The sequence below is a fragment of the Oxyura jamaicensis genome, chromosome 4 (assembly GCF_011077185.1).
Source record: "Oxyura jamaicensis isolate SHBP4307 breed ruddy duck chromosome 4, BPBGC_Ojam_1.0, whole genome shotgun sequence".
Lineage (NCBI taxonomy): Eukaryota > Metazoa > Chordata > Aves > Anseriformes > Anatidae > Oxyura > Oxyura jamaicensis.
Window position 1 is genome coordinate 60,652,227 of NC_048896.1, and position 72,089 is coordinate 60,724,315.

At 38.7% G+C, this 72,089-nt stretch overlaps 2 protein-coding genes and 3 long non-coding RNA genes across 5 annotated transcripts; 2 read left to right on the top strand and 3 right to left on the bottom strand.

Annotated features, from left to right (window-relative positions):
* Nucleotides 1-13,586: 13,586 nt before the first annotated feature.
* LOC118165689 lies at nucleotides 13,587-17,187 on the bottom strand. Its single transcript, XR_004750178.1, has 3 exons — nucleotides 17,070-17,187; nucleotides 16,559-16,691; nucleotides 13,587-13,729 (listed from the first exon to the last, which is right to left on the bottom strand). It is a non-coding gene; the product is annotated as an uncharacterized LOC118165689 (long non-coding RNA).
* A 5,925-nt stretch (nucleotides 17,188-23,112) lies between these two features.
* On the top strand, nucleotides 23,113-35,146 carry PGRMC2 (progesterone receptor membrane component 2). The gene is made up of 3 exons (XM_035323873.1): nucleotides 23,113-23,479; nucleotides 32,434-32,589; nucleotides 33,317-35,146. Exons 1-3 carry the CDS (start codon nucleotides 23,137-23,139, stop codon nucleotides 33,412-33,414), a joined length of 597 nt encoding a protein of 198 aa, XP_035179764.1. The 5' UTR covers nucleotides 23,113-23,136; the 3' UTR covers nucleotides 33,415-35,146.
* A 4,542-nt stretch (nucleotides 35,147-39,688) lies between these two features.
* LARP1B (La ribonucleoprotein 1B) lies at nucleotides 39,689-57,562 on the bottom strand. Its single transcript, XM_035323872.1, has 14 exons — nucleotides 57,424-57,562; nucleotides 56,413-56,667; nucleotides 53,518-53,662; nucleotides 51,308-51,482; nucleotides 50,355-50,527; nucleotides 49,587-49,958; nucleotides 47,765-47,888; nucleotides 46,984-47,189; nucleotides 46,499-46,605; nucleotides 45,794-45,954; nucleotides 45,216-45,360; nucleotides 42,855-42,964; nucleotides 42,493-42,620; nucleotides 39,689-41,675 (listed from the first exon to the last, which is right to left on the bottom strand). The coding sequence occupies exons 3-14, from the start codon at nucleotides 53,605-53,607 to the stop codon at nucleotides 41,439-41,441; spliced, it is 2,028 nt and encodes a 675-aa protein (XP_035179763.1). The 5' UTR covers nucleotides 53,608-53,662; nucleotides 56,413-56,667; nucleotides 57,424-57,562; the 3' UTR covers nucleotides 39,689-41,438.
* Nucleotides 41,671-45,783, top strand: LOC118165673. The gene is made up of 3 exons (XR_004750171.1): nucleotides 41,671-42,217; nucleotides 43,628-43,629; nucleotides 45,773-45,783. It is a non-coding gene; the product is annotated as an uncharacterized LOC118165673 (long non-coding RNA).
* A 4,723-nt stretch (nucleotides 57,563-62,285) lies between the features above and the next one.
* On the bottom strand, nucleotides 62,286-64,355 carry LOC118165674. The gene is made up of 3 exons (XR_004750172.1): nucleotides 63,502-64,355; nucleotides 62,936-62,941; nucleotides 62,286-62,888 (listed from the first exon to the last, which is right to left on the bottom strand). It is a non-coding gene; the product is annotated as an uncharacterized LOC118165674 (long non-coding RNA).
* Between the last annotated feature and the right edge of the window lie 7,734 nt (nucleotides 64,356-72,089).

Here is a 72,089-nt window from a genome sequence, read left to right on the forward strand (position 1 = left end):
CACCAGAGAACATAAAGGCAGAAGTTGTACCACAGAATGGAATAGTTAATATATTGTTATTTTGACATGTGCAAAGCGCCTACCATGATAGTATCTTAGACATGCTTCTGAAACTTTCTAGGCTAAAATTTATTTTTGTACATTGCAAAATAAGGTGCTTGAAATTTAAGAAAAGCTAGATTTAGCTTGGTGTTATAAATGTCATTCTCCCTCTTTGCCGTTCCAACCCATGCACTAACTGAAACAGGGCACCCCTAGGCAAATAATAGGCTATCATGTAATTGTACACTGTATCATAATGTATTCACTCTAGAAGGCAAAATTAAAGATACATTTACTTTCATGGGAAGAAAAAAGCAAGTAATGATGGTGAAGATTTTAGAAAAGCCTGCATTTGTCAAGAACAGAGAATTAAAAGGCTTTTAGCGCATGTACTTTTTTTAACTGGTAAAAGTATCGCATTGAAATTCTCCACAGTTACAACTCTGGCCCTGCTGGTAATAATGGAAATGATGTTTAGAAGTAGGGTTTGAGGCACTGAGGCTCAAATTGCTGTCATCACTGAGGGGAAATGCTACATCTAATTGTAGCCTCTCAAACAATCAGCTAGCCTGATTTAGCTTGATGACCCATCAAGATTTAAATACTGAACTTAAGTAGGATTTTCTGGAAATAGTCTGTACATAAATTCTTAATGTGACTTCTGGAACACACACTGTTCAAATGCTGTCTTCTTTATGGTAATATTTTAAAATTAATTTTTGTAGTATTTTATGCCATTTAACAAATTTAATGATCAGAAGATGTAATTTCCTCCAAATTTGCTTTAGAAGAAACACCAGCATGCTGAGATCTAAGAGGACAATTCTCAAAAGAGCTTGGATTCACAATGATCTCAGTTTTCTCAGCAGGTTTCTGTTTCTCATTCTAGAAGGTAATTAATTTGAATACTAATAAAATATCATTAACTTTTATATTCTTCCTGTTGTTGCAGTAAGAAATTGTTTCTTAGTATTATACGAAGGATGTTTTACAGATACAGACCTATATATCACAAAGCCTGGGGGTATTCCCATTGTACATTTTGGTTTATGCTTATTTCCAACAATTATTTTAACCACATTACTCAATAAATGTAATTCAAAGGAATTGGAAATTTACTTTCTAAAATATGCAATTCCCATATGTAGCCACTGGATGGACTTAAGGAGCCAGTGAATATTTTTTGGTTGTAGACGAGATGCACAATTAGGTGAGCAACAGGGAAGAACAGTGCCTTCTGGGCAGCTGCAGAAATATTCTATAGAAAAGACCTGAGCCCAAAAAGCAAGGTATTTATAAAGAAGGAATTTTAGCCTCTCCTCTACAATTGATACTTATTTTTCAACACAATTAGTTTAAGAAAAAACAGGCTGTGGAAATGAAACAGAGTGTTAAGAAAATTGGTTTGTAGGAGAACATGTAGGTCAGTTCCAAACATGATTACTTGGTATTAAAGTTCTAGGGTAAATACACAAAAAAAATTTATTGAAAATAAACTTTTCTGAAATACCTCAGTTTGGAAGCTGAAGCAGATCAGAATTAATTGAAGTTCTATTCAATTTTTTAGAAATATGCTACTTTAAAATGCTCATATTCTTTAAGAATGAATTTGGAAGCTATTTGCTCTAGCTATCTTCCCTGTTTCTGGAAAAGGAATCATGAAAATTTGAATCACTATGCACTAATGTCTACATAGTAAGTATAAAACAAGCCCTGCATTAAGGAAGCGTATGATCATCCATCAACATAAAAAAATGTATTCCTTTTTTTACTATAGCTGGCTGTCACAACTACTTCAGAGTATTTCAAATGCATTATATTTAATTATATTACAATCTATTCAATGCACTTTTTTAGACCAGTTGCCATTTCAGTGTATACAGTGGCACTAACATATACGCAGTTCCATACTCTGTTCTGCTGCTGTGTAACTAAGAGAAGTAGGAGCTATCATCTGTGGCAGGAAACTCACTAAATCCACCTGACTCCTGGAACTTCAGGTAGATAGAGTTGTTGTGGAGTAACAAAGTTAAGCTGGGGAATGAAAGTATAATGAAAGAAGAGCTGTTGCATGCATCTCCCTGTACCTGCTGTGCTAAGTTGGGGGGCAGTGATAATGACTAATATGGCCCGTTCCTGTAGGTATAACCAGTTACAGGATCTAAATGTGGGTTACATGGTTTTATCACTCTATTGCACAACCATCACCCTATTCTGTCCCAAATTACTTAGAATAGCACCTACCCTAACTATAGTTGAAATTACTCTGCATGCCTGAATTTTTTTTTGTCTTTATATTCTGAAGGTCATATGCAGACTCGGTAGCGAGCGGATGTTGTGTAACTATTTAATTGTGTAGGATAGGCATTACACCTCTTAAAATTATAATAATCATTGTGCCCATCTCTGAACACTAGTTGGAAATGCATGTAATGTTTCTCTGGGATGCCAGGGCTCCAGAATGCCGTATGTTGTCCTGATCTCAGACGGGGGAATACCATCTGGTATAAAAGCCTCGCAGTTGGCACTGGAGACTGCAGGCTCCCCTCTCTCCCTCACTACCTCCCTGACAACTACAAGAGATCTCACAGGAATGAAGTCAGGCTGCAAGAATATTGAATGACTGAGTCAGAGACTAGGAATGGGACTGGCAACTGTAGAACTGTCTGATACGTATCATCCCCTAAAAGCAAAATTGTGACAAATCAGATTCTCTTTTACCTCTCACTATGTAATGGGATCTCCTCCCTGATCTCTCTGCTACATACAGCGTCATGTCACAGGTGTGTGCTACCTGCTATAAACCTCCTGGGAAACTCCATACCTCAGCCAAGAATACTTACCCCTGCAAAGCCCCTGAGCATGACTTGCTATTCTTGGCTTGTTCTGACCTCCTTTAATTTTTTGACCTTGTTCTGGAACTAGGTGTTGGTCTGCTTTTAATCATACCAGAGCAACCAAACAGCAATCTTCTCATACCAGTGCTGATTTAGGAAGCCTCTGCAAAGCTGTTGCATTGGGAATCTTCAACTATACAGAGATTACATCACAAATTTCCTTCCAGGCACCATAAGCTGCCAGCTCCAAGCTGGGACAGTAAACTGGGTGGGGCAACATCCTTGTATTATAGAGGGCAATGTAGACAGAGCCTATGGAATTACTCGTACCACTAATCTAACCACCTACATAAGCAAATCAAGTGAATCATCTACCTTACTGGTCTACCAAGTCTCAGACACACATACGATACTGCAAATACAATGGGAGATTGGCTCACATGAATTAGATTTTTAAAGTGCTTCTAAATTACATGTTACAATTCAAGCTGCTTAAAAACACATGCTCGGTTTGGGAGTGGTCTTCCTTCAGACAGAATATCTAGTTAATTTACTATTCTAGATGAACCACTGAATAAGAAACTATTTATTCTCATGAGTAGCATATTAAAGTTCTCAAACCAATGAATTGCAAAATAATCTCATTATTCTAACACTACGTCAGACTTTTTAATCCACTCTAGTTAGGAAATATGAAATAAATAGCTATACCTATAATGTTGTTTTTAATGAAAAATCTGTCAGGCAATTAGTTGCTAGATCTACAAATGACAAAGCTGATTCAGAACTCTTAATCTTTTCAACTCCCAGATCATTCAGTAAATTGCTTTATTTGCATTGGATGCACTGCTCAAATCATTCAAATTAGTAACCAATCTGTTCTTGTTACTGTACACCTGAAAGTGTAATAGCAAATCTGTCTTATAACAGCCAAATGACAAATATCAGAAAAAAATGTTGCCAAGACTGCCTGGTTTGTCTGTGTTGAGGCCTGTGGATTCCCACCTGTTCTGTGCAAGGCCACCGCGTATACTGTGTCACAGTACAGGCTAAGCACAGCTTGGAACACTCCAAGTGTGGGTGACATATGACATTCACTATGAATAACCCTCACTTAATTAACATCATGTACTTTCTTTGACACATAAAAATTTTAGCAGCAGATTTTTATCATTCGGAAAACTGGCTTTGACTTGATTTGGGGCATTTGTGTGTGCCATTCTGAAGAAGTAACAAGATTACAGTACTCACATTGCTCAACCCCGACATTTGAAATGTCTAAACCTCATGCCAAATTATTTTCTGCTTATCCAGAGTACTTGCATATACACATGCCGATAGGTATGCCTTATCTCCTGACATTTCAGTCTTGATTTCAGATTAACTTTTTAAAGGCATAAAGACTATCAGTACATGTTTTCATGTGCTCTGTAACCTCTTTCTACTCAATTTGGGGTTTAATTTCTGATACCACACACATATCCTTTGCTCTCTAAAAGCAAATATCCATGCAAGGTTGAAGGAAGAAGGAATTTGAAAGTAAAAATAATAATTTGCAATTCCAAAACAACAGTTGAAAAAATTGATCAACCTAACCTGGAAAAGACCTGCTTTTATTTATGTATAATCAAATTCCAAAGCCAGAATTTGGTAATAACAGGATTCTCTCCCCATTAACATATGTGTATGCAGAGCTGACCAATTAAGTTCACAGCCAAGCTCAATGAAGCAAGTCCTGATCCAGAGGGAACCCTACCACTATTTTGCTTGCCTTCAGTGCTCTTATACTCCTTATACTATGTCACAGCTCTCTGTGCCTGACTTTGATCCTCACTGCTTTATAATGAGGTATGTCTTTTTGTAAGTTGGTTCTTTAACACATGAAAATGAGATGTGAGATGTGAAAACATGTTACACAGCATAGTTTTCGCTCGAAATGTGAGTCTCTCACTGCTTGCTGATGTGCAGATTGAATGCCACAAATCCACCCTCACTAGATATCCAACCAAATCCAAGTGAGGGAACAGATTCCTTCAAAATGAGTGGGGGGAACAATGCAGGGTGTTAATTTCATGTACCATTATGCACTGCTATGTACTGATACTCATCTTAATTTCACGTACCACTATGCATTTTTCTTATCCATGATTCAGAGCCTCCAGATGACCTCGGAGCTAATAGTGAATTATTCTGAAAATCAAGGGAAGAGTCTCTGTATATCTATGCTTGAGTCATTTGTGCAAAGAGCTTACTCATGAACAAAGATCAATGGAAATGGATGCTACAGTTATATAGAGGTGTACATTCACATGAGTGTCAATGGAAAAGGAATATAGCAGTCCAGCATAAATTGCAAAACTCACAATACATATAGAACAGAGAAGCATATTGTGACCTTTTCTGTAATGTGCTGTTCTTGCATTAAGAAGTTCAGGGATTTCTAAATATAGCAGTATTGTGTAGTAATATTAGATAAACTGGAGTGGCAATGTCATTTTAGCTAAAAATAGAAAAATGCTTCTCCCTAGAATACCTGAAGATTATAACTGTGATTTCACAAACAGCCTAAGCCAACTTAAGTTTGCACAGTCATGGAAAGCAGCTGTCCTGTCCTCTCCTCCATGTCCAGCTGCAAGTTTCTGCTCTTTCCTTGGCAGGACTTTATGCCATTAAACAACACCATGCCATCATCATACCATGCTCAGTTGCCTTAACAAAGCTACCCTCCGTTTGAGCAGCTCAGAGAACACAACAGCAAACTCAGTGATGAGTGGTACAGAGGCCTTAGGTAGTATTAAGGTTAGATATTAATGAGGTGTGAGTACTCTGGAATCCAGAGATCTGTTTTCATGCTTAAGCACCTGATAGGGTGGATGCCTGCATGCCTCACATTAAATCCAAAGCAACTAGGGAACTGAGTGGGAAGCCGCCAAAAGACACTGTCTTAGCAAGTACTTCCCTAGAGTGGAAATACCAGTGCATGGTTGCAGGTGTTCTGTTCTGTCTACATGGGTGTCACCACACAGAACTTCCAGAAGAGAGTCATGAAACACCATTTTTCTCCATTAATGTGATCCACGAGGGGAGAACACTATGGTGATAACATTCCCATTCACCAAATGGTACTAGCCCTTGGTCAGAGGTGGGAAACCTATGCTCATTTCTTCTTTGGCCAAATGCAGTTAAATACAAATCTCTCTGAGATGTACTCTGGTCATCAGGCTAACATTTTGTTGTTGGATGAAGGCTGGAGTAAAGGAAACTGTCAGGCATTTGTGCAACTTGAATTTGTGCATTTTAAAGAGAGAAGGAAATGTTAGGTATGTTGGGCAAGATAGAAAACATGACAGTAATCCTTTATCGTAAAAAGAAACAAAGAACACATCTAAATGACAAGATGACAAATTGTGTGTATGGGAAATACAGCTCTGCATCAGACTGTAGGGGAAAAAAAGATTTATCTTTCTTACATGTGAAATGCTAAATATTGTCAATTAAAAACAAAACAAAACAAAACAAAAGCCCAAACCACAGATCTGTCTTACAAAACTTTCCAACTGTTCTTTTTTCATGCATTCAGATGGAAGCATGAAAAAGCATTTGTCACAATTTAATTTACTTTTTCAAGCCTGCAATTCCTACTGTAAGGTAGTACCCATACAGAAGCCACTGCTTCCATCTATGCAAGGTTACGCAAATAATGATGAGCAATGACAGGTATTTCTAAAATGTAGCTTATACAGCTGTAATTTCACTGTCTCAGCCAGAATGCCTCCAGGTCAGGTAGTGGAGATGCATGCCACAGCACCATCTGTCAGACTTTTTGAAAAAGTACAGACATTTCACCATTCCTATTTTTGGATTCTTCTTTCCCAGACTGAAGAAATGAGTGATGAGACTATGGAGCAATTTTCTATATCATGCACAGAACTTTGATCCTCAGCCTTCAAACAAGTTAAAGCAATCTGAAGACTATTACAGATTGGACTGTCCTGCTAGACCAGTATGACTGCTGCTCTTCACCTAAGAATCTTTTCATGAGCTACCAGTCAGGTCACCCAAACTCATTTCAAAGAGGAAGAGAATCAGCTACCATGTCCTCACATTTCCATGGGAGCTCTTACATCAGCACTAAGCATCTCACTTACATGAATTCCCAAGTGCAAATCAATAGAAAGGATGCAGAAGAAAAGAGGAAGTGCTAGCCACAATCTCTGCCAATGACCTGATTTGTATTGAAAAGGTAATCATAAGCTGCCTGTTCTACTTAAAAACTGCATTCAGTAACAAAGCTTTTCCTTTTGTCATGGAGAATGAAGATCAGTTGCAGTATGTTATTTCCAATTCACAACATAGGGTAAGAAAGTATTCAAACAAGGAGACTAGGCTATATCAGCTGCTCTTAGAAGCAGTCCATAAAAAAGGAAATGCAGCTGTCATAATGAAGTAACACCTGTATTTTTGGCTGTAAAATGTCTGGCATTCAATCAGATTTGAACTTTGCAGTGTTTGCACACGTCAGTTCACAGTTCTCTGTTCTCCGGACAGACCAAGACACCATTGCCCATTCCCCTTTGCAGTTAGAAAAGGAATTGGCTTTCCTTCTAAAACAAAGCAAAACAAAACAAAACACAGCTTTCCTACTTAACATCTTGGAAAAATAAACATTAATTAGCAGCCTGAGACTCTACGCTTGGTCACTGATTATGGTACCAAATCTGATGCAGTTTTGTTGTATTTAATGAGATCATTTGTATATTTCAGAGTACTTTCAGCATTATCTTAAATTTAGGCTTACAGACAATACATTAGGAGGAGAAAGAAAGAGAACAGCATAAAAATTAACAGCTATGGTGAAAGTACAACGCAGGAGACCAGAAGTTGTCTGCCATATGTGAGAAACATTTTAGGCATCCAAGTCCAAGCAGGACACAGAGACTGCTGAGGGTGGCTGTGTGGATGGCTGGTGGCTGGCTGGGAAGTGTATAGCATCCTCAGAACAGCTGAGGGGGTATTAGTGACACTGCAGCAGCTTAGAACTGGGAAGTGTTTTCTAAAATAATCTGTTTTAGTTAGGCAGGAAGTAAAGGAAGCTATTTTATTCTGAACATGCTGCTCTTACCAAGACCTCATTCTGGTTGTTCTCTTCTAACTGTGATATACTTCAGAATAGAGAAAGAAATAGATATAATCAGCCATACATGGGACTCCTGCAGTTAAGAAATCTGCTATTTCCTACAGCACAGCTAGGGGCACAGAGAATTTAGCTGAGATGTGAGATTTTATGATTGTATTAGCAAATATCTAAGTGCCACCAAAGACACACTACATAAAGGGATTGGAATGGAACCACTCACAAATGATTGTAGGAGCAGCAGAAGGGAGGAGCACAGGTACAGATTATGATAAACACAGTAATACTGACACATGGAGAACTGCAGTCTTGTCAGACCAGCAGATAATTATTCTCCCTCCCCATCTCATTTTCTACAGAGGGAGAAAAAGAACTTACATTACTGATGATGATAAGTCTCCAGCTGGGCTTCTTTAAATTACAAATGTCTCTGATAGCAGAAACAGAACTCTTGATTTTTCATAGGCATGAATTATTTTTAAAATGTGCTTGCAGTGAACAACCATCTTCTAAAAAGTATAAAAAGGCTTTTATGAAATGAAAAGCAGAGTATGGTAGCCCCCATAGCAGAAGTATTTAATTTAAAAACTCTGGTTGTACTTTGTTTTCCAGGTTCAATTATCAATAACTTCTAGGATCCTACTTGAAGTAACAGAACTTTTTTTATAAATGCTAGATCAGTTTTTCTTATTTAATAATTATTTTCCTTAAGAGTTTTTTTTTTCTTTTCTTTTTGTGTGTGCAGCCTTTAATTAGTTTGTTCAGACATAAGCGGTATTAGCTAGACTCTGTCACAATTACCCACATTTGGTAGCTAATTACTCCTTCAATAGTCTTAAGGCTACCAGCAATTTTAGTACAATTGGCAGCCTGGGGCCCCTAGGAGCTGTTCCAGCAACCAAGAATAGCTCGAACAGAGAGGCCGGCCAGCCGTGACCCTTTCTCCTCAGCCACAACCTAACATATCTACTATGCCAAAGGCAAGAGCAACACAGAAATACTCCCGAGTGAATAAATGTGCTCTCTTTATGGCCTTTTAAAACTAATGGAGTAGCATAAAGAGACTACAGGGAAATGCAAAATAGGACCTTTTAAATGCTACAGCATTGGCAGGACTACTAATGATTCTTCAGTTTTGCAATGTTCCATTAAAATGACAGTACAAAACACTTACATGGGATCAAATTCTGACACTATACTTTTATTCTAGTGTAATTTTGTTTGCTGATGCCTCAATTTACACCGCTCCAATATGGGTGTCCAGTGGCCAATGCTGTGACTTGATTTACTAACATTTCATGTGTATTTTACACAGGTACAAGTAACTTCACAAGGGGCACAGCAGTGAACAATCAAGATCTGTGACTTCAGTAAAATGATTCTGGCTGTATACTTATGAGACATCAGCAGCAGAATAAAATTAACATAAAAATTAAAATGACAATTTCAGCTTCAAATACACTGTTCATTCAGATTCTATTCCACAATTCCAATAAGCAGAATTGGATTTGCACAGAACAGGGAATTCCTTTTTTAAAATTTCTGAAGGTCATGAGGGATCCCTTTTTAAGTGTTTTGGAAGCTACATCCTTGCTGAAATTAGGTAGCCCACTACCTCTGCTTTTGCTAATCCCTTAAATTTAGACTGGTGTTCCCACAATAAATAAATAAATAGCACAACCATTTGATCTGGTTTAAGAAAAGAGGTGCAGCACTTGATCTAAGTCTGGGGTTAGAGCAGAACTGGCCCTATCCATTGGCTGCCCACTGTCAGTCTGAATTAGGCACCTGGTAAAACTTCAGTTAGTAGGCATGCACTGTGTGGAGTTGGCAACTCTGTTCTAATTTAATCTTTTGCTTATCAGTGGTGATGAGCAAAGTGATATGAATATACCTACAGATCTGTCAGCATTGCTGAGGCTGAGTACAAGACAGTCACCAGACTCTGAGCAACAGCAATCACTTGGCTCAGCTGTCAGCAGCACCACCACCGAAGCCATACATGAAGATACATTGCCTTTGGCAGCAATATTGACTTGAGATACTTCCAGCAACTTTTCCCTCCTTCCTGCCTGTCTTGTTCCCATGACAACTGTATGATTTTTATCAACACAACTGTTTGTAAGGCCACACTGTGAATCAGGCCTAGGACACTAAACAGGTATTAAAGAAAAGTTCTAAAATAAAATTGTTGGGCAGTTGAAACTGAATTAGTTACCTGATTCAGTTCACAAACATCTGCGTAAACAGCTGTGTTGGCACAGCTGAAAGGGTGTCAGGAACAAGCAGCTGGCAGTTGAGGTGGGTCCTGGGAACGCCTTAAAACAGGCTGCTGCTGGGAGAAGTGCGCATGGAACAATACCTTTACTGTATCTGCCTTGGCACAGCGTACTCACGTGTGTTCCAGAGCCATGGCCCACGGCTCCATGTACTGCAAGTAGCTGAGGCACCAGCAATCCTTCCCCAGTCTTTGTGAAGGAATTTGCCTGCCCTTCTGGGCGCAGAGCAGGAACTGGAGTAATAGCTGAGTGTTCTTAGCACCTGACTGCAAATCCCCAGCTTAAGGGAAAACTAAAACTTAGCAAATTTGGGTTCCACTGACATATACATGCAAACCTCAATCTTTCTGACTACCAGCAGCAGAAGAGACTCCCCATCTCAATTCTTCAGTGGCAGCTATGCTAAGACCATGTCCAAAGCACTGCACAAAATTCACCCAGGTTGTTAAGAGCTACAACACTTCCTGAAATAACTCTGGTGTTCTGACTTGTTATTTCCTGCCATTTGTGCTCCCCTAACCTCAGAGTCCAAGACTGGAAGAAGAGACAAAATTACTTCCTACAGTGGTTATGCTCATAGATCAGATACTAGGATAGACATACTGCAAAAAAAAAGTCATAACAAGGCAGCCTAATACTAGAGCAAGTTGACCAAGGGCCTTCTGATGCTCCATCCTTGGAAGTATTCAGAACTTGGCAGGACAAGGCCATGACCAACTTGATCTCAACTTACCCTGCTCTGAACTGAGGTTGGACCTGAGGTGACCTCCAGGAACCCTTCAAACTAAATTATTTTAATTCTGTGGCCAAGGAGCACCATGTGCATGACTCTAACAAGGTTCTGAGGGCAAAATGTGGTTTAAACAGAGTAAAGGTAATGCTCAGGATTAATCCCAAACAGCAGTCAGAGCAAACCATTAGCCTATTTTTTTATTACTTACCCATTTCCCAGACTATCATTTCATAAAGTCACCAAAAACCTCCCTTTTTGTTATACATAACCAGCTATAAGTTTGCCATCTAAGCATTAGATAATACAGATGGTTCTGAGGTGTTCAGTGCTTAGAAGCAAAACCTGAAAGGTGAAGAGTTACTGTTAAATTTTCAGGTTTTATAGTAACAAAGAAGAAAGTACTGATTTGGGGGTTTGAGTCTCTTTTCAGACTGTGGAGATCCTACGTCTTTTCCCACCTCTTGTTTCATATGCTTAGAAAGTGTAGCTCAGATACTGCTGGTGGTTGAGGCAGGACAGTAATGGGGGCTTGTTTTCCACACTGGAACTGTTCTCACTCTTTTTTTTAATATTGTTTGTAACAGTACATAGCCAATGTTATAGGGCTAAAGCCTTGGGATATGGATAAGGTCTTGATTTATGTTTCCAACATAATAGTAATAAAATTACATATTTACAAAAGCATTATTATATTAATTTTCTGGAAGGCTGTAGAGACCTGTTCAAGAAATTAGAAGGTGCCTTTTCCTTGCCATATTAGAACCTTTCCAAGCATTTTTTTGTTTTTGTTTTGGGGGCATTTTTTTCCTTATCTATGGGCAAATCCTAAATTAGGTGTGCCATTTATCATTGCTTTGCAATGAGATTTAAGTACACTGGGAGTTAACAGCATAACAATCATAATAATTACATATAATTATAAATCATGTTGTATAAAACATTTCTGTGCATTTTGCCTTACTGGTACAATATAACTTATTTTGAAAGAGATTTATATCTTTATACATTACTGTATAATGAATTATTTTGTTTGTGATCAAGATGCTCTTACTCAGACACATTTTGATGATAGGGCATGCTCTCTGGAGGCTGGTATGATAGGCATGGGAGCACAGAGAAACAGTGATTAGGTCACTGGAGTGGCACTATGTTAAGGGCAATGGTTCTTAACAGACTCTTCTATGGTGCAGCTTACAGCCAGAACACATCACTGACAGAAGACTGGCTGGCAGTAGGGACACTGGGAGGAAGGAAGGAAGGAAGGAGGAAGAAGGAAAAATACAAGACTTTGTCCAGGTCTGAGGGATCAGGTTTCTGTGTACCAAAGATCTCTTGGAGACATGATTATACAGGCATTTCTCAGTAACACCATGCTTACTATCCTCTTCCACATTGTCTGCTGCCCAAAATGGAAGAGAAGATTGTCTGTGTCTATTTAAAATATCCAATTTGGTTCGAATTCTGCTGAAAACCCAACAAATTAACAAGCCCTATATTCAAGGAGATCAGACGCTCCTTGTAGCATCTGGACTGAGCATACTCAGTATTTTTCAGTAGTTTCTTTGCTTTAGGATTTGTGGTTTCTCCTAAATCTTTAAGCATCCAAAACAGCCTACCCAGGAAAAGATCCCTACAGATGACAGCAGGAATGGGCCTGCTGCTGAATAGCTGGGCCCATTCAGTCCCAATTACACTGTAATCACTGATAGTATAGCTGTTGCTTCTCTCGCAGGTTAAAGTCAAATACACAAATCACATTATGGATTAAGTACCATATATGTAGCAAATAGCTATGTACATCAGAACTTCATCAACTTTTTCTTTCTATTGACGAGCTTTAACAAAGCATCACTTTATGCAAAATTCAACCCCACAGAATGTTTTAAGTTACCTTCTCTTCTCCTATACATTTCGCACTTGCATATAATGCAGTTAAAATAGCACCAGTAGTACAGATTACATCTGAACGGTCATGAGCCCAAGCCTGTGTTGGGAGTACACGACGTGAGTGCTTTGTAAGAATTGAATAGTGGTATACTGCCAAGAGTCTATGTTATTCCTCCACAGGAAACTCTACTGAAAATAACAATCTCTCAGTACAATCTGGTCCCATTCTGAGAACAAATATAAGCTTTTAAGCGGTGCTAGTGATAATAGAAATAAATAGTAGTAGCAGAATGCTGTAGGATGTTTCAGCTCTGTCAAGAATGGTTTTGCAAAGTTCACTGAAATGTATCAGGAGAAATTGAATGGCCCCTTAATTTCTACAGCAGAACTTCTGGATTCTCCCAAAGTAGTATCTTTGCAGAACTACAGCTCTACAAACTCTTAACTAAGATCTGCATAATAGGAATTATTGCTAAATTGGGGGGCGGGAGGAGAAGGGGTGTTACATAAGCCAGATATGCTGTTTATTGATGATTAACACTGTTATACCAGCACGATTGTTATAAATGCAGTTATACCAGAACAACAACACCTTACAACCCACAGTACATGCTGTGCATTACAGAAGTGCATCTGTATTCATATAACTGCATCAACCTTACAATATATTTTTCTACTTCAACTTACTCTCTGAAGTGGAAGTACAGGTATGCTCTTACCTTGAGCTTGCCAAGGACAATCCCTTCAGTTTATCCCACATCACCATTCATTCTTGCCAGGTCTGCTATAAATTCCCAGCTCCATTTTTTTCCATGAACTAGATAGTTTGGAGAAAAAAAAAAAAAAAAATCAGAGGCAGTGCCAGTTTTCATAATCCCTGCTATTCTTCAGTTAAATCTGTTATACGGGCTGGTCCACTACACACACCCCAAAATTGCTGTGCTAACCCAGTAAACACTGAAGTGCAGGTGCAAAAATGAGTAGCCAAGGTTGTTTAAACTATGTTAGACAGTACTGTCATTGAATGCTGAATTGCAGTCAGTTACAGTCTATGGCCAAAAACAGTCAATACTGCAGTGACAAAAGTAAATTTATAAATTCTAATGGTACTAAATGACAATTAACAGAATTCCAACAGAACCTTGAACAACCTCAGACAATTTTATATCAGTTAGTAACACCTGTATACACCCACTAATGAGCTTGGCCCTTACACTTCAGAAATCTCAAAAATCATCTGGTTCATAGTACAATATTCTTGTTTACTATCTTCACTTCCAGTAAATATCATCCAGCCAATTAATCTTCAACATGAAATGCCAGAGATACATAATATGACATAATATGATACATAAATATGCAGCTGCATATTTAAAAGAAACATAGAGGGATGCACAAAATCAAATCTTTTCTCTTTCACAATATGGGCCTGAACCTAACCCTGTAATTTCAAGAATTATGTTACTAATTATCATTACGACTCAATTTTCCCCTTCTCATTATTTACATTTATATATGAGTACACTTGGAATTTCTATATAAATCACATTCTAAACCATTTCTGTATTAAGGTGTAAAATATAGTTTGAATTTGTGACTCTACCTTTCTTTCCCTCTGAGGAAAAAAATGTCAGTCTATTTACAGCTAATCAGATATAGGCAAGCTCAGACTTGAAAAAGATCTGTCTAAGGACTTTGTAGGGTTTACAGCATATTATGGTGGTAGGCTATCATCCTGTGAGATAGTAAATACCTTGACAAAATAATTTTGTCCTGGGAGAGTTCACATCAGATGAGATATTGTCTGTTTACACTAGTCTACCTTTATGCTGGATCAGGAATAATATATCCTACCCAGCTGACAGAAAGCTGGCATAAAATCTGCATAAACACTGTAACATATGCTCTGGCTGATTTGATAAAAATGTAGTCATGTACACACGCCAATACAGATCAAATTTTTACTGCCAGGAAATCCGGCATGCACAGATTTGGTATTACTTAATGCAGAAATGCAGCCTTATAGTGCTTCATTTTCTCTGTGTATTAATTAGTTTTTAATTACCTTATTATGAGCATGAATAAATAGTACAAATTTGTTTGAAAACCCCTGTCAAATACTGGTGTGGAGAAAGCATACTGTAATGTAATGGTCTTCAAATAGGGTCAAACATGATCTCCACACAGCATGAACGCTTCTTTCGTAATACTGACATACATGATTTTGGACCTTCATGGTCTAAATAGAGATGATTTTACTTAAGGCAAAAAAGGCTGTAACACCCTTTAGCAAAAAAGATCTGACAATATAACTGGACAACTCAGATACACTCATGTGCAATGTGGACATTCTTGTGTTATTTTCACCTCTTTGCAGTCACTAACAGCACTGAAACAGGAAAAAAAAAAGCAAGCTACTCTGAATTTCAATTGGAGATGGACCTGTGCAAGCTTTATGTTGTGCCTGAACTCTCATGCACACCTCACACTGTCTGCATAACTCAATCCCTTTTCAACCCAAATTACTAGAGTACATGGTTCCTGTTAACACTGGAGGAAAAGTTTAGACTCTAAAAATACTTCTGCAAAACTGCATTGAACAAACATGTTAACAGGAAGTTCCCAAATCCCTACTTACGTTAAAGACAAGTTATCTCTTTCTTACTCTCTAGAGTCTGTTTTGGTTTAATGCTCCCCCCAGTCCCCACCCCGAGCTTCCAACTCTAACAAAATGACTTTAAAATCATAATACGGTATTGATTCTTTGGAAGATGTATTTCCAGTTTAGTTTCAGCCTAGTCCTGGTCATTATTCAAAATTAAAAGAAGGTAAGAGGGCAAAGAGGAAAAATATGGATGCAAGCACACTAAGCCTGCTTTTCCAGTGTCTTGTGTTTTATTCAGTCATAGACGCCTCTGCTAGGTGAGTGTAAAACACAGGTCAAAGGCTGCTATTTTGATTTGTCAGTATTATATACTCACTTTCAAAAAGTTTCAGTAATGAAAGCCTTGCAAGGTATTCTATCTTACATGTTGCTATGGTGTCTAAAAATTTTCCAGGAATGTATTGAGGCAAGTTGTGTATTTAGCAGGCGAGTGAGCTTTAAAGACCTCAGACCCTTCCCGCTCGACCTCCCTCTCCCTGGTAGTGCTGCCTGGCTCAGTAGACATGATCCCCCTCATACTGCCCAGTAACAACCAGCAGCTTTTAGTGTGTGCTCATCTGTGAGAAAGGGACACTGCACTATATTTCACTAAAATGTTCTAGCCTAACTGCCATTTCCTTATGACTAAGTGGACAACCAACATCTAAATAAATAAACAGCTTCATTAATATTAGAAACACATAAAAAGAAATATTTAAAAGCAATGGCGTCAAACCTTCTGGCAGCTAACAAAAGACATTTTTCAAACACGTGCAGCTTTGCATGCCTAGTGCAAATGAAAACTGAAGTGAAATCTGTGAAAATGAAGTCTATAAATGCTCTGTCACGATTTTAATGTGTTCATGCTATACTACACATGCTATTGCTCAGGGACCTCCTCATTAGTCTTTACAGAATCTCTATCTGCATATGAACTTTTGATTCTGGAAACTATTCATCACCCTCCTCATGTCAGGTTCTTATTCCTCGTTCCCATAGTACCTGCAGTAAGTTTTAGAATGTGGTGTTCCTCTTGCATCTCCACAGCGATGTCAGTGGGAATGAAACACTTGTTTGCTGACTGTAGCAACGGCCTTGCTCAGTCTCCAAAATGGCTCCTCCATATGCAGAGTACCTGCAAAATGAGGGAAGGGGAATTAATTAATTATAAATTCATTCACAATGCAAATGAAAATCGTTGCCTAGCTTGTTTGTGATAAAGGCCCCAATTTACAAATTTTAACACAATAGCTACGCTGTCTTTCTGAGCAATGAGATGGTATCTTACTCCAGTAGATAATTTTTTTCAGCCAATGGAGAGAAAATTTTGTAGGTCCTGGTGATAACACTGCATATCAGTGAATGGAAGTTTTCATAACAGAAATGACCCTGAAAATTCACATTATTAACTAAACAAATCAACCAAAATTCTGACTGCATAATAAATTTTAAGTATTGTTTATTAGGAGAAGGGCAACTGCTCCTGGTGAGCTGCTGATATAATTGCTGTTACCTGATAACCATAATCTGTCTGTATTGTGCACCCTCCTCCCCTTTCCTCAATCAAAAGAGAATAAGAGGGCAGAAACTGGAAAACATGGACTTTGCCACAGAGGACTTCAGCAATTTACTCCTCACTATGAATGCTTGCCCAAGAAGAAGAGCTGCATGTGTGCCCAGTTTCCACCAACAAACAAACAAACAAGACCTACCAGGACAGACTGACTTTTGGTGACTTTTAATCCTGAAACATTTTGTCCAATGAAGAGGTCCTATTACAGGTAGTCTAAATTATGACCACACTTCAGTTTCCTATTGAGTGTAAATGATGCAGCTCTACAGATTATGACAACACACTACAGAAAAGGCATCTAATGTCATGAAATAACTGAAAGTTCTGTGTCCATATAACCATGCTTTGAGTCATTAAGTCACTACTATGACACATTTACACTTCATTATATATTTACCATGTTCCTCCTCAATAATGATGTGGACTTTCAGATGGAAGAGGGCAACAAACTCCTGCATAAGCTGCTTAAATGGTTTTTGCCCTTGACAGATGCTGATCTCTCCAGGAAAACCAAGACTGTAACTAACAGATATGGAAAATAAAAAAATGTATGCTGGCTTGAAACTCTGGTTCCTCCACTTTCATCCTGAAGAAACACCCATAAATTCATTGCTGAAATTTCCTAGGGCAACTAGTGGACTAATTTCTGAAATGATTGTTCAGGCTCACTGGAAAACTGAGGCACTGTAATTGCCCCAAGAGCCCCTCCATATAGCAGGCCTCCTATTAGAAAAAGGTGGTAATGGAAGACAGAGCATTCACAGCTCTGATCCCGGTCAGGTGCCCAGAGGAAGTATGCAACACACTGGCACTGGCAGACCTCTGAATGATAAGATCTGCCTGTTAATGTAGTTATTTGCTTTTACTTTAGCCTTTTAACATGGTTTTCTAAATGCTGCAGTGAGCCAGCTGCCTTGAAACTGAATCGTAACTATGCGTATTTACTCCACTGTGGTCAAAACTAGGGCATGTAGTCTACTTCTTACCATTACCTATCAAATGCAGCTGTGCTTCCCTGGTCAGCTACTGAACATCTGCAGTGATTCCTTGGCTGGACAAAGGTGGGGTTCATTAGCTGCCTGCCTGGACCACAGCCTGGAATAGTCCATAAATAAATTAGCGATTAAAGACTCAATAGAAAATAAAGTGTCCCAAAAACTTAACGGACCAGAGATGGAGACACAGGTAAGCAGGACAAAGAGATAAAAGAGAATGGAGACCAGAAGGAATGCCCACAGTGGCCTACTGCTGTTTGTGATCTTGAACTCACAGCTAGCAGCACTGTGCACCGACACTAATGCTTACAGGCAGCACAGCAGCTGAGGTAGGTACCTGCACACAACCTAGCAGATGACAGTGGTGAACCAAGGAAATTACCACAGGAATCTTTAATGTGACACCATACCGTGCTACAGAACAAAATGTAAATACAAATACAGGAGTATCTTTTGCAAAGATACTCCCAAGACAGAGTTAAAATGCAAAAATTAACTGAAATTGGGCTAAATCACTCAGAATTAAAACTAAATGAAAAGTATCCATGTTAGTGGTTTCCCATGAGGGAAACCAACTACAAACAAAACCAAAACAAACAAACAAAACAACAACAAAAAAGCTCTTTAAACCCAAGTCACAGTTACCAGTATTATTAAGTTTGTGAAGCCAGTGGCAATGCTCTCATAGACTTCACAGGATTTAAACTCCATGACTGTACAGATAAACATAACCTGGTTACCTAAGTGCTCAGTTTGCCAGTGTTCTAGTAAAATACACAAGGCACAATTCTGCCCAGTGTGCTAAAGGTCACACCTGCATGGGTGAGAACTGACCTGGAGAAGGGAATGCCTATAATTATTTGCAGTTGCACTACGCAGTTCAACTGATTTTCTAACTTTACACATATACTGCTTCATTATCTATTTCATCATCTAAGCAGGAGGCACTGCAGCTCTGAGAAGAGCTGCAAGGTACTGGAAAAACGTCTACTTCCCAACCCTCCAGACAGGTCTTGTCCCCAGTCTCCTTGCTATGCTCTTCTGTCTGCGTAACAGGCCTTTTTTGTCCTGAGCTCCTTTATGGAGACCTCCTGAAGAGGAGGTCCTCTGCATTTCTTATGCAGCATCCCCATCTTCTGTAGCTATATCCCACAATACTGTGAGGTTATACAATAGGCCTGAGCATTTAGTACTTCTCCTATATCATCAATAGACAAATACGAAAACGTAGTTACTCTGTGTAGGCGTATGCCCCATTTATATTGAAAATCTATCTTCTTGCTCCCATATGGCGATGCGCAAAGGCCTACCTGTGTACTTGCACTGCTGTTTCACTTCAGCCGAATTATTCAATTCTGAAGTTACCATTAAAAACACAACAACATGCATACAGTTGGAAATATCCCTAATTAGTTGTCCTGTTAAAAACCTGCATTTACAAAGGCACTGGCATACATTTTTTGAAAATGTCTTTCTCATATCTGTAACTTACTTGACCAGATCTTGAACAATATATGCCAGAGCCACTGTGAGACCAAGAGCTGCGAGTCAGAGTTACTTCAGAGACTCGTCTTTGAAGGAAAGCAGCTCTCAGCTCCTCAGCTGAGCTGAACTCTGGGTTCAGCAAATCCACCTCAGGCCCTGTGGCAAGGCACGGCCAGTGCTACACCAGTGCTCACACCCTTTTGCCAGCCGTGGTCTGAGAGACTTCTCTGTGAGGTACATAATTATGCAGAGTAAGTTCATAACAAATGAACAAAATCAAACTGTTTTGTTCGATTAACTTAATCTATTTCTGCGATATCACGACCAAGCACTTCAGGTATCACACCATTTACAAAGACTAAGACGTAACAGTAGCCTTTTGGAAATAAAAAACTGTATGTGTCGATACGAATTTCACTATAAGGCTGTTTGTATTGTACTTTCAAATTTCTGAAAGCAGTCTCTGAATAACTTTTACAGGTTCAGTATCACTTCATTAAGAGCCCCTGTTACACAATATTAAAAAAATATAGATAGGTTTACATGTAGCACTTACAATAAATATGAAATAAAGGAATGTAAACAGATAGATCACAACAGTAAGCATTTCCATACTGCATCAGCTTAAAACAAAATCATCAGTGCATCCCATACATTAACCTAGGTTTAAAAATATCCAAAATCAATAGAGCTGATTGATTGTTGTATTATTCCAAATTTACTGAGACATCTGCATATTCCTTCATACACAGTTCACCTCCTAACCTGTCTTGCATGTAGCTTGCTTACGGTGGTAAGACATACTTCTTCAGCTTCAAAATCAATAAAATAAACTTTAGCAATGATACCCGCTTGTATCAGAGTTCAGTTTCTGTTTGTAAAATTCTGGTCTCATTGTGCTTTTTACTGAGTTCAGTCTTCTTTCCAGAGAATGTAATAAGCAGTGTTTGAAAAGAAAAGCTGATGAACACAGCTCTGAGTTGAGGCATTCACCTCCTAGGGGAAAAGGCAGAAGTCCTGCCTGCTTCCCTCTAAAAAAATATTATGGAATTATTATTGCATTATTATTATATGCACATATATATGTGCAGCAAACAAAGTAGGTAGTAAATGATTTATTTGCCAGATTCTTCAAGGGAAGTAGTGAAAGTGAGGACAAAGATACAACAGTAAATCATAGTATATTTAACGCGTTGTAACACAGAAGGCCCTATTTTGAAGAAGCAAATGTATACTAATGAAGGAAAAAAAAAAATCAAAGCCTAGCAACTGTGTGCAGGTAACTTTAAAAGACACTACTGTTCTACTCTTGTTGCTAAAACAAGTCATGTCAAATATGGCAGAGAACCTGCTATGGAAATAATAGCTATTACATTCTGTTATTATAGAATTACTATTATTATAGAATCTTCTACAATTAGAGAAGAACTAGAGATAATTTAGAGATAACTCCAAGAACTAGAGGATAAACAGGTAATAATAGATGAGGTGGCACATTAATACAGTGTAAATTATTCCTTTTCTAGGTATTCCTCAAAATTTGTTAGGAAAAAAAAATCACTCAGGAACAACAAAAGCTACTGAGCAATAACATATGCAATTATAAACTTGGTAATCTTTCATGTACATCTTTCCAGGGCTCACTAAGCTCTTTTTGAGGTTTATAGAATGTCATTTTTACACTTCACAGCAAGAGGCTTTTTGTCTTGGCAAACCAAACACAGGCAAAAAATAAAGGAAGACAGGAAGATGTTTACCTGTCATACTTGTGTTAGATCCTGAGTGCCTCTGTCTTGTAACAGTGCTGTTTTGGCACTGAAGGTGCCTGCAGGTGAGCTGGGACCTCCAATTCCTTGGCACTTAATATCTGGACTTGTGTGAGGTCTATCACTGACAGCAGGGCAACTGGCTAGTGCATCTGCACTTCAGCACCTACACGTTTTCAGTGTTTTCTTTCTGCTGAATGTTCTAATCCAAGTACACTCAGCACACTTAGTATTTGTACTGCGTTACTTCTAATGTATTTGGTTATTTCCTAGCGTTTAAATCGCTTCAAGGAAACTTCTTTTAAACTTGGACATTCACTTCCTTAGAGAGGGTCCCTGGAATGCCTCTTGGTTTCCAGCTCTCACGTGGGGATTAGCAACAGCCACCATTTTGCTGCACCAGCTCCAAGGCTCACAGGAGTTGACGTATGCTAGTCAGGCCCTGCTAACAACACAATCTCTTAAGTGGGAAGCCTAAAAAACATAAGGGTGAGACACCTCTGGCCTGCACACTGACTTCTGAAGGATTTTTTTCCAGAACAGCAGAACACCACAGTGGTGCAGTGGAAAACCACGTGCTGTCAAAGAGATGCATGCCAGTCAGTATGACTGTGGAGACAGTAATTCAGTAAGAAGGTGGTTAAAAGTACTTCATATTTGTTACCATTTGCTTTTGTTTTGTAAACCCATCTTTAAAATGCAGATGAAATTAGAGCATAGTAAAATGTTGTGGAAGTTCTAATTTAAAATCATGAAGGAAGGAAAACTGTAGTTAAAAGTACAACCTGATCTTTTGCTGACCTGCACCATGGCTGTGCCCAGACAATCCCAACATTTTTACACTTCTTTGATTAAAAAAAAAAAAAAAAAAGCAGAACTGTTATTAATCTCAATCAAGCTGTGACTTGTTGAGATAAAATGACTTTCTTATTAGAGTTTAATTATACATATATTAACTATAGCCTACTTGGGTTAGGAGGAAGAATAGTAGTACTTTAATTGCAGGTTTTTAACCGGTGAGAACTTCATCCTGTTTCCTTGCAGAGGTAGTTATTACTGAACTGGCTCAGAGGGCAGAAGATTAAACACCTACTCACAGAAGGTGTTGGAGATGGAGAGCTTTATGTAAATGCTTAGCATGATTAGGGTTATTTTCTGCTGGGTTGAGATTCTTGCATTGTTTACCTGTCTGTGAAAAGATTCGAGTTTTCCAGCATTTGTGACCGAGTTATTAAAGTACAATTTATTTATTAAACTGTGAATTGGTCTCAAGGTTGTTATTAGGCACGGATGCTTCCACACCACACTTGCTGCGTGGAGTACCAAAGTTTAGCAGGTCCAAAGTACTCCCTGCCTCACACTCCAGCCCCGCTGAGCTCAGCCAGGCAGGCTCATTCCCGAGGCCCGGTTACACATTTGTGTAACAAATTAACACGACGAGAGCGGCTGTTAGGCTCGGGAACACGCTGACAAGACGAGGAGCAGAAGGGCTGCGCCCTGCGCCATGTCCCCCCCCCCCGGGCTCCTCACGCACCGCGCCCCTTGGCCGCCCGTTATGACGGTTGGGCAGCGCGAGCCCCCCTCCCGCCACCTGGCCGTGCGCGCGCACATGGCGGGAGGGAGGGGGGGCGAACGGGGCCGCCTCCGCGCAGGCGCGGTAGGGGCGCTTGGCCCAACGAGAGGGGCGGGCAGCGGCGGCGGCGGGGGCGTGGCGCGGCGGGAGGGGGGGGGCGTGGCGCGGCGGGCGCTGTCCTGGCGGTGATGGCGGCCGGCGGCGAGGGGCGGTCCGGCACCGAGGGCAGCGGCGGCGGTGGCGGGGAGGGGGGCGCGGGGGGCGGTGGTGGCGGCGCGATGCTGCTGAACGTGGGTCTGCTGGCGCTGGCGTTGCTGGCGGCCTACCGGCTGTACGCCCGCTGGGCCAGGCGGAGCGGGCCGGGGGCCGCCGGGCGGCCGAGCCAGGCCGCCGCGCTGCCGCGGATGAAGCGGCGGGACTTCTCCCTGCAGCAGCTGCGCCACTTCGACGGCGCCCGCGACCCCCGCATCCTCCTGGCCGTTAACGGCAAGGTCTTCGACGTGACCAAAGGCAGCAAGTTCTACGGGCCCGGTGAGCGCGGGGAGGGCAGCGGGCGGCTGCCCACGGGGGCAGGGCCGGGGCCGGAGCACGCAGGAGAGCGGGCGGTAACGGGGTGCCGCAGGGCCTCGGGGTGGGGAAGGTGGGCGATGTGGCTCTCTGGGTCCGAAATGCACGCTCGGAGGGCCGGGAAGGCGTGCCTCGCGGCCAGCCCTGCTCACGCTGTAGGCCGCCGTGGTGTGCCCGTGCTGTGCGCGGCGAGGTGGGGGCAGCCTCGGCCCTCGGCGGGGTGACGGCCGCTGCTCGTGTTCTTGCTTAACCAGCGGTGCCTCGGAAAACGCGGTCTGATCAAAGCGTGCAGGAGCTTTCGCGGTAGGTGTGACAAGCTTCTTTGTATGGTGGGTGCAGGAGGGAAAGGATACTGTGTGTTTTTTTTTCCCCAGGAAATAGTTCATTAAGTCATTTTTTTTCCTTTTTTTTTTTTTTTTTTTTTAACCTTAGGTTACTAAAAGAAAAATACATAACCATGCAAATCTTTGGTCCTTGCCAGGGGAGTGATGAGCAGTGACAGCACACTGAGGCTAGTGTACTCCTGTTCCCCTTAAAGTTTGTGGTACCAGCTCTGCTGCCAGTTGCATGGGCTGAAAGTGCCATAACTGAACCAAAATGTTTTTTGACTGGTACTGAAAAAGTTAACGCTGGAGGCTGAACCACCTGGCCGTGCCTTGTTTATGTCTGTTGACCGGGAAAGCAGAGAGAATACAGTCTGGTATGCTGCAGCTTTCGTACCCTTCATCGGACTAGTTCTTTCGTCTCACTTGCTTAAGGGATTTTTAAATTGAGACCTGTGTGCTGGTGTAAAATGCGGGTAATACATACGTTAATGAAATGTATGTTACGTATGCATACGAGGCTTAAAACAACAGCCAGTTGACAGATTTCTTCATAACTTGCCCCGTGAAAGGATATTGAGCCATAGTCAAAGCATTCATTTTAACTCTTCTATATATGAAACGTGAGTTCTGGCCTCTTCGCTGCAGATACTGTCACTGGTTCACATTCTCAACCTCTGGAGGCCTGTTACTGTGAGAAAGCTAAATCTTTCTGTTCTAGGACATCAGTCTGCTTTTTTGGTAAGTGGCAGCAGCTGGTTCCCTACAGCAGTGCATCCAGCTTTTCGTGGAGAGGAGCAAATATGTTTGTTTGGGTGTTAACCCTGTAGTGAAGGTAACAGAACTTGGTAACAGAACTGATGTCAACTTTCTCTGCTAGGTGGGACCCTGTGTGCTAGGATGGTGATGCTCAACCGGTGCATCAGCTCTGTTTTCTACTGATTATGTTGATTTCTTTGAATTGTGCTGATGTGGTTTACCTGTGTTGTTGCATGTCAGGACGTATTCTCTTGCAAATATTTTCTGGTTGAGAAGGAAAAAACAAGCAAGTGGGCGGTTGGAAGCCTTCAGAAATCTGAGAAGAGTTGAGTGGAGAAGTCTCCAGCTTCTAGTGCTACACCTTTCCAGAAGGACTTCCGTCAGAGTAGCCAGACGTCCATGGAAGTTCTCTTGGTAATTTTATGCCTCATAAAATGCTGGAGTATAGCAAGAGAAGTGCAAAGCATACTGACAAAGCAAGGGCTAAATGTTCTTTAACAGAAGAAATGGTTGAGGACGCCGGCTTTGCTGACAGCGCAGGCTGGGACTGTGTGCTGCTCCTGCTTTGTTGAGGTACTGATGCGAAACAGCTTCAGCTTGGAGGGCAGCAAGTAGCATTGGCTGAGGGCTTGCTATCGAACCGCAGGTACTGCTTGACTGCTGGGTGTCTGCTGAGTGACGTGGCTGTCTCAGAAGCCTTCTGATGTCTTGAAGTTAAGGGCTGTTCTTCTTCACTACAGTTTGGATGCAAAGCTGTTTCTTATTTTTCTGCCTCTAGCATAAGGCTAATAGTGCACAGAATTGTCCTGCAGTCCAGATCTTTGTCCTACAGTTGAGATTCTATTAGAGGTCCCACCAAGCTTTGATTTTAATAGGAGCTCTGCAATTTTAAGTTTCCATCCACTGAGTCCTGTCATGCTTTGGTCTGTTTCACTGAAGAGCCCACTAAATACCTATGGTTAAGATTTAAAACAAAAATGGACAGGCTCTTCATGTCATTCTTTCAAATAGGTTTGAAAATTTCAGTTTCTTGAATGTCTAACCAAAACATTTTTCAAACCTTTTTATTTTCTTATGTTGTCTCCTTTAAGACTTCCACAATTTATCCCACTGGTAATTAGTCTTTGGTATGTCTAATGCACTTCAGGTGAGAGCAGGAAGGTTGTGGCACATGTTCAGCTGTCTGGTCCATGCCTCCAAGAATCAATCAGCTTACACTGATCTCTTTAAAAACCTCACACACCTCTTTTCCAAAATGCTGCTTCCCAGGGTAGTCCTCTGTCCTGCAAGCATACCCTTTGCTTCAACGCTTTACTTTTAGTTGTATTAAATATCACTTTGGTTTGTGCCCAGATGAGTAAGTGTTTTAGAATGCTTGGTTATTAATCTTAATTAATTACCTTTCCCCTTATCATCTGCAAGCTCTGAAAGCAATAAAGCAAACTGTTAATGGCTTACTGTTAAAAATATCATGGAACCAGAATGTCAGAGGAGCTGTTTGGGAGTGATTTCCCCGTCCGTCATCACGTCTCACGTCTTAGAGTTAGTGATCGATACCTTTCCTGCGTGCTGTGTTGGTTTTACATCCGTGTCACAAGACATAGCTTTTACTGTTTCAGCTATGATAACATTAAATTTCACAATTGTTTACATTAAGATTCCTGGTAGTTTATTGGTCAATAGAAGGGGATAATAAGAGATAAAGCACTCTTAACAAATCTTAATATTAATGGAGTTTAAATTTGTGTGCTAGTATAAAGCTATAAACAGGTTCAGTTAGATAAACTTACCAAATACTCTGTGCGGTTATGAAAAATATAGGCTTTAGAACGTGACAAAGCAGGATTATATGTGATTCAGTGTAAGCAACTGTGCCACATCACTTCTTGGGTCTTAGTTTTTCACAATTAAAAAAAAAATCAATTTCCTGATTTTCCATCCCCACATTGTCACTGTGAATTAATTCATTTCTCACCCACTTCTGTCTTTCAAAATGTCACAAAGGTGTCGACTTCCTTTTTTTTTTCCAAGAAGAATATATTAGGTAGTAGTAGTGTTTCCTTCCACAAATATCTCCATCATATTTCATTTTTCATCAGGGGAAAATTAACTTTGTTTCATGTTGCAAATGCAATTAAGAACTACAATTTCTGATACTAAAGACTTTGAGAAGATCTGTAGTCTGTAGTAAACATTGCCATTTCCTCCATCGTTTGTATAAAAATAACCCGAGGCTGCCAGACTTCCTTTGGAATTAAGTGCTATAAGCTTAATTGTGGCTGTATTTAAGAGTTACCCTCCTGGTTGGTGCTGATGCTTTTGAATACTTCTTTTCCTAGAGCATGGTATGGCAACATGAAATGCGGCAGGAGGGACACGTGTGCTGTGTCTGGAGGGCTCTGTTAAGGGTGGTTTTATCTTAAGAACACAACAGGCCAAGGGCTTACAGATAAGTATAGAGGATAAGATTGGGGGGGGGAAGTGCTTCCTGTAAGGTGTGGGTCTTCTGTGGTTTATTTTGATGCTTGCCAGCTCCTCCATGTCGGTAAGGGAGGTGCCTTTTGCCCCAGGACTCAACTTTTCAAAAATAGAGTTTCTGAAAAATTGCTACTAAGAGAACTAAAGAAGTTCAGAGCTGTTCCCTGAGAGCAGGGGACAAGGCAGTGGTTTTGTGCACGAAGATGCATCTCTCTGTCCTCCACTGCTCCTGCTCTGTGTTTGTGGGCTCCTTAATAGGCTGAATATTAATAATAATATCAATACTTCAAGGAATCTTAAAACCAGAACAGCTGTGTGTTTGATGGAAGCTTGGTAATGCTGTCTGTTTGAATAAATCCCTAGTTCCCATTAAATCGTTCGGGCTCTAGCCACCTGAGTTCTAGGGGCTGGGCAGGTATGCTGGAGGCGTGATTCATTGCGGTGTGATCGTCTCACCATTGTCAATGACTTGTAGGTGTGCAATCCCGTACGAAGCAGGGCATCTCCTGCATGCAGTCAGAAACCTGGCCAGCATCGCTTGCCTTACTGAGGATCGAAGGAGTGGGCAGAACACTTCTCGCTAAGGAGATGGGGGATGATCTGCGTCCTCCTCCAGCATGGAGCTGCCTGCCAGGAGCCCCTGACTACTGAACTCCTTGCAGTGCTTTTTGCCTGCCTGTTCAGTTCAGATTGGGTCGGTGGTTCTTGTACTTGCCTCGCAGACGTAAAGGTAAAGCTGGCAGGAGAGAGAGAGGCAGAAGGCCCTTAATATAGCCCTGTGCCCTACAAGTCAGATTTAGGTCCTAAATCTGTTTTCTAAACAGTTCCTGTTTTAGCACGTAGACTTTGTGGATCATCCTCCTAAGAACACTTACTTTCCATGCAAGTTGTAACTTGAGGTTGATCCAAATCTTTCCTTTCATGTGAATCTGGAGCAGTAAAGTTGAAAATGTCAGCCTGAATTCCAATGATATATCTTACAAGAAAGCAGCTTTCTTGTAAGCTGCATCTCAAAATGGCTTTGTATAATTTGTAGCTTTTTCATTCCATCGTAAGAGAAGCAACACTCAACTAACATCTCAGGATTCAGATGGAAAATTTTAAACACATAATGGAAATTTTGCATTTTGACTGGAAAAGGTAGACCAGGTGGTAAAACAGTGAAGCCGCCAATAAATTCCTGGTCTTTCTCCCTTTGTTTCCTTCACTTATATTAAAAGAGAGATTTGTCCTTATTGTTGTCTGCAGCTTAAAAGCTGCCTGTGAATTCCCAAGCTGCAGACGAAGCCGGGCTGTGCTGCCAGTGTCTGTGTGGCACACGTGGGTGCGAAGAGCAGCTGCAGGGGTCTGCATGGCTGGGGACTGCTTGGAGGCTGCTCCCAGAAATGGAACCTGCTTTACAACTGAACCTTGTTAGCCTGCGTGGCTTCTTCGGAGAGCTTGCATCAGTCTGGTGAGAATGAGTGCCGTTGTGTAGATTACGGTATCGGCTCGTTAGATACCAAGCGCATGTGCAGCTGTTGGCGGTGCAGGTCCCTGCACAGAGCTGGAGCAACCAGAGCTCAATGAGCAGTGCTCGCCTCCACGGCTGGTCTTGGAGCAGTAGTCCAGGATCTCCTGCAAAACTGGTATGCAGCTGACAGGGTCAGGCAGCCCTGCTGGTACACCGAGAGTATCTACTCAAAGTTGGAGCTCCAGCATAGGTTTGGGGGGAATTTTTGGTCAAATCATTTGAAAATTCAAGCACATGCTGTTCCAAGATCCAGCTTAGTGTATTTTGGACCAAGTGACCGGAAACAGCGCTTGCAAATAAAAATTTCAACTTGGATAGCTTCATCTCTCTCTCAGAAGTTTTAAATACGGTGTTTTAATGTTAAATTTATTTGTCTGTGTCTGCTCCTCTTTGACATACATAAGCAAAGAGAAATTAAATAATCATTTAAGAACCAAAACCGGGCTAGGAGATGCTGAAATCCTGCTCCCAAGTGCAGGAATTGGAGAGGTATTTTCCTTGGCTGAAGAGAGTTTGATTTTGCCAAGTCTGAAGCCTACTCCGTTCATTTGTGAGTAAAGATGAATGTCAGGCTGGAACAAATTCATCAAGAAGTCCAGATTTTTAATTGGATCCTGAAAGGAAGTGAGAATCTCTACTTGCTGGGGGCGGAAGCAGGCGGTGGGGAGCAACATTTTGCACCTGCCCCGGCGTAGAGAAGGCCATGTTTTATGCAATGTAGGGCTGTAAGGTAAGCGGGGACTTTATACAGGGAAACAGGCAGTGTGCAAATGTGGTGTGACAGATGTGGAGATAACGTAGGCAAATGCATAGTCTCAGTAACAGTTTGATCTCAGAGCTGAGCTTACACTAAAATAAAGGCTATGTAGCAGTGTTTCCGTGTGTGAAAGCAGGGATGGGAAGAAAAGTGTTCTTCAAGGAACAGACTTTTTCTTGGTGTGAGGCTCAGAGCAGTGTGTAGCCAAGGAATGTGTAGGAGATGTTTTAATGATTTTTGATCCTTGCCTGACTTCCTTTTGTTGCTGTGAGATGCCAACTATGTGTGGGAGGAGAATTGGTTAAAGAAGAATTGGACTAGGAAGTAGCTAGCCTGGGGGTATAGGAAAAGAAAACAAATTTTGTATCTGTCTTGAAAAATTGGTTTAGTGCACATACCTATGCTACTATCATCTCTCCTTACAATCTCTTCAGTACGTGTATCAACGATGCAATCAATTATTTAGAATAGGAGCCAGTCTAAATAGACAGGCAGACAAAAGGAAACAAAAGAAGGACTGACTAAAGGTAGGAGTCGCAGAGAGAATTGCATCTGGTCACGAAAGAACTCAGTGGGAAGACTATAAGGATCACATTAATGTCTCTGCTACGGAGTAATGCCCACAAAGCAGGTTTTTTTCCCCAAAGTCTTCCATGCTTCCATCCTGAGTGATTCTCCCTGGAAATCTGATGTGCAAAACACCTTTTTAAGACCATTGCACTGGTATTCCTGTAGAAGTGAATAACAGATAAGGGCTTACAGCAAAAAACAGCCCTGTATATTCCATGTTAATATAAAATGCTCTGTTTAATCTCTGTGTAGAAGTATCTGAATGGAAGCTTTAAATTTTCAAGTAGATTGCTTATATCGAGATGTCTGAACTTCTGCTTTAGCAACTCTTTAACTAAGGTAAAGCTGGGCTTGTACTTCTTTATCTTTTAAATGATTAGAATTCAATAGTTGCTTTTTAGTAAGGCATGAAAGAATGTGACACATTTTGAAGTAAGGTTTCCAGAGCTGGAATGTGAGATGCTGTCTAGGTCTGTGGATTTGTTTTTATTAGTCAGTATTCTGCTGAATGCTTGGACCTGGCTTGGTGGTTTCTCTGTGGCTCCTGAATACTTCTGTAATAAACATGCTAGAACATTCAAAATCAGTTCTAGAAAAGGAAAGAAAAGAAACAAGTTGTGGTATAATAACACTACCTTACATTTGAAGAAATTTTGGATCCATTAGTCTTAAAGGAAACTGAGATGTTCTAAAGGCATTCATGCTTTCAGCTCAGTGTGTTATTGAGATACACGGGTGTTCAGGGCTTGGTCCTGATAAATATGAAGTAATTCTTTCTTTAATAGAAATACTTGGAATCAAGCTGGTGGATCAGGAGGTGGCCTCTCAGCAGTGGCTGTAAAGCTCCATAAACCACTAAATGCAGAGCTGAAGGGAAGGGGCAGTGTCCTGCTCTAATGCTGGTTAGCCAGAATTTTGAGAACGGGTTACTCAAATAGCCAGCAGAGTTTATGGAAGCTTTGGTTTAAACACTTCAGGGAAAGGAAAAATCTGGGACAAAATACTGTTGGCAGGGAAGTTACATAGCAAGTAGTAATTGCTCTCAAGGATTTACGGATTGTGTGTGATCTTTGCAAAAACAGTTTATAATTTTGTGGTCCTGTGTTCTTGATTCAGAACATCAACAGCTGGATGAGCTGAATGGCGGCTGTTTTGGAGTAAAGCAAGACTTCCTGCTGAAGAGCTCTGTTGCACTGCAGGTGGTGGCCATTACTACCTCTTACCTGGTTTATGAGAAGTGACTAGCACACTAAATGAATAAATTAACCATCTTGGTATAGCTTTGTTTTCAGTTTTTGAATCCCATTTTTCAAGACCTTTTTTTAAATAGCACAGATGTGTTCCCTGATCACAAAGGTGTTTACTGTGGACACCATTCCTGCAACTAAATATCCGCAAGGACAAGCGCAGAGATGTTAGTCATTACAGCAGTAGGGTGAGGGACAGTGCGTTTCCACTCACTTGTGTTTGTTCTTACTGTGAGTGCTGCCTTTTCTTCAGGCTGATGGTCACTGTTGTCTCCAAGAGGTGAGCCAGAGAAGGGTCCTGGCCTATTTGTTTTCAAATAGCGACCACTCTCTGTAATGCCTTGGGCATTTCCCTGCTGCTTAGCCACTGTTAGTGTAGAAAAGTTTAAAGTGTTGGGGTTTTTGTTGTTCTTCTGTATGTTTAATTGAGCTGAATTAAGGTGGTTAGTTTTAGGTTAAGAAAAACTAAGATAATGGTATGCTTGGAATTCTTTGAGTTTGGGGAAAGCAGTTACCAATCTCATCCTGAAGCTATTGGTTTACAAAGCATCCCACTCCCATGACATTATTTCTTTGAAAATTTTAGCTTTGAAAAGCTCCGTATTTTATCAGTGTCTTTGTGCTGCTTTGTGTCAGTCAAAAACACAAGGGAAGTACTAGCTTTACATTCTTAGCATGAAGATCCGGTGCAGTCATCATGAACAATACAGGACAGGTATATGGGTGATCTGCTGCCCCAAATAAATGAGGAAAACCACTTGCAGTGTTATTTCCACAGGAGTAAGAAACGTGTCAAAAGACAAGCTGTCTGTCAAGTTATGGCGGTTCTATAAGTTAAGTGAAATGATTGATTAGCACTCTAAATGGATTTCTGACTAAGATGTCTGTATGATTTGGTTCTGTTCATGCGTGACTTTTAAATATTCTCTGTTTTGCTTAATAGAAGTAGCTTTCTTTTGAATTCCAGCTTCCAGTGTCTTTGGAATTTGTATCACCTGACTTGCGCCGAGTGTCAGGGTTTTTTCCAGATACCCCTCCAAAGCTCTTTTCCTGATTCTGCTTCTCTCAGCAGACTTTATCTCCGAGTGATACTTAAGTTAGAATTGCAGTGTTGTTGAACGTTGAACAGCCATGGTGTTGAAACTGCTGCTGTTCCTGTCACTGCAAAACGGTGGGACTTTTGATGCACGGCTTCGGCAGACTGTAAAGAATTGAGATCAGACACCATAAACAAAGACTTGAAGGTATTGGTTTTGTCTTTTTGTTTCCAGAGGGTCCATACGGAATATTTGCTGGCAGAGATGCCTCCAGGGGACTAGCAACTTTCTGTCTAGATAAAGATGCACTCAGAGATGAATATGATGACCTATCGGACTTAAATGCTGTACAAATGGAAAGTGTAAGAGAGTGGGAAATGCAATTTAAAGGTAACTTCTCAAATGAGAACGTCTTTAGCTTAAGGAAATGCTTTTAATAAAAATGACTGATTTGGGCTTGGGGCATCTTTTAAAGAGATGTTGATAGCAACATTAATAATGCCATATAGCTTTCTTAGGAAATTACCAGGAATTTCAGGAATTAGTGAGGATTCTACTGTATCCTGCTATAGCTTTTTCAACCTGCTAGCTTTGTACAAGAAAGGTGTTCTCAGCTATGCAGCGTAGAGTTTTGCTCCTGAATCTCAGTGTAGCTTAGCCAATGAATTCCTGCTCTCACATCGTTGGCTTTGGATTCCATTGAGTTATGATTAGGACTAAGAGCTGTTTTGGCATGAAGGGTTGAACAAGTTTGTCTTGAAATAATTTCTGAGGAGTATGAAAGTATATCTCTGGAGGGAGGGGAAACAATTTTTCACATTAATTGAAATCAAAACAAGCTGAGGGAATTTGTGCTGGATTTAGTACCACTGTTTTCAGCCATTGCGTGATAAACCTGGGCTGATAAGCTGTGGGAGAGCTAAAAGTACTGCGAGCAGAAAATGTGGTAAGCAGCAATGGTATCAAGATTGTTTTAAGAGCTGAGCTTGCTGATAAATTGCCATCAGTTTCAGGGATTCAGGCTCAGAACCTTAGCATTTATGGGAAGAAGTGCATTTGCAGCAGTGCAGGCTAACTAGCTGTGTTTGATTGTAATGGAATCATAAATCTCTTTCAGAAAAATACGACTACGTAGGTAGACTCCTAAAACCAGGGGAAGAACCATCAGAATACACAGATGAGGAAGATACCAAGGATCACACTAAACAGGAATGAACTTTGTAAACAACCAAAGTCAGGGGCCTTCGGAACTGCAACCTCTTATTCCCCATCACAGAATGTCCTGCATCTTTGGGTACAGTTCATCTGCTGCGAAAAACATTCAACAGGTTTTGTACAAGGAAAACAATGTACTCACAAATGAAGATTTGAATACTAGACATTATTTGTGCTGCCAACCGTTTTGTTGCAGTTTATTTGTAATGTCTGGTAAGGCTTCGTTAGTGAAGAGGGGCCAGGGATTTAAAAGGCAAAAATGCTATTCCTTTTTATCAGTAAGCTGAAGCCTTTTCAAATAGCATATATTACAAGCTCTCTAAAGACGCGAGTCTTCAAGCTCAGTGAAAGATTTGAAACTTGTTTCATGTGTGTCTTCTTCAGCATTAAAGAAAGATGTACTCATGTGCATCAGTATCAGTAGGTTAGACTACTGAAACTGGTGTGAAAATGTGAATTTCCAATTTTGTTTTGTATGTGGGCGTTAGTAGCCCTGGCAGAATACTTCTTCAGTTCTCTACGAGAAGTCCATGTAGATCAGGATGGGGGTAAAATTCATCCTTTTCTCAAAAGGATTGGGTAAAACTGTTTCCTCTGCAACAACTATTATCTGAAGCCTGCCCTCCCCACCTTCCTTTTTCCCATTGTCTAAATCAAATCAAATATTAATTGTGCCTTATTTCGCTTACATAGACTTGAATTGTTTTAAGGGAAAGCCCCAAATTGTGGTTTCATAGTCACTACAAGCAGCATTGAGACTGAAGTAAGAAAGTTCTGTTGACTGGAAAACCTTGATGTCATTCTGTGTATAGAATGTAAAAGAGGAATACTCAGTGTTACTGCCATATGTTAATACTACATATACTTAAATTAGCATTGTGATGGCCAAATGCATACTCCCATGCTTCTTTTTAAGTAATTAAAAAAAAAAAAAAAGTCACCCTCCTCTTCCAGAAGCTGTCTAACTTTTGGGAGCATAGCCTTCACACCCCAGTAGAGTGAAGGGGTGTGCGCGCGTGTGTATGTGTGCGTGTCTGTCTGAATGCAAGACTTGGGAGGGATTGTTTCTGCAGATATTGTAAATACGAGTACCATTTTAATAAAGCATGTACAATACCAAATGTGCTGTCAGACTTTATGTAGAAGCTCCTAAGCAGAGCTGGAATATGATAGAATACAAAGTAAGGGGAAGAAGTCTGGGATGTGAAACATTTGTTGCTATTAATGTTGTTCCTAGCTCTTGGGGTATTATTTTTCAAGTCCCATCTTTTGGAGAGCCTGGAAGACTTACTCAGGTAAGCGCTAGTTGAAAGAATAAACATGCCAATGCTGTTATGTTAGAAAAAAATGGATTATAAATAAGGGAGAAGAATTCTAGGAAAAAAGTGTAACATACAGTAAGAGGACTGTGTCTCATGTCACTTACAGGACCAGGATGTTGGAGATCAATACATGTGTATCACTCAACATCTTGTGGAAATTTCACTGTCTGCTTTGCTAAATCTGTAACTGTGACACCATTAAGTTCGTGCCTTACAGCTTTATGGCTTACGTCTGTACTTCCGCTTGCAGTTCTCACCTGTGATAAGTCTACAGTAACAGATTTCTATCCATCTATTCTGTTGAATTGTAAACTAAGAAATTCCAGGAACTACTGCATTTTTATTACTGTTTGAATGAGTTTTATATTGATGTAAATGAAACAAAAATACACCATTGAATCACTTGTAAATCATGTGTCCTAGAAGGCAGATTCATTTCTTTTTCTTGCGTGTCCACGCTTGAAATACACGTTTTATCACAGCAGAAGAAATAACAGAACTGAAACCATTTCAGAGTCATTAGGTTACGCTAGCAGGTTCTTGTACAGGCTGAACAATCCAGTTAGGCATGTTGGCTATTCAGTTACTGAATATAAATCATGAAAGTGGTGGTTTCTGTTTAGGTCACATCCTTGTTTAACAGCATTGATGCAGTGTCCAAACTTCTGCTTGCACATTGTTACTATATTAAGTATCTACTAAGTGTTTAACAGTGCTGAAATGCTGGGCATGTTAGTAAAACTAACCACAAAGATACGTGTTTTAGATGGAAGAGTGGAAAGATACCAACAAATGAAGAAAAGCTTTCTCGCACAGGACAGCGGCTAGGAGTACTTCAGTGCTAGTTCTCTGTCTGGCCACTTGACTACTTTTTTTTTTCTTTTACCAAATCTCTCTATAAAAGATTTTACACTTCATTTAGAGTATGCCTTTCATTTTTAGCTTTTACTCCTCATGATAGCATCAAGACATGTAGCTGTGGAACAGGAAAAGAAGGCTTATGGCAGTATCAAATAGGACAGCCAGCTATAAAAATACACATGATTGTGTTACAGCTTCTACTGTACAAAGTCATGGCTGCAAGTTCCTAACGCCTGACGTGAGTTACTCTGCTATTTACTCCTTACACCTATTACTGTTGCTACATCTGGCATAGCTGTAGCTTTAGCTGTTTATCTTGCTTGTGTCTGTTTTATGTAGAAACTTCCTACCACAGAGAGAACAGTAGTGACACATACGGTATGAATTCCAAACCCAATGCAGCTTTTTCTTTTCCCTTGCTATAAGAACTGCAATGAAGCTTAAAAGGATCAAAATAATGATTTTTTTTTTTGGATCTTTTTAAAAAAGAGCATTGCTCCAATCTTCTCTGGTTAAGATCAGTTAAATAGAAGAGTGATCAAGGATGGGTAGAAGGATGATTTTTGCTTTTGTGTAATTTAATGGTAATCGTGAAGACTACAAACTATACTTCTGTCATTCTATATGCAGTATGTTACACAGACTTAATCCAATATTTTGATGTCTAGTAGATCTAAATTTGTCTCATTCAGCCTGCATAAAAACTCTTTAATGATTTAAAGCTGACAACCTAAGACACTAAAGCATCCTGTATCTTTCATTTTTGCAAAAAGCTGACATACAGAGCAGATAGTTCAGAACAACATCAGGTCTGCGGAAGCTTCAGTGCAATTAGAATTATATTTTTTTTTTGGAGACACTTATCCTTGTAACACTTGTGTCAATCACTTAGTCAAAATTCACTATAAACTAACGAAAATGACAGTTTGATACTGACCATGTATTAAATTTTTGTTTAAGCAACATAAGGGGCTTGAAGGGAGGATTTCTTATCTTCAGTAGAAACAAGATACACTTTCAGTTTAAGATACTGGTTGTTTTCTTAGGCTAGACTTAAACTAGTTTAAGAGCAGTCATTTGTTTTGACACTTCTGCCTCATCAGTACATTGCTTCCCCCAAAAAATCTTTCTCAGAGAAGGAAATTTTAAAATCTTTGTGGTTTTAAAAAGAAAAGGAGTGCTATGTTTTTACCTAATCTGAATATACCAGATTTTCACTAGGCACTTCAGAACTATCATTCCACATCCTTGTAATTGTTCATGTTTTTATTGACTTAGAGCTACTTTTCCTTGGTTAAGATTTGTATTTTCTATCCTTCAGAGTCTAGGCACAGCATTTAATAGCAGTTTGGTACTTTCTGCTTCTTGTCTTGTTTCAGTTTAAATAGTTATTCTAAGCTATTATAGTATTTTAAATGATTTTTCTATTTTTTCCTTTCTGTGAAATCAAGTTGATTTCAGTATCTTCATTGATACCTATTGATTGAAAAGGTCAAGAAAGAGTTAAATCTTAGTCTTTTTTTGAGTCTGTGATACTTGTTCTCTCCCTGCATTGGTGGGTATTTTTGTGTTTTTGTTTTTTTTTTTCCCTCCAGGAAACACATGCATTGTTGTATATAATAATACAAAATATTGACCAAGACCTAGTACTTTGCACATAACAGCCTTTCTAACCATTTCTGTTTGGTGGCTTTTTTTTCTTTAGGGTAAAGCTGTGTAGTTTTTTCATGAAGTATTTCTGAAATTCATGTATGAAGCCTGGGTTTCTAATGAAGTCCTGTGGCCTTTTCTTCCTTCTTGCAGTCTTGGTTCTTTCCCATTTTAATGTTACAGATAAAAATATAGGTTGTGGGGAAAAAAGAGTAATATAACTGTCATCTGACTCATTTTTTCAGCCATGAATGAAATGATGCAATTGTAGTTGTAGATTTGTAGTTGTAGTTGCAATTTAGGCCTTTTCCTACTTACAAGTAGTAATAACATACTTCTGGCCTTAACGGATTCAATATGGAAACCAAATAAATAAATATGACTGTTACTGGTAAATCCTCCTACAGACTTCCAATTTATGGTTAAAGGTGAATGTTTATTAGCAGGTGTTTACAGACTGGGTTTTAGACTTGCTTTTACTTGACCATGTGTGCCGTAGCTAGTTCTAATACCAGTTAAGGGTTGTTTATGTGAAAATTAAAGCAAGAAACAAAACTCACCCCACCCAGAAGTCTTCCCTTTGCTGGGGGGATTCTTGTGCTTCTGTGCATTTCACTACCAGAAAGCAGCAACTTTGTGTTTCGTAGAGCTCTAACCTAGCAAGGCGACCTTCTTGCAAAATTCACGATAAAAGGTAATTACCCCCATTTTGGTTACAAACTTTACTTGTTTTCTGTGATGACAATATTTTATTGACCTGTCACATTTTCAGGTAACTGGGCAAAGCCTACAACTGTACTGTGTAAGCCTTTTTAGAGGTGTAAAATTCTGTATTTGTCACTTGACCACAAGCATTCATTTACTGTTGGAGTATGAAAGCTCCTTTCTAGTGACTGACTTGGATGCCCATTTTAGGGGAGTATGAAGACTGCAATTTGGTTTTATGTAGCTGAAGGCATTAACTCTTTTTTTTTGTTATTAAAAAGAAACCACAACTAATCAGCTTTGATGGTATTAACCCAAAGCTTTGCCTTAAAACTGCTAACCTTGATGCTTAGATTTCTTTAAAATATTATGCTGCCATTTTAGCTGTACTTTGAAGTTTTGTTATTAGCTGGGTCATACAATACCACCTCAGCTTGCTGTGTAAATTCCATTACAGGTTTAGGTTTGGGGACTTTTTTAACTTCACTTTTTAGTGGAGTTTGTGGAAGTATTACACAGTCCTGTATTTCTCTCTCCAAAACTCTGGGATGAAGAGAGCAAATTTATGATTATAGGTATGAGTTAGTGTAGCTGGAGGATGGCTCAGTAAAAGAACATCAGCTAATGCTGACCCTCAGTCTGAAAGGGGCCCAGTGTGGTTTGCCACCTCGGCACAGCAGGGATGCCTGAAGCAAAGCTACCCTGAATACAAACTAGTTTCTGTTCTGTTATCTCATGCAGAAACCGAAATCCCTGTTAACCCTGTTAAACTCCAGGAGCATCAGTTGGGCAGACAGGCTACTGCTACTCCTTGTAGAAATGTTAGCTGTTCTCCATGAGGTACAATACCTGTCTCCAGTCTTGTCTTCCCTAAAAAGCCTTCAGAATCCAGTATTTTGAGCAAGACTAAAGAAAAACCTTAATGAATGAGTTTAAGCAAAGTATAGTTTTGAAGTACTGATGGAGTCATTTTTCAGTCTAAGAAATGAAGATAAACATACACAGAATTCTGTAGTAAGCACACAAGAGTGTTTAGACATGTGAAAGGTCTAAAACCTAAGTATTTAGCAGAAAAAATGTTAACTACACTCAGTCTTAAGACAGACAAATGGAAGGTTAGCTTAAATGGATTTACCAGGCATCAGAAAGGATGTTGGACACTTGTATGCATGTCCAAAGACAAATCTATGGCTCTGTAACATGAATGCCAGTTACAGAAAGGTGTTGAGCCTTAAAGCAGAACAAGCTGCTTAACCACTACTGTCTTTGGGCTTTATTCTAAATTTTGATATTTGTGTTCTCAGCTCAGTTATACTGTTGCTGTTTGCATGCTGCCTCGCTCTGAAAGGGCAGCAAGGAGGGAGCCAAAGGGGGCATTCCTGAATGCAGTCAGATGGGGCTGCTTAGACTGTGTCCCTTCCGGTGAACACCAAACTACTCTGCCTGCGGAGCTCACCAAGACAGGGACTAGTCACTGCCTTTTGCCTTCAGCCATATTTATCATTCACCTCCCATTTTTCATTTTAAAATACAGTCACATGAACAATCATTTTGGAACTTGAAAAAAAAGTTGGCTTACATTTTAAGAGCATGCTTCCGCTTTGAGAAGTCCCCTAATACCTTCATGCAGCAGAGGCAACAGGAATTCACATGCAAGCCTACAGTTTTGGACTCTTTCAAGGTTTTTTTTTCCACACTTTTGGAACAAAAATAAATAAATTGATAATACACCATTATTAGAGTTTTTTGGGATATTTTTATAAAACTTGTCAAGATATCACAAAATTACACACTAAAAGCTTAATCTGCATATTGTCCAATGAAAAAAGTGAAAGGAAATAAGTACTTCTTTTATATACAACTTCAATCCAAATTTACATTTTCATCATTTTCATGGATAGCAAGAGGCAGGGATCGAACCTGGGATTGAGATGTGTCACTTCAGCATATTGAAAGGATGTTACTTAAGTGGCCTGTTATAAATGAATATGAACAACTACTTAACAAAAGGCTCAATTTTGTATTGAAACTGTTAACTGTTGGCCAAGCCACTGCTACGGTATGCATTTACAGTGCAGGTATTCATAATTCATTTCAGTGCGATTCACAAGACAATGACTGAAAAAAATTAATGGACTTTTTATAACAACTTCTGAGATGTGATACAAGTATGAAACTCCATAATAAGAATGTTCATTCTGTTCGGACACATTCAGGGGTTAAGGCAGTTGTGCTAGACAGTTTTCAACTGAGGGCTTTTTCACAGCTAACCAGTAACAAAAAGCTGAAGTTCTTTTCACCTACCCTTGGAAGAAATAAATTACACACTCAGTTAATTTTGAATGTGTTTTTTTTTTTTTTTTTTTTTTTTAATCAAAGTAAAAAAAATAGTAAGAAATTACGGGATATAACCACCCCTATCCTTTAGCTACAGAAATGAAGTTGTATTTCAATAACTTAAATTCAGTGAAATTGTATTTAGACCTGTTTGAAATTATTAATCTTAGCTAGCGCAATTTCAGCAGAACTTCATTCATATATTGCAAAATAAAGCAAAAAAAAAAAAAAAAGTTCACAAGGAACACTTTATTTCCCTCCAAACTAATTTTTATTCCTTGAAATACAGAGAAAAAGAGTCTTCAAGAAGTTACGCCTCTTCTGTTAGGGTACTTTATAATCATAGGAGAATTCAGATGAAATTACCTCTCAAATTGAAAATAATTTGAAGTTTGCTATTTTAATAACCTGCACAAATTGCAGATACTGTATGTTAATTTAAGACGCTATAAAATCAACAGATCCATTTTTCCCTGTATTTTACTGTTGCCTATTAATAACCAGTACTGAAGGAAGTATCTGCAAAACTATCCCAGTTATGTCCATACTTCATACTTAATACTAACTATGGAGACCCTGAAAAAAATATATACTATGTCTTTAAATAGAATCCAGCAATGCAGTTTCATATATAGCTGCACATTCTTGAGTGCTTTTACACAAAAACATACTTTTTATAGTTACAGATTTGAGAGCAAACCAATCACATAAATCCTTCTTTACATTTAAAATTATACATGTCATCTTGTTTGCTTAAAATACAAATAATGGGAAAATCAGGACAAAGAATGCACAGTAAATAAGATGGATATATCATATCTTTTTTTTTTTTTTAAAGAAATATGAGCTGAAATGTAAGGCATCCCCAAAGTATTTTTTTGCATATGCAAGGAATGCAGTTTTTTGTAAACAAAAGCTTGAGGAAAGCAATACTGAAGCCAAAGCATCTTCCCTAGGACCTTCCTGATGATCCCAAAACCCAGAACGACTTTCCTAGGGTAAGCGTTTTGGGACTTAATCCTCCGAAAAAGAAAATGCAAACTTTTGTCTTCCCATACACTTTTAATCACATATTAGATTGGCTCACCTTGGAGATCTCCAAATTGAAATAGCGATGTAAAATTGATTCTCAAGGGCGCAAGTCTTAGTCTATTTTTCTGGTACATCACTTTCTATCAATTTTGTGGCAGCATTATTATGGCCTACTATGTGCGCTTGTGCAGTACTCCCACTGATAACGTCTTCCAGTGTCTGGGACTGACTGGCAGCTGTGGGATGAGCCGCAAGAAGTATTTTAGAAGAATTAGACAGTTGTCTGCGATGACCTGAATCCTCACCTGTTGCAGCAAACGGTCTTCTCCTGCCAGGTTCTTCACTAATAGGAGGCTAAAAATAAACATTGGTAGTGTTAGAAGTTTTCCTATAAGGCCAGGTATTTGTCTTTTCATATGCTCAAAGGACCAAAAAAGAGCATTCTGTAGCTGGGCCCTTCGTTAGGCTTAGTCATCTTAGTAGTTATTCTTAGCTCACAGATGATAGTCTGGCCCTTTAACTAAAAGTGTAAACATATGTCAAATTTAGGACTTTAAACCGTCTTGGAACATTATTTTATAGTCATTGCCAAGTATTTGCCACAACTAGAAGTGAGGACTGCAGAGGATGATGGTAATGCAGTACGTCATAACCCAGTTAGGACAAGCATGGCAACTCTATAAACTGGAATCACACAGTTGAAGATTTCAACATTCTACAAGAAGGATGCACTGAATTTGGCATACTAAGTCACAGCAAGGACAATGCCTGTTAAATGCCTGTTGCAGTTCATTAAGAAAACTGCTAGTTAGGCTTTAATTGATTTTCTGAATTCCTAAACAGCATAGAAGTAATCTGTCTCATCAGATGACAAACTGTATTGAGTACAAAAACCCGTTATCTATTTACTGTATCTCATTACACAACACAAATGATTCAACCCTTAACATCCTAGCCACAATATCTCAGCACCATAGTTTGGTTTGAAAAAGCACATCCAGAACAAAATGCATTTCACATTTGAGTTTCATTTTTAAATCATGCTTTGTAGTGATTACTGGGATTTTAAAGCTACCTTATTGTGAAATAAACTACTGTTCTTAAACAGTTTATCTTGCAGTAAAAATATTGATAAACCAAATTTTTGTTTAAAATGGATGTTGAAACTTACATCCACTCTGAAGTCCTCCAGTCTTCTAAATTTACTAAGGTATTCTTGCAGTTTGGGGTCAATGGCTGGTGTTTTGTGCTGAGAGTATTTTAGGTAAGCCCAAAATTTTTCCAGTCCATAAAGCTGACCTAGTAATGGAAAAAGATAATTTTACCAATTTACAAAGGTTATAGTTAACTACCATCCTTAACTATTCACTGGTAACTATACGTGCACAAGAATTGGAAGATAAAAGGAACAAAAGCAAAAGCTGCTCTTGTACTTAGAACCGACCTTATGTAACAAGTCAGTGCCAAGGAACAGGGATTATCTCCCAGCTAAAGTTACCCTTGTGTGAGCAGTGACTGGGCTATGATAATTACCAGCTTCATAGTCCCTCTTTGTTTCTTCTTGGAAGTCCTTGAATATTTCTTGCCTGAATTTCTTTTCCAAGCCATAGCTGTAAAATCGAAACAAGCATTCCAATCCATACCTAAAAGGGAACAAATAGGTCTGAAAATCTTATTCATACACTCGTATGCATGCAGTTCCTCAAAAGGATGCAAGTTTTCAGTCTCTCCTTGCATGTAAGTAAATGGCATAGTCTTATTTTTCCGTTCTCACAAAAACCACTTCCTTTTCCAAACAATTTTTATTAACCAATTGTTCAGAAACACCTTTACAAATAAACAAAACTGACTTAAGAATATCAGGTTTATCGCATGGTATCAATTCACAAACTACAGACATTATACACACATAAGAAATGCAAGACAAGTGCTGTTGTATTCTCAGGATGTGAGACCCACAACTCCAGCACTTCATGAAGAAACACCTCCAACTGTTTTGGATCCAGCTTCATTCCATACCCCTCAGGTTTTCTACTGGAGAGAATAAGCATCTGACATCACTCTCCTCTCCTCTCCTCCCTTTTACAATTCAATCACATGCTCCTTAATCACCTCTGAGCTGAGGTGCACATGCAACTTCATCGTACCTTACACAGAAGCTGTTCGCTATCCTCATTAGCTTTGCTGCCACACTGGGAACTTCTTAATCTGTTTTACTTGGAAAGGGGGAAAACACACACACACAAAGCCATATTGCTAGAAATTACTCTTACTACATGTATTACTGTTTTCCTTCCACTTTGGAGTTGTATGCTTTGCAGACTGATCTGAATTTTTAGCAGGCATGTGTGAAGACATCTGATGTGGGCAGCCAAGTGAAGATAAAAAAAAATAAAAATCACACTATTCAGGTAAGTGAACTGAGACTGAAGAATGTTTGACTCCCAGTACCATACTGGCCATTGTGTTACTGTGAATGGTGAATTGCATCATTGAAACGTACACCCTTATCTGATGGCTGAGTTCATTCAGTCAAAGGATGACTGCAATACCACATTATGACTGTAGGAAATTATGCAGAGGTTAGTGCTCCTAAAGTCACAGTGTGATCTAGGTAATCAATACAATTTTAAGGAACACATTAGGGTAATTCTCATGCATCAATTCCAATTGCCTGATTAAAAAAAAAATATCATTTTGTGAGGTGTAAAAATAATTAACATAACAACAACTGCTAGATATTGAAATATATATGTACCTCCTTTTCCAGAAAGTGAAAATTGGACTGGACTGAAGAATGTGTGTGTGATTTCTACAATACTGGCTACCATATAGGTATTTGTCAACAACCTAAGTTTTAAGGGTTTAATGTTTTAATGTTTTGTTTGTTTGTTTTGTACTACTTTGTGTCAGCCTGCAAATTTGCTAAATGTTAAATAAGCAGGTGGTACGAAATTGAATAGGATATTTTTTCTTCTCACTTTTAATGCCAGCCCAATGTGCCAATGGCACTTCTTTGAAGCATAATTCTGCAATATCAGACAGACAAAAAGAAAAACAGCATTTTTTTCTGGAAGAATCTGGATCAACTTCCCTTCATGATACCATGCCCTCTACTTTTAGCAAAAAGAATCACAAAGAAAAGAACAAAACTGGGTCCTCCTTCTGTTCTGCATTCATCTGTTCCTCCCCTTAAGGGCCTTTTAAAGTTCCTTGTGGTAAATATATACTTGGATAATCTCAAAGCATAAAGAAAACTCTGAACAGATATAAAAATATTTTTAAAGCCACCTTTGCATCCTAGGGCCTTGTCACTCTGAAGTCACAGACAACATATCCATACTTTATGATTTCCATAGACAGTACTTCCCCACTTGGCATTCAAAACGTTGGGCTGGCTACCTTGTCTCTTTGGCTAAGAGAAATAGAGGCTGGCTGGGGGCAAGAAGACGGGGAAGTATGTGGAAAGTGGGCAGTAATATCAAAGAGTTAACAATGCAGCAGTATTTTTTTCCGGTATTTTTGGAAGACAAGCAGTTCAAACAAATTTGACGAGATTAAGATTGTCTTCACCCATGGAAGGAAAATATCTTAGGGGCTTTACCAAGAACAGACCTGACTTGTCACAGACAACAGGTTGCATGGTTCTGTAGAATTCGGTATCAATTACAGGACAGGAAATGCTGTAAGTTTAGCTATTTATCAGCAATGCACAAATACATACAAATGGGTTTTTGGTGTTAAAACAACCTGCACAGACTGCTATTTTAGAGATTTACAAATAGTCAAAACTAACAATAAAAACGTTCACTTCAGATATATGTAAACATGGCAGTCTTTAAAATGACTGGTAAGACCTCAAACAGTTTTTAAGTTGCAAGAAAAAGCTAGTACCTGTAGTGTTCTTTTGCATCATCTAGAGCAAGTTGTCTGAATTCTTCATACATTTTCTTGTTAAAGTGATCTCTCAGAAAAAAGGACCAGAAACGAAAAAGTGTGTTCATTTCTTGGGACTGGCCAATTCCCAACCGTTTCCTCTCTGAAGGGAGGAGAAAACACAATTTTTTAATTTCCAGCAGAATGTTTTCAAGTGCTTTTTCATTAGTAACACAAACAAAAGATCTTCAAGGAATGTAATTCTAAACGTTCCAAAAATATTTTAATTAACATTAACTTTGAGACTTAATTGACTTATTAAGTCAACTAAATATCTTCTCTCAAGTACTCTATTTGTTTTAACCACAAACAATAATACAGAAAATATTTTTGCAGGATGCCAAGGAGTTTGAGGGGATTTTTTTTTGGTCAAGGAATTTTAAGTTAAATGGAAACAAAAGATCATAAAACATAAGCAATTTTCTTTTCCTTTCCCAGGAAAAGTTAAGGATAAGAAACAATTTAGAGAAAACTGCCATCAGGTGATACCTGGTAAATTCGACCTAAAATTGTAGGAAGTCCATTTAGTGGCTTACCCATTAGACATCTCCGATGGTATTTGTGGTAGACCTGTTGTGTAAAGCCATTTTCCTTTAACAGTTCGTGAGAAGGATGCTGAAATTTTGGAAGAGAATTTGGGGTACACCCGTAACCTCCTGCGAGCGGAGCTCCTTCTGAGGGTGAAGCACTGGAACTGCTGTAGAAGAAACATTTATATTCCATAAACAGTGTGTTTCCTCAGAATCAGTTTTTAACTGTTCTGATCTGTATAAGCAGTGTCAGAGTAGTATGATCACCTGAAAACAATTACAATGTATGCCTGTGCTCCCAGTCATCTATTTTAGGGCACACCTCAAAAATCAGTTTCTGTCTTAATATCTTAAAACACGAGCAGTTCTAGATGATGATAATTAATCATTACTATAATGCATGATTTGAAATGACCACTTAAAGGTAAACAGAATCACTGAAGTGAGCGTCAGTGCTTCAAGTAATCTTAATGCTATGCTAAAGATGGATCAAAAAAGAACACTAAGAATAGTTTAGTTAGCTTACTTCCAAATGGCTTTATATTCTAGGTTTGTCTTTAGTCCTATTTGCCCTTCTTCCATTGCTCATTCTTACTCCCACTGTATTTATAAATTCTCTTTTATCATAGTCTATTCCTCCACTAGCAGTGAGAGCTAATGACATTGGAAAAAAAAAATCTCTAAAGAAACAGACAAAAACAAACAACTTACCTCACAGAGGAAGTTCTTGGCCTATGGTCTCTGGAATCCATCACCCAACCAACATGGCATTCTAAGGGAGGATTTGTACTGTGTCGTGTTTTTCTTTTTCTTGGAGTCTAAGAAAGTAAATTAAGTATTTATTTCCCTAATTTGATTTCACTTGTTTTCATCTTCTCAAAACAGCATACTACCAACTGTGTATCTAACACAATATAAAGTCACAACACTCCAGCTTCATAACATCAAAACTAATCTTAATGTAACAAATTTAACATATTTAGACATTATACTACTATACTTCTAAGAAATATTACAGAGAAAAATCAGAAATAATTTTGTAGAAATAAAAAAGAATGTGGTAAAATTTTTGAAGAAGAAAACTACAAGTAAAAGCACTTCGTTTTTTGCCTTTTCATTCTTGTTATAAATTATACCCTAGACTCAAGATGTACAGGCTTTTTATGGATTTTTAAAAATACAGTTTTTCCATCTACCTTTACATCAATGGACTGTGCTTCTTTAACAACAGGGTAGAACCTGGGTGTTTTGTTGGGATCTTGTAGCCTTGGGGTGCGAGGGGTTCGTGGAGTGAAGCCAGGGTGAACACCGGGAGATTCTGGAACTACTGTTGGCAGTGACTGAGCCATCATCACTGTTGGAGGTGCTTCAATACCGAATGAATTACAAGCCAGCTCCTCTACTACATCAGCAAACAGAAAAGTAACACTTAATTTTCAAAAGAAGCTTAGGCTTTGAAATCTTAAGCTCCTCTAATATATAATATCTTAAAGGTACTTCATTTCAAGTGCATCATCCCCAAAAGGATAATTGGATTAACAAAAAGCACTTTGTGCAGAAGCAGTACAGACTGCCTGCTCAAAGTTATAAATATTTCAAACATCTTAAACTATGAAATAAGTATTTCAAACACGTCTTCTCTAAAACATTTAGATCCACTTCTTTGTTTTCTGCTTGTTCTTCTGCGTGTATCACAGCAAAGTAAACAACTGTGTGGAAAATAACGTTCGCAGAAGTGTAAACACATCCTTGCTTTTTGTTGGACCATTTTAAAGATATTAGCATGTTCCCTAGTAAACATTAATAATATTAAAAATACCTTGAAAGATAAGATTTTGACATTTTGACACCTGACAATTTGAGAACTTGGTAAAGAAAAATCCCTTCAAGACCTCTGACTGAACTAAAATACTTCACAAGCAGAAGTTAAAATACAGGCTTTATTACAGACATTGTAAACAAGAAATACTTATTTACCTTTCTCTAACCCTGAAGACCCTGGAGGAATTTCCTCAGTTGGATCAGCGATTGGTTCTGTTGCAAGATTATCAAACTCTTCCTTACTAATGAGATTTAGCTTCTTAAAGTTCTCAATCTCTTGCTGAATTAGAGAAAACAATGTGTAAACACAGAGAACAATGGTTATCATCCTGAGGAATGGGAGAATTTCTTAAAGAGAAAATAAGCCAGAATTCACACACAACTAATCACACACAGCCAGTACACTTGGTTTAATGCAAATGGGAGTCCCCTGGATACATCTTAAATAGCTGACATAAAAAAAGACAATACATAACCTTCTAATGACTCTACTTGCTTAAAAAAAAAAAAATAGTTATGCCAACAAATCAGGGAATGGAAGCTAAGGCCATTCACATATAATTTTTTTACAGAAGAATAAGAAACAGAATTGACTAAAATCCTGCCCCTTCTGCCAAGACCAAAACAGTCTGTCTTCTACAGCAGTTGTGCAAAGGAAAGCAATTTGGGGAAGCAGATGACCTGCTCCCTACCATAGGCTACTTCTAAAGAAAAGCCAGTACTTATAAATAGTGTTCAACTTTTTTTTTTTTTTTTTTTGAATGGCAACTTAAACTGAGAAAGGACTGAATTTTTCAAGATGAGTGGCAGCATCGCTAATGGTCCTACTCAGCTGAAAGTGGGGTGGGCGAAGTGTGCATGTACACAGCATAGGAGAAAAAGTGTTGTTTAAATTATTATTAAGAACACCACCACCACAACAAAATATTTTCTCTTGCTGTGTGCCATTTCTCACTGTCCTATTCCCGTTTATCTTCCTGGACCATTTTCCTTGTCGTAATAATTCCATATTCTGAATTCCACCTTTATTTCGTACTTTTATTCTCAACATTCATTTCTAACATTGTCAGATCCCTTTTGTACCCATAGGCTTCATTTGTCTTTTAGGCTACTTTCACCCTTTTTCCCTCCTACAACACACCTTTGTTTTTATGCACAGATAAAGCTCCTTCCCCTCACCATTCAATCATCGGGTAACTTAATATTTTCTGTGTGCTGTGTATCTGCTAGCGATACAGCAGCATTGCCTACAGACACACCCCTTACTGGGCTTACATTCACAAAAGAAGTGGTTTCTTCCTAATCTGAGAGCAGTGATAGGATTGCAGTGTTCCCAGTTGATCTCTGCCTATGAAGTGCTAGAGTTCAGCTCATCTGTATTTTCATAGCTGTTTAGTGTACTTAAAAACAAAACCACCAATCTCTGTCCAGATTTGAAAGCCTCAAAGATCAGGGGCCCAAATAAAGCTGAGGAAACAGAAGAATTTCTGTAATAAAAATAAGGTGAGCAAAGTTTCACTTGCTCACACAGCTCCCATTCTTAGAAGCTACAAGATAATCAAAATCTCAAAATAAACTACTTAAAAATGACTGTATTATCTCCTGATCTATTTTAACTTAAAAAGATGTCCCCTGTCCCTATGCCGGGGGGGTCGTAAATGCTATGAAACAAGCTATTCATAGAACAAGAAAACACTGGAAAAGTTGAACCATCTCCAAAACATTAACATTTGTTCTAAAAAAATATTCATTTCATACTTTTGTCAAATCTGTGACAAGAAAAACTTGGTATTTTGCTTTCAAGTGTTTCTATCATCGTTAAAATAATCAGAATTCAATAGACATGTAAATTCAACTACTACTGTCAACTTTCTTTTGAAAACCTGTAGCATTTTACAATTATGTAGCAGATAGCCGAAATTACTTTTGCAACTGTTTGCACAGGCATGATTTTAAAGTCAAAGATGAAGAAAATTACCTTCATTGTACTGTCATTTTCACTCTGCTCCATCCACAAGTCTTGTTCATAATAGTATAAGCCATCATTAATAACTTTAGCAAGTTCTGATGTAATTTTTGCATGACATACATGGTTGCCAGTATGATCTTCACTACAATGTTTTCTCATATATGGTGGCGTCTGTGTTACAATCAAAATCTTGTTTACGTCCTGATCATCAATTTCATAATCTGAATCGCTTTCTGACCAATCAGTAAGTTTATTCTTACGACCTTGAATCTGTTCCATCTCTTCATCAAACAAAAAATCAAGTTCTTCTTGTTCTTGTTCCTCTGAAGGTGGGGGTGGCTGTTGTTGATCTGACATTTGATCAGGTACAGAAACACATTCCTGAATAAGAGAAGGTGAAGCTTTTTATATTTGAACTGGATAATGATTATCAAACTGGGAGCCAAATATAATATGATAGAACATTTTCAATAAATAAGAGAACAATTCTCAATGCACGACAATAGATTTTTCAATAATGAACAGATACAGCTGTCCATCAGAAAAAAAAAACAATAGTATTTCCTTTTCATTGTAGTGAGCTTCAGATGAGGATTTTAAAGAAGGCACTTAGTTATTCTAAGTCTAGAGTGAGAAATATGCACATTAGCAGTACTACATTATCAAGCATCATCTATATTAAGATGTGAAAAACCTTGCTTTATAGTATAACCTGAAAGTGGACAGGTTTTGCTTTTTTAAAAAAAAATAAAAAATAAAAGGGGGGGTTGATTTTACCTTTACTTTGACTGTGGATGCACGATGCCTCTTCTTCACTTCTATCCAAGGTTCAGAGTCCAAATCAGGCAAACTTGTAGACAATCCTTTAGACATCATCTGAAAATTACTTGTTTCAGTGTTTTCCTTTGGACTCAGCGAGCTTCCTATTCTTGGAGAACTTGGTGCAGACTCTAGCATTGGAAAACAGTAGTTAAATTCCTGTTGTTTTTGTTTGTTTAAATTATTGCATTGCTCTTTCCTTTAACTGCAGCTACTATTGTTCTACCTCTGGGGTTAAAGATAGCATTGATCAGCAGAACTTTTTGTTTTCAGAGGTAACTTTTCATAGTTCACTCACCATGCTAGCAGAAAATCAGTTTAGCAACTTATTTACATGAAAATGTATCTAACAGTGAAATAAATCATCTGTTATTCAGAAAATGATCATGAAATTATCAGGGATCTATTTTCTCTACACCATCCACCAGCTCTACGGATGGGTGCTTAGCTCAGTCTTCACTCTTCCTATTTACTTTGACCCAACGTTTTTGTAAAAGATTTACTTGCCACGTGCTGTCAACAAACAAAGCCATATTCATAATGTGAATGAGATCCCCATCCAAAACCAGGGCGCACCAAATAGAGTTAACGTTCAGCTGCTCTGAGAATGACGCAATTTCACAACTAACTTACGATTACTACTACTACTATTGGTAATACTAAAGGACTATAGGTCATCATAATCTATTCTGGATAACAGTCTCAGCTGTAGCACATAGAAGGCATTTTTATTTACCTCACATCAGCCGTGCCAGTCCCATGACTTGGCAACTGTATGGTTGACAGGGATATCAGCTGCAGAAGCCATTACCAAACGCACAATTTCTATTATGAAACCAGTATTAAGAGGAAAGCTTCCTAAGTTAGACTGACAGCCCTAAACTTAAGTTCCTGTAAGACAGATCCTTTACCAGTATGAGAGCCAAAAACTTGTCCTGGTATGAATTCTGGACAATTGATGAGCTGAGAAAAGTCAGTCTGTGGCAGAGTGCATGTAGGAGGACCTGGAATTGGCCACTTCTCTGGATCAACCCTTTTTCTTATCCTCTGATCCACCGTTTCAACTTCTGTGCTGTCCTTTAGGGCCTGTAGGACAAACATATTTCAACTTTAAATAAAAAAGGTACATATCCAGCACCTTCTCAGGTCCGGGGAAAACAGTTAACTCTTTACATAGTAATTAAGAAAGGAATTCAAGCTTTTGTGCTTGTTTGCCAACATCACTATTCTTTTTAGTACAGGTGTTGGTAACCTTTTCAGTCCAAGAATATCTATTCAAACTGTGTTTTCATTTCAACTATCACTTCCTGCCTCTTCCCAATCTGCAACCTCTTTCTCATGTGAGGGCACTAAATCCACTTGTCTCTAGCTCTCCTATTCACACTGCTACTTCCCGGAACTAAACCCCAACTCCATGCATTTTCTTCTTCATTCTAAACAGAGCTAAAAGACTGTACAGAATCAGCATGGTCAAGGTTGGAAGGGACCTCTTGAGATTGTCTAGCCCCCCTGCTGAAGAAAGGTCAACCATTTTCAGTAGGGTTTTAAGCTATCTCCAGGAATGGAGACCTCACAGCCTCTCTGGGCAACCTATACCAGCATTCAACCACCCCACAGGAAAAAAAAAAAAAAAAAGTGAAAAAAAAAAGCTAACAAGCTGCAAGTTTTTTTCCTTTCTGATGTTAACATGGAGGAAGATACAGAAAGTAAGATCCAGAGAAATTCTACACAGGCACATGCCAGAGAAATTCTACACAGGCACATGCCAGAGATCTAAGTGTGGAGGAAATTTATCCTTCATTAGAACAATGAATTGTTCACTAGCCAATTAAGTACACACAAGGACTTCTAGTCCACCAAGGATATACATATTTCTGTAGCAGTAAGGGAAATTTTATTTTAATTAAGAAAGAAGCTTAGACTGTCTTTTATAATGGTGTTAAAAAAAAAAAAAAGTTTGCTTGAACTTACTAGAAGGCTTCAGAGAGGAGACTGGGTATAAAATCTAGCATACTCCTAGACAGCAAGTCCAGGAGTGGTCTGACAACAGTACTTGGGGTTTTCTTTTGAATGTATTTATTTTCTGGGGGAAGATCCATTCTGAGGGACAGGATAGCACCCTCTGATAGAAGGTGCCTCCACTAACTGCAACTTGAGATACAAGTGAAAGCTGAGTATCAACCACAGAAGAAGCATGAATTCAGCTGACTGAAGGAGATTTCTATGGAAACTTAGTTTAAGTACAAAAATATAATTTTCGCTTTCATTTCCCAGTCTAGGTCTCCATAAACGCTTGCAACTGCATTGCCTATTTTAGATCTTACGAAAGAATGCTTCCAGTATTTCTTGGACTGGCTTATTTAAATGTGATTTAAGGTAACTACATAACAGCAAGGCACTCCTCCGATGAGCAACATGCCAGAAAGGCTCCTACCACACCTTAACAAGTCTGCTATGGGGCAGAAAAGCATCTCCCTGCAGTAGCATGCCAACAGCTGGCTCAGGGACCACGCAACGCAGTTAATGACAGGGTCAGCATAGAGTTGGCATTTATCTTATCGGAGTCAAGGAAGATAACACAATAGGAGCCAAACAGCAAGTGAGTTCTGGAGAACACTTTCCACTTTCTTGCTTGCCAGTGGGGTTTACAATTTGGACAGCCTTGTTATTGAAAAAGTATCTCTGGACCTGAAGAAAATAGCAATTATTGCCGCTGAAGGGCATATAGCATAGTTCGGGAACACACTGTTAAAGTCACTTCAGTTTTGCAAAGTGTGTTATGATGTAATTTAGACAGATACTCATTCTGGCCAAGGAACAGACATCTGTAACAGCTTCCCTTCAAAATCTCCTCCCCCCTTTTGTAGCCTAACTCTCAGAATGTTTACAAACAGCAAAATAAAGCACTTCATGCAGCATTCTGCCCTCAGTTCAAATGGGAATGTGCAGAAATCCATACCAAAAAGAAAAAAATCCCAAACTTTTCCATTTATAGCCTGTTTACAGGATCCTTGTCATTACAAGCAGAGAATTTCTTTTTAACATCATAGCGCTGAATTTAAATGGCAGCATAAAATTAAGCTAAGCAAATTCCTACGCACATACTTCTAAATTATTTTACCTCCAAAATAAGCATAGCATTTGTAGTCAGAGCTTGTACCCGGTGGAAGCTAGCAATCAATGAAACAGGTAGAAATCCTTGTTGGTCCATCTTTCTCCTCAGAAAGAAGTCTCTTTCCAAGTTTTCTGTGCTGAAATAATACTCACTAGAGGAAAAAAGAAAAGATGCAAATATGAACCTATTGTAAATTTAAAAAAATCTTAAAACAGTAACCTAGATATTCCTTGTTAAAGTCTTCCATTAAAAATAGAGCATATTTTGTCACCAGCAAAATTGTTCTTTCAACAGGTATATCACTATAAGCAAAACTTACAGGAATAGCATGCATGCTAAACATCTTAAGAACAACTTCTGATCCAGTACTGCACACAGGGATATAAATCAAAAGCCTCATTGCAACATTCGCATATATGAACTGCATAAGGAAAGACTATGCTCCATTTCTTTCACCCATTCCCCCTTATTACTTACATGACCAGAAGGCAACAACATTCTCTTAGCCTCCATATAGATGAAGGACAACTACTGCTTACAGTCAGGGCATAAGTTATTTCCCATACAGCAGTGTCAGTGCACCTTCATCCTCAACTGTATCTTTTCTTTTCCCAGTTTCCAGTACATTAGAAGGTTTAATTTTCCTATCTGAGTGTTGAGGCACATATATGCACTCTGAACCATTACTTCAAGCATGCTTGTGAGAAGACGAGAGAACAAAAATAGTAATTTTGTATTTTTTTCACGAAACTGCACCAAATGGCACAACAGTTCATGGAGAAAGGTAAAGTCTAAAAGAATAAAAGATACTTAGTGGATAAGGAGAACAGGAACAATGACCATTAATGAATCTGACAATACCGTAGAACAAGAGAGACAAGGGACAGAGAAATAGCAGAAAGACATCATCTTAAACAACGAAGTTGCTGTATGAAATGCTACAGGTGTCAAGATGTTTTATGCTTAGTGATGAGGAAAAGTAAAGAATTCAAATCATGATCTGACACAGAAAGCAAGGGAATGAGAAAACAACCTATGAAAAATAATGGAAAAAAATAAGCATGACAACTAAGAGCTAGGCCTTTCACAGGGTTTTATACATCATATCATAATTTAGCATACTACATCCAAGGAATACTACTACTCATCAGGTTCAGGAAAAAGTAGGTAGTGAAATATTTAATGGAGAGATGAAGAACAATTAAAGTTCTGTGACTTAAAAAAAGAGGTAGTGCAAAATAAAACAAGAGAGCAAAATAAAACAAGAAAAAAAAAAAAAAAAAACATGCAAATATAAAGTTAATTCTAATTCCAACAAAGAATAAAATGCTAAGTGTCTCCACTGAAGCTGGGCTCAAGGCCAACCAAAAGGAGAGGACTGTGATGCCATCATTGACCCAAGGAGAAGCTTGATACCATTTCTTTTTAAAACTTTTGGTAGCTAAAGAAATTTGAAGCAAAAGCTGTCTATATGAAACACTCAGCTCCAAGACCAAATGAATGCAAAAGCCTCAAAGTTGGACAATAAGACGACATATGACAGATGAAAACTGCCATTAAATCATAGCAAACAGAGAAGAGAATAAGGCTTTCAGAGAATTAAGCTCTTACTCAGAACTAAATAAGTTGATCAGTGAAGCAACTGTGCACAAAAGTTTCTTTCAAGAATATTCTATTTACTGTTCTGAACCGCTATATTTCTTTTCTCCTCCCAATCTAGAAGATAAACAAGTACAAAAGCCATCAACATTGTACTAATGTTACCTTTACAGTCATACAGTAAAGGTAAAATCTTGTATTGATTCACCTAGTTAAAAATTCCACAAGCAGAAATGGACAATGACTGAACTCGACTCAAACTGCCTCATTTGATGTCCATCATTCTAGAAAAAGGAATTTGAAAGAACATTAATCATAAACAAAGACAATGCACAAGTTTGCTTCAAGTAGAGGGAAAAATCTAAACACGCACAGACACCCTCCAGCTTTGCTTTTCCTTCTAATTTTCCTCAGAATCCTTTTATTCTTGAATTGATGCATATTTGGATGCGCATCCAAACTTTTATTTATTTGTTTTTAAAAGAAGAGGACTTGAACAGAGATCTACTGTATGCTGCAGACTGAGGAGTTGTTAGACACTGAAACTTTTCAGGCTATTTCAGTCTATAATTAGAAGTTTTAATTATATTGTATATGTAGTATAAATATTCCTCTTGCACATCAAGCTGGTTCTTGGGACAAGCATAAACTTCCTGATAGGAGTGTATTTCTTACAGTAATTAAAAATCACCTCAGTTGGACACAGTTTCTAACATTTTTCCCTAATAAGCAGGTAAACACTTCTAAAATTCATCAATATGCTACTGAAAACATTCTCACTTCTTTAATATATCCTCACTTATCTTGGACTCCATAAGAAACTCCAACACCCAACAATTCTGGGTAGCATTATTTTGTTATACTTTCCTCTTTGGCATAGTCCCTTTAATATTTTAGAACTCAGTTACAAAAGACAGACCAAACCACCTCCATCGAGAGGCTCATAATATGCAACTGATGAATAAAGTCAGCTTCCCATTGTTTTTGTGATACAAGAAATGGACAACGAAACCACTTTTTTTTTTTTTTTTAAGGAGCATGAAAACAGCGAAGCTACACTCTAAACCTGCACAAGAATCTCTCTCTGTGTCATGAGAAGTTAACTCCATAATCAAAGTGCCTTAGGAGTTTTTAATCAGACAAGAAACCAATGGCTTTAGTTAGCCAGCCATGCCAAGACTTTCATGGACACCTGCCAACCTCTTTTTGCTAAAATAAAACACAAATATAACCAGAAGTCAGATGTGATCAATGCTGTAACTGACATTTTTCTCAGCAGAGGGGGACATCATCATGTCCTACCTTAGAAGGTCTGGATTCTACACTGCATGCCCAGAAATCTGGCCAACAGTGGAGTGTCTGTGCTCCTCCCTCACTTGTCTGAGGACAGTGGAGGCCGATTATCCTGACATGGGGGTACATGTCCACTGTCAGGTCTCACAAGGGCCTGGCAGCAAGAGTAACAAAAAAGACTGCAAATAGAAGCTTTGAAGTTGATAGCCACATGCCAGATACTTTCTGCCCTTAAAGAGGCCTTTTTCTTCCTTTTTGCGTCAACTGTAACAAAAGAAGCAAGAATAAAATAAGCAAGTTGCTTTATGGGATAAAAGGGCAATAAAAACCACCACAAAGGCATCACAGAGAAATGCCGTTGCCAAGTACAGAAGATGAAATATCAGCCAGTGGTGGAAACTGTCTCTTTAAAATGAACTAGTGGTTTCCAGGCCCTTTTTGACATGTCTCCTGGTGATAATCAGTCTTCCAGATGGTTTCTCATTCCTAATGGTGTACACGAGAAAGTAAACATTTCAGATTATTGAAAAATCAAGTATCATTGCAAAACTGCTCTTTCAGTCAAATGTTTCAAGTGAAACACTGAGAACATAAAACTAACAAGACTTCTCAAAATGAAATTGAGAGCAAATAAGGGGAAATTCTAGCTACATCGCCCAAGAAGAGCTTTATAGGCAAACAGATCAACAGTACTCAAAAACACAAGCTCAGAGACATCATAACTCAGTTACATGACAACAAAAAAATAGTGCTATTTACCATAAATCAAGAAGGTATGTGAATTAGAGCACACTACAGCACAAGATGCAAAACAGCTTCCTTAAAATTCTTCCCCATCACTCAAGCTTTTCCACCCCGCTTGTGGATAAGTTCTAACAGACCCTGCTAACCGTCAGATCAAAAAGAAATGGGAAGAGTCTTCATCTCCACCATTTCATGGATGATAACTCACTTCAAAGTGTTTAATCTTCATCTTAAATTGATCTCTTAAAATGTTTGTACATTAAACAGTCTACGTACATTTGACGTTTTATATATTCTTTGAGAAGCGTTTCATCCACAGAATACATCTGTACTCCTGTTCCATCATCGTAGTAATACATCATACTAGCATTAAGCTCAGGTTGAAATGCTTGGTCAGTTCTTTCACCATAGAGTTCTTGATAACCAGTTGAGTAATATTCAACGTTCACTTCAAAATAAAGAAGAAAGTAGAAAAGATTTAAATTATTAAGGTTGGTACACAGATATCTTAAGACACAAACATGATACACAGTGCTACTTGGTGATTTACTTCCAACATCTGATTTAAAACAAACAAAAACCTACTCAAGCTTTTTAACTATATTAAGCTAAAAAATATGTTTTGCAACCACTCTAACTTCACACGAAAGCATTATAAGCGTAGTTTTAAAATGTCTGCTAAGCATTTATTTCTTTGCATACTTCTAGGGTTTCCTCTGCCTCGTCCTCTTCCTCTGCCTCTACTTCTTCCTCTGCCTCTGGAGAATCCTCGAACGCTGCCACCCTCACTTCTCACGCTGCACACTTCATCGTGATCATCTCTCCTTTCTCTATCACGACGCCAATCTTTGAAAGAAAAAAGCATAATACAACCATAATTAAATATCACAGTATACTCAAGTAGTCCATGATTTACTCCTAGGTATTAACACAAAACATTGTACTGAGAAGTGTCCCTCACTACCTTTTGGATGCTCAGAAAGGCTGAAGGAAATGACGCTGCAGAATACACAACTGGCGTCAAAAAATCCTTTGCAACACAGAGCTCCCAGCTTGTGCCCAGGCAACCCACCAAGACTCAGCCATGCTGACTGAAAGCAGAAGGTCAGATCTGAAGCTTCAAGGGTTAAAGAGGAAGGTTTGCAGAGCAGTGCCTAAGGGTGAGTGGGCAGGAGCTGCTAGCAATAAAGAGCAAATGAGCTTGTCTGGCAGTCAACCTCAAATGCTTCTGAAGCAACTGGACGCTCTCATGCCAGCTCAGGGATCACAATACCTATGATGGGCATGGGATAGGAATGTGTGATCATGCAATTCTCCTTCCAGACACGATAATGCACTCTGCTGCTGTGGACAACTCCCAGCACTTACGGCGAGCTACAAAGAGCTGCTAGCTCTTGATAATCCTGCTCTGGGGAGGATTTCCAAGGGGGAACCTCCCTTTTGTTCCCAGAAGCAGCCATCTGCCACTCCCCTGACTCAGCCTTTTTAACAGCAATCTTTTTTCTCTACGCTTGCCCCCAGACAGAGCTTCTACCTTAAAGAATTTTTGGTTTTGTGTTTTTATTAACACATGCAAACCTAAGATAGCTCTGTAATAATCAGCGCAAGTGTTTCATTATTTCCACTCCCCCTGCCCAAACCCATGTATTTATTAGAGAAGAAGAAAGGAAGAAAAGCAAGCAGGTCCACGCAGACACCGGGCCTTGACTCCACTCACCACAGCATGGCCATAGTTCTCCTCACCTGGCTCATATGATAAAGTGAAGCCCTCACACATACCCTCACATCCTTTCTTTTTTCCTAACACTCTTGGGGACTTCTATCTTTATCCAGACAACCTTGCTGTAAGTATCTTTAAATGGTAATTGGCTAATCTTCCAGATTCAGGAGAAACCCCGTGGGGACACAGACCCTATCTGATGAAATTGAGAGGTGTTAACTCGAACAATAAAATTGTATCTTTAGTCCTCTGTTATTAGAAATCCTATTTTACCAGTAACTATTTTTAAGGAGGCCTGCAACAACATATGTATGCTTGTACATTCAAGTTCCTGTATTTTATCTTCTGTCAAATATGACTCTGAATTTAGAAATATCATAATCTGTATGTGCCTCTCATTGGGAATTTGGACCCCAGCCGCTGAGCTCATTACCCTCAACGTTAGAGATTCCAAATGTGGCACTGTTTAATGTATTTCACCAAATCAATTTCATTTTTGCATTGAGTGTCCCCATGTCTCCTAGACACAAGGAAGAGTCCTACAAAACACTTTCAAAAGCTAACGCTGTATTTAAGCCTAAGCACTTTTTTTCCTTTGTTTTAATGCATATAGACAATGTTCCCAGAGAACAGGGAACATTTTATGTTCTCTCATACTGAAACTGGTCTTAAATGACTTGAGACTTGAAGCAGAGCTTATGCTACAAGTTTCTGGTCATTTGACCATGCAGTTCCTGAGGAATAATTGCTGGAGAAAAGCAATACACTGGTGGAAATCCTCCCTCTGCCCCCTTCCATTCCTCAGACATCCAGATCACACCCTTGTATCAATGTTTCTAAAATGACTCCATAACCAAATCTCATCTCAATAGTATCCAGCATTTATCATGGTAATGAGCAAACCATTAAATTATTAACGTATATTGTGATTCTAAACTTAAGTGCAAATATACAAACCAAAGAATTAAGAGTGTGACTAAGATATCTGCCTTCTGATAAGCAATGTTCAGAACACCTGAAGATCAGAGGCAGTACCAGCTACGATGCTTCATCCCCTCTGCTGTGCTCATACAGCTTTTTGCATGGCCATGCTGAGAAATAGGTTGCAGAAGTGGTCCAACTTCGAGGAGAAAATGGTATCAGAAGAATTGCCAAAGCAGAATTCAAAGGGTAGTTCAGTAAGTAATTGCTCTGGCAGCAACAAGTTGTTCGAACAGGAATACAGCAGGACAGAACAGCCACATTACAAAAATATTATCAGACTTTCTGCACTGTGAAACTGTGGCCCAAGGCTTAGTACTTAGCCATGAGAATAAAAATATATGACACTGCACCAGCATATACTGTAAAAATACTGTTTCCAAGTTCTTTTTCTCAGCAGAATCAATGACTGAGACATTGCAATTCAGATGAATATTAAATTAAGAAATTAACAGTGAGTTTTAAACAAGACTTTCTAACATAAAATTCAAACATCAAACTATACTGCAATTTATTTATTTTTAAATATTATTGGCAAACTTTAACACTAGGGGTTTTGTGATTTTTGTTTAAGTACTGACAAAGTCAAGTTTCAACATAAGCTGCAAATCTAACACCTACTCTTGTGTTATTATCCATTAGAGAGGGGAAAAAAAAAAGAACAGCATAGCACTTCCAATGTGTCTCATTCCTTCATTTGCTGCAAACCAAAGAGATTGAAAACTACTTACTTCTTGTCTCATTCCGTCTGTTGTTATGAGGTATTAACTTGTTTGTTTCCATCTGAGATCTTGAGCTACTTCGAGAGCCTGGCCTTTCTTGACTATCTGACCTTACGTCATCCAAGTGAAGTGGCAGCCATTTCTGCTTGTTACCTTGAGAAGTTAATATTTTAGTCTTAGTTATAGTACTGATTAAAGTTTCTGGTCCTGTTCCAGATCCTATATAATTCTTCTTGTAAAACTATTAATAACAGTTAATTTCAATGTTTAAGAATTAGGAAAAGCAGCTTAGCATTGTGTCTTTAGGACATAATGACTAAAAATAATAGATGCAGTCAATAACTTCTCAAACTGAAAGGTAAACTTACTTTAAGTGAAGAAAATGAAAGTGAGTTTATATTTTATTAACAAACTTTTAGATGTAAGCTCCATTACCAAGAATTTACACATACAATACACATCAAATACATATACAATAAATTCATGAGTGTATGTTTCATATGCAAATTGTGAAATTATAAGGTAAAAATTAGCGTATCAGGTTAAGCACTGAAATAAAGATTTAAATCACCAACCATAAAAATTTTCCTGAAAATTTAGCTGTGGCTCAGTATTTTTACATCAAGCTTTCAGATTCAATTCATGAATGGGCATCAAAAATGATTAGCAAAACCATATTTTTTGAAGGCTGGCCTAAAATATCCACTAACCATTTACTTAGTGATAATATTTGCTGTTCTACGCTTGATTGATATCACGGCTTCATATCTTTGTAGCCAGGAAACATAAGCAAACACATAACATGCATAATCCACACTGGGGAAAAATACAGTTTGTACTTGTGGAATGCTTTGCTTTAAATTTTCACTTAGACTGAAATAATTATAAGAACTACAGCATTTTTTTTAAATGTATACTTAGCAAGATTAACAAATCTAATCAACAAAGGTATTTAGGATCTGAAGATATTCCAGCAGGGAATCAAGAAATAACACACCTGATGGCAGAAATATCATACAACTACTTCAGTTCTGTCCTTGGCCCACTCAAGTTTACTGACCAAGACAAACTGAGGTTTGCTTCTTATTTTTCATGTAACAGATTAGATCAAGAGGAAGTGACTAACCTGGTTTAATTCTCCAGCAATCTTTTCTAATAACAAAATATGAAAATTAAAATAAGATATATAGTATGTATATGCATACATACATAGGTATGAAGTTATATGAACGCAGTTCCATCTACTCAGTAGATAAAGATGTGAGACACCATAATGGAATGAGAACATGGTATTCTGGAGATTCTGTCAGAGCTTCTCACATCTGTACGAGATGAACTGAACCCAGAATTCCTACTGAACTAAAACAGAACACTCCAAAACCTGAGAAAGAAGGCTTGTTTTAAGCTTCCTAACACATAACAATATAACCTGTTATCACCTGGAAAATGAAAAACAAAGTTTCAAGTCATTAAACTAGAATTAATGCAACTGTATCAAGGATGAATTATTGCTTTACATGTAGTACCCAGACCAACCTTTTTTCCTTTGATTATTAGTTTGACTTTCATCTTCACTGATGTTATCTCCTGGACCATCTGGCTTTGCCTCCAGGTTGTCCTTGGTTCCATTATTGCCTTTTTGATCAGATTTCTCCTCCTTTTCTTTTCTATTTGTTGGCTTCTTGTTGTGACTTACAGTCTTACACTGCAAAAGATACTGGTAATTATTTCTGACAGTACAGCTGCCAATAGCAGAACATGTAAGTTTCCTTTACATATTGAAATTCCTTTACTATTAGCTGTTCCCAGTATCTTCAGGAGGGTGAGTTTTAAGAACAGTGTTGTTTTGTAGTCTCATTTTACATAGCTGTATTTTCTGCTAGTCTGGCAAGACTATAAACAAGAATTTAGATGGATATAAGTATTGTTTTGGTTTTTAAACTGAAGATGTAGAATTGTGGAGTGCACAACAATCGTTTCAATGCCTCAAAACTGACTTTCATCCTTTAGGAAAGAAAGAAATACTATTTTACTAGTACCTACTGTTCAGACTGATTATCTTTAAAAAGCTGTTCTTAAAGAATACTGAACGTATTGCCTATGTGACCTTCTGATATACCAATCCCAACAGCATGCCAAGTGTCTATGTAAACTGTAAGGAGCCAAGGTTTTTAGAATCATGGAATCATTCAGGTTGGAAAAGACCTCTGAGATCATCTAGTCCAACCCCTGACTTAGAACTGAAGTCCACCACTAATCCATGCTAAGTTCTACATCTACGTGTTTCTTGAAGACCTCCAGGGATGGTGACTCAACCACTTTATAGTTGCCACTGGTGTGTTGGGTCTGTCTGGGATGGAGTCACCTTTCCCTGCAGCAGCCCACACAGTGCTGTGCTCTGCACTCATAGCTGGAACAGCACTGGTATCACTCCAGTGTTGCGTCTATTGCTGCATAGTGCTGGCACAACATCGGAACTCCTTCCAGGCCCCCAAGAGCCAGCAGGCTGGGGGTGGGCAATTGATGGGGAGGGGACATCACCAGGGCAGCTGACCTAAACCAACCAAAGGGATATTCCATAACACCTGATGTCACACTCAGCAATAAAAGGGGGGCTCTCGTGGGGGAGGGGCTCTCCTGAACAACCGGTATGCGTTTTGAGGCCCTGCTTCCCGGGACGTGGCCGAACATCGCTCGTTGATGGGAAGTAGGGAATAACTTTTTTTTCTTTCTCTCTGTGCTTCCGCGCGGCCTTGTTGTTTCTTTTGTTTCTCTTTCTCCCCATTCCCCTTTCCTTTAATTAAATCATTCTCATCTCAAACCTCGAGCTCTTTGTGTTGTCTTTTCTCCCCCTTCCTCTTTGAGGAGGGGAGGAGTGAGAGAGCGGTTGTGGTGGAGCTCGGCTGCCCACTCAAGTAAAGCCATCACAACTGGGCAACCTATTCCAATGCCACACAATCCTTCCAGTAAAAAAAAAAAAAAAAATTAAAAAAATCTTCTGATATCCAACCTAAGCTTCCTAACTCTGTTGATTATGTTTCACTAAATCAGAACATAAACCAAAGACCAGAGGATGCAGACGTGTTTGACTAGTTCTTTTTCTCCACATCAGAATACGCCATATACTGGGGCCTGTTTGCCTCTGAGTAGTGCCAGCATACTACAGATCATCACTTCTTGTGATAGAATAGCAGGTTTCAAAGAAGGCAAAACAAACAGCCTTTCAGCAAATAGTGTAAAACTTAAACTGGAGTGGACATAATATCTGCCTGTAAAATTAAACTTTGCAAATGTTTTTGCCAAACAAAAAGAATTCTCCTATGTTGTGGAGACTGCTTTGAACTTGCTGGAATACACATAGTAGATACTGCAGTACTATGCTATATCCCACAATTTGACTACAAAACCTTCCCTTAGACAAATCAACTGAGATCAAGTACAAAATAAATGTTACTTGGTTTAACTGACACTACATGAATTTCTGTGATTAAATTCTCACACATCCAAGTCAGCAAAAGGTTAATTAATATCTATGCAATACAATATAGACCATCCGGTAAAGCAAAAAGTTAAAAATACTCTTAAAGCAGACTATTTCAGAAAACATCAAATATGTATATTCTTTTGCAACACTATTAATGTATTGATCTCAGCCACTCTGGTTAGTACTGTGCAGATGTCATAAAGTATATCAAAATTTTACACAACCAAGTAGACATTAAAGCACTGTGGTATTATGGACAGCATGAAAGGCATGGGTACATGTTTTTCTAAGTCACTAAATTAAATATTCCCCCCCACCGCCCCCACCCCCCGCCCCCCCCAAAAAAAAGAAAAGAAAACAGATGCTAAAATAAGCATATTCTAGACTTGGTCAGAAATCAACATTAGCATTTAAAAGTCTTATTAAAAGGCTATAAAATGTAATCCTTTCAATGATATTCAATCTGTCAGAGCTAGGCTTGGTAGACCCTCTCCTCCTGTGAGGATTGGAGTATCACCAGTAGAGAATATAATGTACCCCTTATGATATTGTTAAATGTATCACCCACTGTCTTCTTGTGAGCAGTGGCAGTTAAAACATCTCAGCAATTGACAGGAATATTGGTGATGGGAAAGCTTACAAATACTAAAGAAAAGTCAAATTGAGGCTCTTATACAAATCCTAAACCTCCATAGGGTATATACACACACTAGAATATTTTAATTGGCATTTCAGCAACTGACTGACCATTAATTTATTTGCATATAATCTATTCAGATTTTGAAGATTCTTCTAACAATTTCAAAGAAAACCTGAGATACCAGAAGCAGCAAATTCTACCTAAAAGAAAATGTACTGTTGTGACAAATCTACAGACATCTAGAATTTTGACCTGCAACATGAAAGGCCTTGTTAGACACCTGAGGATGTTTTGTTGCTGACATAACAACAAGGTGTAACTTACTCAACTGGGGGAGAGGGAAGATGTTAGATACTAAGCCCACAGGACAAATGAACAAGTCTTCTGGTTTCCCTCACCAAGAAAACAGTAGAAGCATCACAAGGATGATGCCAGAACTAAAGCAAATATCAAAATGGTACCACATAGCTTGGAATAATCTATACTTCATTGTTTCAAATGATACAGCATAAAAGAGATCTAAGACATGTTATACACTTACCGCTTGAGATAAAAGTAAAAATTTGACGGAATTGATGCTAAGAACAGTCAGGAGGAAAATATATCCTTACTCCATCCCCACTCCTCTGATAACTCTCAGGGCAACTTTGCACAAAGCATGCCAGGCACAAGGGAACACACATCTACACAGTCCCAAAGATTACATTCAGGCCCTCTTTCTTGTCTATTCATAAACTTCCAAAAGAGTGGAAAATGGAAATAGAAGTTTGAAAATGGTGGAGTAAATACAACACATTTTTATTTACATGTCCACAAATACCAGTTAAGCTAAAAAGCATGTGCGTGTGCATGAGCTTGTGAAGGGTTCAGAAATTCTCCTATCAATACAGAGACTTAAGCACAGACCAGAATTATTGACAACATTTCTGCTAAAACCTGAGAACACTCAAAGCACATTCTGGAGGAAATCGTATTAATCACAGAAGTCAACGTGATTTTTAATAAAACAATAATGGAGGTAACAGTGAATACTTACTTCATTGTTTGCTATTTCACTTGGTGTTGGCCAGTTTGTGATATCACCAAAGTCACCAGTCTGCAAAGACAATACACAGGTTATACTACTTCCTCAATCTAGTCCTTTTTAACACATGGAAGATGTCTGTCATAACCCAGATGGCAAGACTATACCTTTGAAAAAAATTGCAAGAAACAGCAATTCTTAAAAAACTGAGAAATACAACAGAAAACAAGCAGCTTTTTAAAACAGAATATGATCAACTGGAGAAACAACCAGTCGCTGCAATTACATTCAAATCATGGTACAACACATCTTACCTATCTTGTACTAACAACTGTCTAACGAATGCCTTCATTACGAATGTATTAAGTGGGCATGGCCAAATACAGATGACAAGCAAGCAAAACTTTCTACATTCTATTATTAAAACAATCTAACAGAGATTAAGACAAGTACACAGAAAACAACGTTCAGATTAAATTATGTCTTATACATACCTCCCTCCACACTTTCATAGAATCATACAGAATCATCTAGGTTGGAAGAGACCTCCACGATCACCTATTTAAAGGCATCTACCACTTTAAAAGCTTTTTAGCTTTTGGAAGACCTTTGAGCACTGTTTTCACAGCCTAAAAAGGTGTAACTGTACCACATTTTAGAAACCTATTTCTTCAGCAGAAGGATTCAATGTCTCCTGTTATAATGAATTTATAACAGACCATAAAGCATGCTCATCACTAACATAATAGATAGGATTTTTGATACCAGCTTATCTCCAGTGCTCAAGTGGTGTTACTTCATTGAAGTCGCTTCCATTTTATATAATCCCATCACTTTTTTTCTAAAACAAGAGTGCCTTTCTGTATCCCCTTGAACACATACCACTTCAGCTTTCCTTCTAATTTTAATTTTCCTGACCTTTTTTGACTTTTCTGTCTTCAAAATTAACCAAGGTAGAACACTTACGGTTGTAACTTCAAAATACATTGCCCTTTTTTCTTTTTTAATTTTAGTAATAGCCATTTATCACAGTGAATATTTACAACCAGAAATACTTCTCTGAAATTATTTCATTTTCCTATCATATTATCAGCAGAGCTAAATGCCAGTTAAGATAAACAGGTTAGATTAACTGGGACTTCTAACACAATCAGTCCAATAACTCAAAGCTAAATGTTCTTCTGCCAAATACAAACCTTGCTGTATTTCCTTGTCCTGGGTTTTGCTGCCTTTATAACTTTAGTGGAATTCTCTAGGTCTGAAAAGGAAGAAAAATATTTTCAGGTGAAGAATTAGGTTGCACTTAAAAGCATACATTATACCTTAACAACTTTCAACTACCTAGTATGCTACACGGACTTTTTTTTTCTAGGTTTTGTTGGTATTGAAGCCAATTATCATTCATGAACATACTTATTGCAAAAATATTTCCATAAAATAACTAACAGCACATGACATTGAAAACCTCACACTCATGAGTGTAAATAATCCTGAAAAACAGGTGTATAGAATATAGTGTAACATAGTATTTAAGCATTTCTTAAGCTATAATGCCAAGATTATCTAAAATGCATTTATTTTAACCTAGGTATTAGCAAAGAAAATGAGGCCCAAAACATAAAAAAATACCCTATTAGAAGGTAAATTCAGAACACAATTAATTTATGAAATCTACCATTATGTGCGTATGAAAAAAACTAGAAGCAATTACGTATCAACAAATTCCTAGTGATTTCCATTTATTAACAAACAGGAAAATGCTTATTAACAAACAGGAATTTAGCCATTTTTTTCATGATCAAGTCAAAGCATTGGAAAACATTAAAAGGATGGTAAAAAAAAAAAAAAAGGACTATAAAAAAATACATTAAGGATAATACATTTTAATGCTCAGATTCCACAAGCTACAAGAATGGTTTACAACAAATACAAGCAATTGCAACAAAGCTTATGCTTGCACATTTTCAGAACCTTCCTGAGCCAAGACCTAAACTTTTAATAGTGAGTCTCCTGAACAGAGCTGCCTGTAATTCAACCTGTAGTTTCTACCAGGATTTAACCTAATGCTTGCTAAGAACTCTCTCACACACTTATCAACATTACTGAGCCTAATTAGCTAGGACCAGTGAGTTACATTTGCAAAAAAAAGTCTAATTAAACTCACTACATCCTTTAATACATATGCAATTTTCCCGTCTGTATGCAAATCCAATTTTCTTATTTTTCTACCCATTTAATTATGTTCTAATTTTTGTTGGGAATTCAGGAAAAAAATGGTAACTTTTCTCAGGTAACTTTTCTTGGGAGATGAAACCACTGTTCAGTTTCTCCTGCTATAGTTCTGTTCTTACTAGGCACATTTTCCAGTAGAGAAGTGGTTACATCCTTTCCTTGAAAAGTCTTATTCAGTCTTTTACCGAAAGCCAAGCTTAAAACACTGAGGATGACTGAAATCGCTAGGGGATTATTATTTCATAGGAGGATAACATCACCTCCTTAACCCTTATCTCTCTTGCATCCAGTGACTTCACTAATCTTCCTTATCGCAGCTTCACACTGGGAACCCCACCCTCATGCCCCACAGTGACTCTGAAAACTCGCTCAGTCCTCTTCCTGGAATATGCCGTGAGTGCCATAAGCACAAGTTCACGTCTGCTCCGTGCGGCACTCTCAACTCTGTTATTACAGCTAGGTACAACCCACCTGAATTCAGTGTATCGCAGCATCCTGATCAACAGGAGAGTTTTACCCCGTTGGTCACCAGCATTTTCCCCACACCAAACGGGAACCTAAAGATTTGCTTTTTAAAACAGAGACAAAACAATTCCCCCAAATGCTTCTTCTTTGTTATCCAGTCTCAATTGACTTTAGATCAAGAGCTTCCACTTTTCTAGACACACAGTGACTATCATCCTAATTCTAACTTATCACTCAAGAGTAAACCAAGTGCCACTATAAAATAAAGCAAAACAGTTGTAGTCATGGAGCATCAAGGAAATTTCTCTCTCTAGCTGTTCAATTACTTTCCTGAAGCCCTTTTTCCACCTCACAGCAACTTTTACATAAGTTGCTATGGAAGGACTGCTCTGCCAGAACTTCTACTCCGTGTGTCACCAGGGTGTAGCAAGGAATTAAAAAAAAACAACTCAACATCAGTGCGCTATCTTAGTCAGGAGATATTATTCCAGACAGCAGCAGAGGCTATCTGAACCAAGCAGAATGAGACCCAACTTGTTTTTCAGTAATCTCTCTTATCTAAGTCAAGGATGTAGTAACCTAAGACTTACAAGATGCGTTTGCACACACAGTGAAAATAAAATTACTATGAGGCAACGACACTGTCAGGCTGACGGTGCCCTTTCTGAGCGGTGATCCCGCCACACGCCGTACTTCCCTAACAAGCAACTCCTCAAAGTTTCTGGCCTTCCGTAAGAGTCATGTTCAAATCCAAGATTAACTGACCTTTCCTGACTGGCTTTCTGGCACTTGTCGCGTGGGATTTTAGTGTGAAGTATGAAAGGGGAGATAAGGGGTTCGGGGGGAAGGAGGGTGAGAGCAAAAGAATAAAACACCACATCATTTAAAGGTGTGTGTGTGTGTGTGTGTGTCCCGCCGATCAAGTCTGTTAGGCTGTTATGAAAGAGACTACAGCCACTGTGCAGGCAAAACTTACTCTAGATTGCACTTAAATAAAAGCTCCATGCCTAACATTAGCCCGGCCTTCGGTTTCAGCATCACATAGCAGTGCTGAATAGCAGAAACAGGATCTTCAGCTTATTGCCACAGCACAATCCAACCAGCCCCTGTAAATAAACTATTTCACTCACTGTTAGCTCCAGCCTAACTATATTTAAATGGTTTATTCAGTCATAGGAGACAAAGTAACCAGCTCATTAAAGCAAGCTGTGTTGATGAAGGGATTCAGCTGTCTTCAACTACTTCACTTGCTTGGTTTTAGCTGAAATTTGAAGGGGTGGGGGAAAAGAAAAAAGAATCAAGGATGAGCAAGTTTAATTGCTCGTGATCACCCTTCAATCACTGAACTCCAGTGAAGATGCCATCCACATGAAAACCAAAATCACCTTTCAAAGCCATTTTCATAGTGGTTCTTCCAAGTCTCTTAATACACTGCACCCTAACACAAGGTATTTTCTGCAAAAAAGACACGGATATGCAAACATGCCAACTGCAGTACTTCAGTTATTATGCAGCTATTAAAAATGAAAGATGAATCTTGGAACCACCAAAAAGGCAGCAATTCTCACTGTACTTCATTCTGTACTTCAGAGTACACTATTCAATACTTCATTTCAAAACGGATGTTTTCAAGTTCCGGAAATAACCAGTTAGATTTATTTTTTTTTCTGATGGGAGAACAGGGGAGATACTGCCAACTTCTTCTAAAAGTGATGCCTCCTATAAAAAAAAAGGCAAAACATCCCAATTTTGAAAAAACGCGTTTTATGTTGTCATGATTTCTAGACAACTTTCAAGTGTTATTTTTACTTAGCACGTGCATTCTCCTCAGCAAAGGAACAACCTATCATAAACACCAGAAGAGCCTCAGGAGGCGGTTGAGGGGGTGCAATCAAGAGGCAGAATAGCTCTTCAAAAGTTCAGTGGAACTTGTTTGTTAAACTTGTAGAACATTTTCCACCCAGTTGTATCCCAGTTTTAGACAAGGTAGGTATGCTTCAATCTGTTATTTTAACAAACAAATGTAACAGTCTTGCAAACATGACCAAACAATCCCTTGGAGCACATGACAGTTTAAATCTAGAGCATGGATTTATGACCTCAGATTCTGAGAATTTTTTTTTTTTTTTAAAAAAAAAGCAACCTATGCTAACATCCTTTCCTACAATAGTTAACTTCTTTGCACAATTTGAACAACTAATGAAGGTAGTGAACTATTTCAGCAGCAGGCTTCTACATGTTTATACTAAGAAACAATCCGTTTTCCAATGGAATAAGCACTGAACAATCAATAGGAAAAAAAAGTCCCCAACACATGACTGATTAATCATTACACTCTTTACTTTTCTTGTGCTTCGCTTCTAATCCTATTTTGTTCTTAGCTTCTTCATAGAAAGCTGCAACCTGTGGCTCAATTCCTACAAAAGGTTTTGTGGTCAAAAAGGAGCACGTGCTAGAGCACAGCAAACCAGGGTCGCGTCCGGGACTCTGGGCAGCAAGATGCATTTCTCTCTCCTAACAGATTTCCAGTTCAGAAACCAGAAAATCGTCCATACAAACTTCCATATTCTGTGTTCTGTACATCGCTATAGGTCTGTAAAAACAGACAGCCCATTTGGAAAGAGAACACCTTTAATCCCTTCAGCCTTGGGATAGCAGTCAAAGCTGTGCCTTTTGACAGTTTATAAAATAATAAAAAGGTTACTATACAAACACAGTGAATTCCTGGCAACTACTGATGTGCCTGCATGAGATACACCAAAAATTTGATAAGCAGATCATTTACCCATTTACTAATCAAAATGTTAAGCTCGTTATTCCTAATAATACAGGACACCTCCACTAAACTGTGCTTTTACAACCTGTTTATTAATAGAGTAAAGCAAATCCAGTTACTCAATAGCACCACGGTGAACTTCTGGTACCAAAATCCCAGCCAGATAAAGGGTGCTCTCTGATGTCCCGAAATCGACGCAGTGAAGAAGGACAAACTGAGCGCAATGTAAGAGACCCAAACATGCAGTTACTTTGACTGACTGCATCAGAGCACACTGGGAACCACATCTACTTTTACTGCTTAAAACCACAGGTATGTATTTTGCTTCATGAAACACTTTCCTAAGTTTCATGACCCATTTTTGAATAATTGTCTAATGCCTCATTAGAGACCAACATCAGCTACACAAATCACACGAAGGCTAGAGAACTTGTCCTTTGGGGCCCAGCTTGCAAAGAAAGGGCAGCACTTCATCAAAGAGGTGGAAGAACTTTTGAGTAAAATTATTTCACCAACTCCATGCCGGCCATGCGTGAAGGAAAGGTAACTGACTTCTGCCAAAGGCCAGCTCTGAGGGCTGGCTGAGGTAAAACAAGACTCAAAAGGAAGACAAGGAAAACAGGAATAATTCTGGGTTGTTACAGGACTTTGGCAGGGACACATCTCTCCTTGGCTCCATTTAAAACAAAACTTATCTTGTTACCTTGTAAAAAAAAATGATTATCTACAAGATTACATAGGACTCCTTCCTCGCAACCATTCCTCTCCTCATTATCGAGTTTCAACTTGAAGAAGCGAAGACTCAGAGAAATATACGAAGCTCAGCATACAGGGGAAGGTGGGGAAGGAAGGCAGGCTGCAAGAGCTGCCTTTAATCATCCAACAGCCGCTGCTGAAG

Bases quoted from the DNA above. Each gene is read 5' to 3' on its own strand.
- PGRMC2 (XM_035323873.1), top strand. From the start codon at position 23,137: ATGGCGGCCGGCGGCGAGGGGCGGTCCGGCACCGAGGGCAGCGGCGGC. The intron at 23,480-32,433 runs GTGAGCGCGGGG...TTTTGTTTCCAG, and splicing joins CAGCAAGTTCTACGGGCCCG to AGGGTCCATACGGAATATTT. The intron at 32,590-33,316 runs GTAACTTCTCAA...AATCTCTTTCAG, and splicing joins GTGGGAAATGCAATTTAAAG to AAAAATACGACTACGTAGGT.
- LARP1B (XM_035323872.1), bottom strand. From the start codon at position 53,607: ATGGACCAACAAGGATTTCTACCTGTTTCATTGATTGCTAGCTTCCAC. The intron at 51,483-53,517 runs GTAAAATAATTT...TTTGTCCTACAG, and splicing joins ATGCTATGCTTATTTTGGAG to GCCCTAAAGGACAGCACAGA. The intron at 45,955-46,498 runs GTAAGTTGTTTG...TTTCTTCTACAG, and splicing joins CCAAGAACTTCCTCTGTGAG to CAGTTCCAGTGCTTCACCCT.